The sequence below is a fragment of the Spermophilus citellus genome (assembly GCF_964194105.1).
Source record: "Spermophilus citellus genome assembly, chromosome: 8".
In the NCBI taxonomy this organism is placed as follows: Eukaryota; Metazoa; Chordata; class Mammalia; order Rodentia; family Sciuridae; genus Spermophilus; species Spermophilus citellus.
In genome coordinates, this window is record NC_138189.1 from 153,581,632 (window position 1) to 153,650,731 (window position 69,100).

At 57.6% G+C, this 69,100-nt stretch overlaps 5 protein-coding genes across 5 annotated transcripts; all 5 read left to right on the forward strand.

Annotated features, from left to right (window-relative positions):
- Nucleotides 1-16,378: 16,378 nt before the first annotated feature.
- Nucleotides 16,379-18,133, forward strand: LOC308654746 (sperm motility kinase 2B-like; the record flags this gene model as incomplete). Its single annotated transcript, XM_081304394.1, has 1 exon — nucleotides 16,379-18,133. The coding sequence occupies one exon, from the start codon at nucleotides 16,379-16,381 to the stop codon at nucleotides 18,131-18,133; it is 1,755 nt and encodes a 584-aa protein (XP_081160520.1).
- A 4,018-nt stretch (nucleotides 18,134-22,151) lies between these two features.
- On the forward strand, nucleotides 22,152-23,906 carry LOC308654747 (sperm motility kinase 2B-like; the record flags this gene model as incomplete). The annotated part of the gene is made up of 1 exon (XM_081304395.1): nucleotides 22,152-23,906. One exon carries the CDS (start codon nucleotides 22,152-22,154, stop codon nucleotides 23,904-23,906), a length of 1,755 nt encoding a protein of 584 aa, XP_081160521.1.
- Nucleotides 23,907-27,924: 4,018 nt separating this feature from the next.
- LOC308654748 (sperm motility kinase 2B-like) lies at nucleotides 27,925-29,679 on the forward strand (the record flags this gene model as incomplete). The annotated part of the gene is made up of 1 exon (XM_081304396.1): nucleotides 27,925-29,679. One exon carries the CDS (start codon nucleotides 27,925-27,927, stop codon nucleotides 29,677-29,679), a length of 1,755 nt encoding a protein of 584 aa, XP_081160522.1.
- Nucleotides 29,680-33,697: 4,018 nt separating this feature from the next.
- Nucleotides 33,698-35,452, forward strand: LOC308654749 (sperm motility kinase 2B-like; the record flags this gene model as incomplete). Its single annotated transcript, XM_081304397.1, has 1 exon — nucleotides 33,698-35,452. One exon carries the CDS (start codon nucleotides 33,698-33,700, stop codon nucleotides 35,450-35,452), a length of 1,755 nt encoding a protein of 584 aa, XP_081160523.1.
- Nucleotides 35,453-39,470: 4,018 nt separating this feature from the next.
- On the forward strand, nucleotides 39,471-41,225 carry LOC308654750 (sperm motility kinase 2B-like; the record flags this gene model as incomplete). Its single annotated transcript, XM_081304398.1, has 1 exon — nucleotides 39,471-41,225. One exon carries the CDS (start codon nucleotides 39,471-39,473, stop codon nucleotides 41,223-41,225), a length of 1,755 nt encoding a protein of 584 aa, XP_081160524.1.
- Nucleotides 41,226-69,100: the final 27,875 nt, after the last annotated feature.

Sequence of the window (69,100 nt, forward strand, 5' to 3'; positions counted from 1 at the left end):
CCAGTGCTGTTTAGACACTGTTCCTACCCCAGCTATAATGTAAAGAATTAATGTTTAAAGGTAATCCTGATGAGATCCTATGCATTTAGAAAATTTGTATTGAAACATAACTAAAAATATATTGATATTGGAAAATGCTATTTCTGTTATTTAAAAATCTTCCTGAATTTTTGTTTTTATTTTTTTTTGCAGTACTAGGAGTTGAATACAGGGACCCTCCACCACTGAGCTACATCCCCAGCCCTTTTTTTAATTTGGGGACAGGACTTCCCTAATGTTGAGAGCCACAGCCCAAGGGGCCCCAGCAAACTTCCAGCTGCCAGCTGATTGGCTCCTCTGCAGTGATGCTCATTGGGCTGTTTCCCCGCCCTTCAGACCACGGAGCTGCTCATTGGGGACTCTTTTGGCTCCACCCACGCGACCCAGCCAATCGGCCTCAAGAGCAAGGGGCGGGTGTTGAGAGGCTTGAGGGAAGCCGGTGGTGGCAGTTGGGCTCTGAGGGAATTCCTGAAGAGCTCTTGGGGTGCCAGGTGTGTTGTAAAAATAAAGTTTGTTTCTGCTTGATAAGTGGCTTGTGAATTGTGCCCAGCCAGACTGCGGCACCCTAAGTTGCTGAACTTGTGCTCCTCCTGCCTCAGCAGTGACCAGGCCTGGGCTGGGCCTCTGCCCTCTCACCTGTGTGGCCAGGCCCCGGGCTCGGCCTCTGCCCTCTCACCTGTGTGGCCAGGCCCCGGGCTCGGCCTCTGCCCTCTCACCTGTGTGGCCAGGACCACAGCTGGGCCTCTGCCCTCTCACCTGTGTGGCCAGGACCACAGCTGGGCCTCTGCCCTCTCACCTGTGTGGCCAGGACCACAGCTGGGCCTCTGCCCTCTCACCTGTGTGGCCAGGCCCCGGGGCTGGGCCTCTGCCCTCTCACCTGTGTGGCCAGGCCTGGGGCTCGGCCTCTGCCCTCTCACCTGTGTGGCCAGGACCGGGGCTGGACCTCTGCCCTCTCACCTGTGTGGCCAGGACCACAGCTGGGCCTCTGCCCTCTCACCTGTGTGGCCAGGCCCCGGGGCTGGGCCTCTGCCCTCTCACCTGTGTGGCCAGGCCTGGGGCTCGGCCTCTGCCCTCTCACCTGTGTGGCCAGGACCGGGGCTGGACCTCTGCCCTCTCACCTGTGTGGCCAGGACCGGGGCTGGGCCTCTGCCCTCTCACCTGTGTGGTCAGGCCTGGGGCTCGGCCTCTGCCCTCTCACCTGTGTGGCCAGGCACCGGGGCTGGGCCTCTGCCCTCTCACATATGTGGCCAGGACCGGGGCTGGACCTTTGCCCTCTCACCTGTGTGGCCAGGACCGCGGCTGGGCCTCTGCCCTCTCACCTGTGTGGCCAGGCCCCGGGGCTCGGCCTCTGCCCTCTCACCTGTGTGGCCAGGACCGGGGCTGGGCCTCTGCCCTCTCACCTGTGTGGCCAGGACCGCGGCTGGGCCTCTGCCCTCTCACCTGTGTGGCCAGGCCCGGGGCTCGGCCTCTGTCCTCTCACCTGTGTGGCCAGGACCGGGGCTCGGCCTCTGCCATTTCACCTGTGTGGCCAGGCCCCAGGCTCGGCCTCTGCCCTCTCACCTGTGTGGCCAGGCCCCGGGGCTGGACCTCTGCCCTCTCACCTGTGTGGCCAGGCCCCGGGGCTGGGCCTCTGCCCTCTCACCTGTGTGGCCAGGCCCGGGGCTCGGCCTCTGCCCTCTCACCTGTGTGGCCAGGCACCGGGGCTGGGCCTCTGCCCTCTCACATATGTGGCCAGGACTGGGGCTGGGCCTCTGCCCTCTCACCTGTGTGGCCGGGCCCCGGGGCTGGGCCTCTGCCCTCTCACCTGTGTGGCCAGGCCCCGGGGCTGGGCCTCTGCCCTCTCACCTGTGTGGCCAGGCTCCGGGCTCGGCCTCTGCCCTCTCACCTGTGTGGCCAGGCCCCGGCCTGGGCCTCTGCCATCCTCACCCCTGGAACCCAGCATCCAGGACCCAGGGTCAGTTTCTGCCTTCTCACCTGTGTGGCCAGGCCTGGACTGGGCCTCCATCCTCTCCCCTGGGCGGCCAGGACCCAGGCTCAGCCTCTGTTCTCACTCCCTGGGAGACCAGGACCTTGCCATGCTCCCTGGTTCTGGGATCCTAAGACCCACTCCTGTCCTGAGATGCCCCATCACTGGCCCCTGGACCCAGCCTGCTACCCCCAAGCCTCCCACGGTCAGGGACCACCTCATGGAGGCCCAGTCCTGGAGGTGGGGTGAGTGTGTAGTGACACACCCCGTCCAGTCAGATTGGGTTAAAACCCTCATTCTATCTGAACCATCTCCTTGGAAGCCCTATGTCCACACAGTCGCAGTTTGAGGTACTGGGCTGGGACTTCGGCACTTAAGGTTTTGAGGCACATAGTTTGTGTCCAGCAAACACGTCACTAGGTGTGGCTATCTTGGCCTTTATCTTACTGCTTGATGTTCCCTAGTTTCCTGTTCTGTGATCTGGTGTCTGACATTAATTCAGGAAAGTTCTCAGTCGTCCTTGCCACCAGTGAGCATTATTTTTGGTGGTGTGGAGATTCAACCCACCAAAAGGTGCTCTATCACTGAGTTGCATCCCGCCCTGCCGGGGGCCGGCCCTGGCGGGGTCCAGGGAGTCCCGAAGGAGGAGTGGCGTCGGCGAAATGATGAGACGGGAGTCGTTCCCTTTGAGCAATCTTCAGAGAGAGAGCTAAAGCAGCTTTCTCTGGGTCCCCTTTTTATTACAATTTTTCTCATCATTATAGATTCACAATACGTCATTGATTATATAACTTAAAACTTTGCCAAGACATGACATTTCCTTAACCATGATTGAGAGCACACCGATCTACATTCTTCCAGGATATGACCCCCAGCCATACAATCATCAAAGTACAGAATCATCAATAAAACATGTCACCAATTTACATCCTTCAGATTTTCCCAAGATTTACTATTTTTCCCAAGATGTTATTTCCTTATTAACTAATGTCAAACTACGTAACCAGACTCTAAGTCTCCTAATTAATCATTAACCTAAAGTACACCTGCACTTTATTTTTAATCTAAAATTCCCATCTAAAAAAGTCCCTTTAAATCTTATATTTAAAATGTCCTAAAGTTTATGAATCATCCTTAAAGCATATCAGAAACCTATATAACTAAAGACTTAATAATTTCTAAACTTAAGAATCTAAATAATATTTTTAACATTATTCTAAAACTGTGTCTTATAAAGCTATTTTAATTAATTCCTAAATTTATTCTCATAAAACTGGTTGAGCTGCTTTCTCAGAGAGTTTCTTTTGTTTCTCAGTCAAGGTACACTAGTTCTCAAAGAATTTGTTTCTCAGTCAAGGTACACTAGTTCTCAAAGAGTTTGTTTCTCAGTCAAGGTGTACTAGTTCTCAAAGAGTTTGTTTTTCAGAGGATGATTGTTGTCTGTTATTAGGTTTGTCCACAATGTACTAAGATAGAAGAATAGCCTTTTATTTTGTCCTTGATATGCTGAGGGGTGGGCAGCAGAACAGCTTCCAAGGCATGAACTACCTGTTCTGTTCTAGCCATCTGAAATTTAATTGTTTGGCATTTAACATACTCATGCCTCCTGTGAGAAACATAAGCATGAAAATGCAAAGTCCCAATTACATAAAAAAGGGTCTCATGGTTTCGGCTACCCACCAACCAGTGTGGCTTTGCCAGCATTCATCCTTACTGTGACCCTGTCAAGACAGTGTGAGAGCGGCTTTGCCAACACTTTTTCTCACTGTGACCCTGTCAAGACAGTGAGTGGGGGATCGCCTTCACCAGGCTGGGTATGCAGTTCAGTGGCAGAGTACCCTTGGGTTCAATTCCTAGTACAAAAAAAAAAAAAAAAATCCATTGTGAAATGTATTTTTTGTTTGGCTTTTGACAAAGAAATCTTTCAAACTCAGGTTTCTTCTTCTTTTAAATGAAAGCAAAAATGGTCAAGGGTTTTCTGATTGTGCATCAGAAGTCATGTTCCCACACATTTAACATTGCCCAGGTGAAAAGTATAGTTAACTTTAGTTGGTAAGATTCTTGAAATACATTTCCTTTCAGGCAACCTATTAGAGATCATTAAAAAATTCCTGATCATTGAAGAAATCACATGTAAGGGACACAGGTCTAGTGTTATATGCTACAAATTCCTTCAAAAAATGTTAGCAGCAGGTTGATGACCTTTTGGTGGCAAAAAATAAAATACAAAATAATTGTCAAATGGAGATTTTCTTTGCACTATCATCAAGGTGAGATGAGTTGTAAAATCCAGAAGGGAAGCTCATCTGAGAAGTTTATTTTGTTGCTTCTTAGCAGCTTAAGACAGCACACAAATATTGCCTCTAGATTTCAGTCAGGATTCCAGGTGCAGCTGAACTAGATTAGCTCAAGGATCCCTCTTACCTAGGATGCTGCCTTCAAGCCACTGGCCAGGGCTGAGGTCTCCGCAGGAGGTGCTACATGGCAAGCTCAACATTCAGTCTATGATTGCTGGGAGGCTCTTGTACCTCCTGGTCTGTGCACTGAGGGCCTTAACATTTACCAGGCTGTTGGTTAGGGAACACTGTCAGCTCCTTGCCACATGGGACCCTACATGGAATCTTGCTTTATCAAATCCAGAAGGCAGGGAGTCTGCTGGCATGACCGAAGTTATATTTTCTTGTACTCTAATCACAGAAGTGCCACAGACTTCATGTTTTTCTGTATTAATAAGCCCTGCTTCTAGTTGTCAAGCCAAGCAAAAGAAATTGGGTTTAGGTAACCTAATAATAGCAGCTTTATTCTGTACATATATGTCAGAGGGCAAAGTAATTAAGTGAATAAAGATCCACAAAGATAGGAAGTAAATGGATGGGTATTAAGGGTGAAGATAATACACTTGGCATAGAAATGGATTCCCATTTTCAAGAAGCAGTATGGTATAGTAAGTATGAAGATAGTCTCTGGAGACAGGCCTGCATATGAACCCTGGTTCTGATTTACTAGCTTTGTAAATGTGGGCAAATTATTCAATCTCTTGTGCTTCATAAAACAGATAATGACAGGCTCATTGTAAGAAACGGTGAGGGATGTCAACTGGGGGAGGCCATAGTAGGGAGGAAGGGGCATGAGAACTCTTGGTACTACTCAATTGTGTTGTTAACTTTGTGCTAACATCATATGCTAATTTCTAAAAATCATGTTAAAATATACCTTGATTATCTTGAAGGTACTACTTTTTAATATTTATTTTTTTACTTATAGGTGGACACAATATCTTTATTTTACTTTACATGGTGCTGAGGATTAAACCCAGTGCCTCATGCATGCTCGGCCAGCGCTAAACCTCTGAGCCACAACCCCAGCCCTTGAAGGTGCTACTTCTACAAAATAAATGGGGAACAAGATGTAAATATTTTAGGTGAGCACACCTCATTTAACTCGGATGATGCCAGTCACACCACACATAAACATTTAGTCTACAGCAGGCCACTGTTGAAATCCTAACCACTGATGTGATGGTACTGGGAAGTGGGGCCTTTGATTAGGTCATGGGGGCAGAGACTTCACGAACAGGATTAGTATCCTCATGAGACCCCAGTGAGCCCCCTTGTTTCCTTGCAGTGAGAGGACATGACAAGAGGAGAACCATCCAAAATAAGAAACAAATCTTAACTAGACACCAAATCTGCTGGGACCTCAATCTTGTACTTCCTAGTTTTGAAATTTTGTGAAAGATGAATTTCTGTTGTTCATAATCACCAGATCTATAGCACAATGTTACAGTGGTCTGGACTAAGACACCACAGTAACAAGTTAGCACAAACATAATGGGGCAAAGCAGCATACATCTCTTTGGACAGTTCTGGAGCTCAGAAATCGACATGTCCAGGCAGCTCTGTTCCTTTTGAAAGTTCTGGGAGAAAAAAACCATTTCCTCGCTCTCTCCTGCTCTGGACTTTCCCACATCCTTTGGTTTGTGGCCCCTTGCATCTTCAAAGCCAGCAGTGCAGTATCTTTTTCTTTCCTGACTTTTGCCTGTCATCACATCTCCCCTCTCCCACTTTCTAACTCTGCCATCTCCCTCACCCAAGGACCCTGGTAATCACAATGAACTCACCCAAATAATCCAGGATCATCCCCTCAAGACCCTTAAGTAACTTTAACATACTTCAGTTCCCAGAGACCAAGATATGGGTGTCTTTAGGAAGAACCATTATTTTGCCTATCACATTACCCTAGTGTAAGTGTGGGTATGTATCTGCATAACAAAGAATTGACCCACAATAACAATTTTAATATGATTTTATTTGTAGAAATCAAATCAACACAGCACTTTTCTGAAACATTTATTGACATTAATTTTTAATAATTTAGAAAAAACTCACTCTCTTTCCAACTCCAAATTTCCAATGTGGGAAAGAATAAGACTATTTTGATAAAGTCCCTTTTCATCTCTGAAAGAATTATGAAATGACCACTGGAAAAAAATCAGGATTTAAGTGAACTTAATCAGGAGTTCTGGTGTGAAACTACTACACACATTAATTCACATAACCTCCTATCTTGAAAACTAATCAACTGAGCAGGTAGACATAACTTTCATCCTTTCTTTCTTCCTGACAAGACCCGTCCTCAGACTGAATCCACTGAGTCCCCTCCACCTCTCTGCACAGTATTCCTCCTGCTTCAAACACTTAGTTTCTTAGTCATCTTTTCCTGCAACTACTCCTATTAAAATACTAAAACAGGGCCCCTGTTGTTGGAAAATACCGGTCGGTGTGAGAAATCGCTTGATTTTGTTTGTTTAGGTTTTTACTGTCTCTTCAAAAAGAGGATCTAAATTCCTGGAAAGAAAGGACCCTGCCTACCGGTTTTCCCAGCACTTGTTCTTTCTTGGGATACAGTAGCCCTCTTTAGACACTTACTGAGTACACGGATTGCAAGGGGCGCCAATAACGACTAAAATGTATCACTTGTACGAAAAAAAAAGGGTGAGGAGACAGCAAAAAGCGCCCGGAGCCCGCGCAGGGCGGCCCTGCCTCCGCCGTCCAAACGCCAGGCACCGGCGGTCACCGAAGGCTCCCCGCCCCCGGCCCAGCCCCTCGGGTCTCTCCCACGACACACGCACCACCGTTCCCATTTCGCAGGCGAGTAGCGTGAAGCACTGGGCCAGGCAGTCGGCCCGGGCCGCGGAGGGGGTCGTCGCGATGACCACTGGCGAGTGCCTCTCCGGGCGCCGGGCGCTGAAGGAGAACCGCCGCCGACAGGTGGTTCGAGACGCAGGAGGGAACAGCTCCGCCCGCGCCGGGAGCGGCGAGGCGCGCCGCAGCGTCCCGACTCTGGCCCCCGCCTCCGAGCCCCGCGGCTCCCCAGCGGCCCCCAGTCCCCCGCCCACCGGCATCGGTCTTACCGAACCCCGCCCGCCGCGATCCGCCGAGGCCGGGGCTGACAGGGGTCGAAGCCCGCAGTCCTCCCCTCCCGCGCTACTCCGGGAGAACACTCCCGACCCGATCGCCGACGCGCTACCCACCCACCTCGCTCAGAGTCTGCGCACGGGCGGCCGTCGCATGGCGGTGACGTCAGCCCGCCGACGCGCGGCCTGACGCCCGTCTTGCGCGCCGCACGTGGAAGCGCGGCCCGTTTCTCCTGGGACTCCGGTACGCGTGGGACCCGCGGCCTGACACCATGAAGGAGACACCGCTCTCAAACTGCGAGCGCCGCTTCCTCCTCCGCGCCATCGAGGAAAAGAAGGTAGGCGGCCCGCGGGGCGGGCGGGCCGGACGCCGCTGCCCCGAGCGCGCGGGCGCGTGACCGCACGTTGTGCTTGCAGCGGCTGGACGGCAGGCAGACCTACGACTACAGGAGCATCCGGGTCTCCTTCGGGACGGACTACGGGTGCTGCGTGGTGGAGCTCGGGAAGACCAGGTAACCGCGGGACGCAGGCGGCGCCGAGCGGGGGCGACCTCGCCCGGCCGGGGGTTTACGAAGCAGCCCTGAAGTCTGCACACCACTTGGTGTAGCTGCCCAAAGTGAGGGTGTTCCGGAGCGCAGAGCTCGGGTTCTGGGGCCACACGTGGGCTGCCATCGGGAGCGGGTGTTGGCTGCGTGAGTACCACGAAGCTCTGACCGGTAGGCGTCCGGTGGACCGTGGCCTGCGCCGGGCACCTGGCCTGTGCGCCCCGCCCCTGTGCACCTGGCCTGTGCGCCCCGCCCCGTGCCCCGCCCCGTGCCCCGCCCCCGTGCGCGCCGTGCCCCGCCGCTGCGCGCCCCTTGTTCCCTGTTTGGGCGCCAATTGCCAGGGGCCTGCCCGGCGGGGTCCAGGGAGTCCCGAAGGAGGAGTGGCGTCGGCGAAATGATGAGACAGTTGGCTTTGCCAACACTTTTTCTCACTGTGACCCTGTCAAGACAGTGAGTGGGGGATCGCCTTCACCACCGCCCCCCTCCCTTTTTTAAGGAGAGAGTGGGAGAGAAAGAGAGGGAGAGAGAGAGAAATTTTTTAGTAATTATTCTTAGATTTCGGCGGACACAACATCTTTGTTGGTATGTGGTGCTGAGGATCGAACCCTGGCCGCACGCATGCCAGGGAGCGCGCTACCGCTTGAGCCACATCCCCAGCCCGCATCCCGGCCCTTTTAATTGACTTTTACTTTGAGACAGAATCTTGGTAAGTCGCACAGACTGGCCTGGGTCCCCCTGCGTAAGCAGACATGCGTCCCTGGGTTCTCATGTGTGCACCCTCCATTGCACCTGGAAGTTACTGTGGGTCTTGTCTCTTTGCTTTTCATTTTCGGAAGTTTCTGTTCAGGGTTCCTCCAGCTCCCTGGTCCTTTCTTCAGTCACATCTGACCTACTAACTGTCCCATCAAGGCCTTCTTGGTTTTTCTAGAGTGACTTTGATGTCTACTACAGCTTTTTGCTTTTTTTGAATATCCACGTGGCCACTTACTTCCCACCTGTTCTTCCCTGCTGTCTACTTGTTCTTGGGCACAGAAAGATTTAAATTATTAATATATCATCATGAAGGTTTCCTAATATACAGATCTTTTCCTTAGAGCTGCAGTTGAATCTGCACAAAGAGTTCTCTTGGCTTTAATGTAGGTGTTCAGATGAGGAGTCTCCCTGAGGCATTCTTCATTCAAAGCTCCCCATTCTTGAGTGGCAGTGCTATGGACAAGGGCAGTACTAACAAAACTGCCCATCTGCTTCTCTTGCAGTACTGGACATTGAACCCAGGGACACCTGCCATCAGCTATGTCTCCAGCCCTTTTTACTTATGACACAGGGCCTCTTTAAATTGCCCAGGCTGGACTTGAACTTGAGATCTTCCTGTGCCCGCCTCCCTAGATGCTGGGACGACAGGTGTGTGTCATCATGTCCAGCTATTCTAATGTTTTTAAATAGAGGTTGCAATGTTGCTGTTACTATAATAATTCAGGAATCTAAGAGTCAGATAGCTGAATTAATCCTTTCCAGAGAAAAATGAGACTCGAACAGCATCTCTACGTTGGTTTTGAAGATTCCCTTGATGACATACATTTGAATTTGTGTTGCTTATGTGTGTCTTTATGTATCAACCTCCTAAATCCTTTTGACTTAGAATATTTAAACACACCACACAGAAACAAATCACAGACTGATCATCATAAACAATAGGCATCCTGGAAACGTGTGAGTGTATAGCAAATTATTATAAATTTGCAGCACACTGATGAAATGCAAAAGAATTCTGAGTTCAAACACTTGGAAAAGTTCTCCCCAGCCCCATGTTCTACATTTTTATCAGTGCATTAGAGATATACATGATTGAGGTTCATTTTGACATAATTATAGAATCATGAGAAATAATTTGCTCCAATTCGGTCCTCAGGAATTCCCTCTTCCCTTCCCCATTTCCTAACTGAATGTTCTCCTGTTATAATTTTTTAACATCAGTGCATTCTGCATACACATGAAGGTGAGATTCACTGAGGTCCATCCTGTAGGGAACATTGGAAAGTTTGACCAGATTCCTTCCACTCTTCTTCTTTTGACCTGTCCCTCCTCCTCAACCCTTTCTCTGCTCCACTGATCTCTCCCGTATTTTGTAGGATTAACCCACCCCTTTTATCCTTAATTCTCTTCCACCTCTGAGAGAAAATATTCATTCCCAGACGTGCTGAGTCTAGCTTGCTTCACTTAGCATGATCTCTTCAGTTCCACCCATTAACCAGGAAATGAAATAATGTCATTCTTGTTCATAGCTGAGTGATACTCATATATATATATATATATATATATATATATATATCACATTTTTTATGTTGAAATAAAATTTTGTTAAGGATTATTACAAATAGTGTTTTAAAATGCACATGATTAGGGCTGGGGTTGTGGCTCAGTGGTCAAGTGCTTGTCTAGCATGCTTGAGGCACTGGGTTCGATCCGCAGCACCACATTAAAAATAAATAAATAAATAAAATAAAGATATTGTATCCATCTACACCAAAAAAATATATATTTAAAAAATGTAAATGATTTATATTTTGATCAACCTAAGCTACTTGTTGGTGAAAATTTTTAATTTTTATTTTACTTGTTCTTTTTACATATACAGTAGAATGCATTTTGGCATATTGTACATACATGGAGTATAACTTATTCTAATTAGGATCCTATTCTTGTGATTGTACATGTTGCAAAATAACCATGGTCATGTAGTCAACTACAAGGCTGAGAATGTTATGTCCAATTAATTCTACTGCCTTCCTATTCTCCTCCCTCTCCCTTCCGTCTAATCCAATGGATTCCTTTCTTTTCTCCCTGCTCCCATGTTGTGGCTTAGCATCCATAAATCAAAGAGAACATTTGGCTTTTGGTTTTCTGGGATTGGCTTATTTCATATTTTCCAGTTCCATCCATTTACCAGCAAATATTATAATTTCATTCTTCTTTATACATTAGTAATATATCATTGTGTGTGTGTGTGTGTGTGTGTGTGTGTGAGATATTATCTTTATCCATTCATGTATTGAAGGACACATAGGTCAGATCCATAGCTTGGTACTGTGAATTGAAGTGATACAAACTTTGATGTAGTTGGGTCACTGTACTATGCTGATTTTAGGGAGTGGGATAACTGAGTCAAATGGAGGTTCCATTCTAAGTTTTCTGAGGAATATCCTTACTGCTTTCCACAGTGGTTGAACTAATTTGCAGTCCCACCAGCAATGTATGAGAGTACCTTTCTCCCCACATCCTTGCCAACAGTGATTGCTACTTGTGTTCTTGATGGTGGCCATTCTGACTGGAATGAGAAGTGATCTCATTGTAGTTTTAACTTGCGTTTCTGTGATGGCTAGAGATGTTGAACGTTTTTTCATATATTCTTGACCCTTCATATTTCCTTACCAGTGAAGGGCCGGTTCAGTTCCTGTGCCAATTTAGTGATTGGGTCATTTGTGGGTTCTATTTTGTTGTTGTTAAAAGTTCCTTGACTTCTTTGGACAACCTGGAGATTGATGCTCTATCTGAGGAGCAGCTGGTAAAGATCTCTCCCATTTTGTAGGCTTTCTCTTCAGGTTCTTGTTTCCTTTGCAATGAAGAAGCCTTTTAGTTAGAGACCATTCCGTTGACTGATTCTGGATTTTACTTCTTGAGCTTTATGAGTCTTATTGAGGAACTCAGTTCCTAAGCTGACATGATGGAGAGGTGGACCTACTTTGTCTTCTAGCAAGCGCAGGGTCTCTGGTCTAATGCCTAGATCCTTGATGCACTTTGACCTGAGTCTTCTGCAGGGTGAGAGACAGGGTTCAGTTTTGTTCTACTGCATATGGATTTCCACCTTTCCCTGGGCCATTTGTTGAAGAGACTATCTTTTCCCCAATATATGTGGATGGCCCCTTTGTCTTGTATGAGGTGATTGTATATTTGTGGGTTTCTCTTTGGGTCTTCTGTTCCATTGGTGGTCTTGCCTGTTTGGGTGCCAGTAACGTGCCATTTTGGTTTCTGCAGATCTGTGATATAATTTAATGTCTGGGATGGTGAGGCCTTCTGCATTTTTCTTGCAAATGAATCGCTTTGTCTATTCTGGATGTCTCATTTGTCCAAACAAATTTCATGATTACCTTTCATATTCCTATAGAAAACATCATTAGAATTCTGTAGGAATGGCATGAGATCTATATAGAACTGTGGGTAATATGGCCACGTGGTAAGTATTGATTCTGCGTATTCAAAAACATGGGAGATGGTTCCATTTTCTATGACCTCCTGCAATAACTCTCTTTTGTGTTCTTTAGTTTTCATTATACAGATCAAGTGACACTTTTGCTAATATTGATTCCAGGTATTTTATTTTATATTAATTTTCACAGCCATTGTGAAAAGCTTAGATTTCAGGAAATCCCATAGAGCTAATACGTCATTGATGTTCAGGAATGCAATTTATGTATTTTTTATTTTATACCCTGAAACATTGCTTAATTAGCTTATAAGTTCTATCTAAGTCCACATAGGAAGAGGGGGGTGGTGACTTTGGATCCGAGCCCCTGTGTCCACAGATAGGTGGCACGGGGTCTCCCTCACGAGGGCCAGCTGCTAGAGCAAGAAGTGCAACCTGCCCTGGCCGCCACCTCCCGGACCCCTCAGGCAGGAGGACACCTGAAGACACCCGGACACCAGTGGGCCCCTGCGCCCCATCTGGATACCACGTCAGGGACTTATCCTCGTACACGTGCCCCGGCCCTGCTCTCCTCTGCTCTCTCTCCCACCCTCTGGGGCAGAGATGCTTCCCAATAAGCTCTTCATCCATTCCCGAGTCCCACGGATCTTGGAATAAATTGGGTGCTCCGTGGGGATCAGCTGTTGCGTTCCTTGGCCGCCTCCTGGCAGCAGTGGGAGAGTGGGTGGTGGTGTCACAGTGGGGAAGGTGTAAGGGAGCAGTGACCACAGAGCCCTCTGGAGGTCCCCAAGGGCAACACGTGATCCAGAGTGGTCCCAGGGGAGGAGACTCTGACTGAGGGGAGGAGGCTGGGTGGGGGGCGGGGAGAAAGGCAGACCTTGTGCCTGACCTGACACTGATGGTGCCCGGTCACCACATTCGGAAGTGAACCATGGACAGGAGGAGCCACCGGCCCAAGCCCATCCTGGGGTGACACCCAGATTGGCATGAGGAGGGCCCCGTGTCACAGATTCCGGGGGCAGTCAGGGTAGAGCTGTGGGTGCCTCCCCCAGAGAGGCTTGGGGGCTGCGGCTTGCTCCCTCCTCTGAATGTACCTGCCAGGGGCTGGCTCTTGGCCTGGTGAAGCTTTATCCTCTCTAGGTCTTTGGCTGTGCGGGACCGTCCCTGTGAGCGTCCTGACCCAGGGACGGGCCCTTCAGCCTGCCACCCCGAGCTCCCCAGGGCTGCTGAGCAGGGAGCAGGACCACCTGGCGGGGGAGCTGGGGCGCAGGTGTGGGCAGGGGAGGGTGTGTGGCCAGAGCCCCCAGCCCGCAGGAGTGGAGGGCTGGCTGGGAGGAGCTGTTTTCTGGGTCTAGTGTTTGGAGTGAACCTTTCAATTCCCATCCCTTCGACTCGGGGTGTGGGCTCTGTCCCCCATTCTTTGCCATCTCTGTGGGGTTTCCATTTGACGTGGGTCAGAGATCCCAGTCTGATGTGAATGGAGGGCAGCCTCCCTTCCATCCTGTACTAGGTGCGGACCCCACCCCCTCCCCCTGGGTCTCTGATGTCACAGAGCCACCCGTGTGTTCCTGGTGGGTTTGGTACCGCAGACCCTCCACGGAGTCTTCTGAATTGGTCCCTTCCCCGTGGACAAGAATCGTGAGGCCAGCTTTTGTACTTGCCAGGAACAGACCTTTCCAGAGACCCTGTGTCTTCACCCATCTCTGAGTCCCTGCCTAAGGTCGTTCAGTCCACCACCAGGGACTCCTCTCGTGAAGGGCAGGTGCAGGGGAGACCGAGCCCCTTGCCTTTGGTTTCCCAGGGCCGTGGTTGGAGGAGTGTGTTTCTCCAAAAGTGCTGCTGAGACTCCCCTCCCTTTGAGGGTGTGGAGTTTTGGTCCTTCAGGAGGGTGAGGCCCTGGGGCCCTGGCTCCCCGAGGGGATGTGCGCCTCAGGGCTGGACCTCCTCTGGCCGGCAACTAGGCCCTGGTTCTACCCTCTGCACCACACGTGGTCGCGCTTGGTCTCAGGTGTGCTCATGCACACACCCACCCCCCACCCCCCCACACAGAGACACACAGAGACAGACACAGACACAGACATGTCACGGAGGGCAAGGTGGTGACTGCCTTTCTACTTGTGGGTTGGGGAGGCCGAGCAGGGGCATTGCCAGTTCAAGACCTGCCTAGGCAAGGGTGTGAGATCCTTCGTCGAAGACAGTAGAAAGGGCTGGGAAAGTGGCTCAGGAGTCGAGCGCTGGCCCCAGGGGCTTGGGCAGCCAGGTAGGGCCGCAGATGCATGGGCAGCCACAGGTGGGGCCTTTTCCGTCCCTGTCCGTCCCCTCCAGCTTGGCTCTGGGCCCAAGGTGGGGCGTCAACACGCCCGCCATTCACTCCTGGCCCCTCTCGGCCTGTGAGCAGCAGCAGCAGCATCAGCCTGAGGAGCACAAGCTTTCAGGGCAGGTCTCCATAACTAGAACCAAGGAGGAAAGAAGGGAGGAGAGCGGGGAAAGGGACTGAAGGGGTGAGCCCAGTCCTCGGCCCTTTCAGCCGTGTGGTGTGGGGACACGGCAACAAGGTCCCTCGCTGGAAGGAGAGAGCGAGACCTCCCTGGACACCCGGCCTCCTGGTGCCTGACACGTGGACGCCTCAGGTCCCAGAGGGGGGAGCCGTCAGTCTGTGAGGTTCCAAAGGAGCCAGCCCAGGCTCTGTGGACAGAGCAGCGGAAGGGACCGGGGCATCAGGGACGCCTCCGTCTCTCTGCACCCCAGGATGGGCACCTGCTGGCCCTAGGGTTCTTGGCTGGCAGGTTCGGCCTTCATCCCTGGAAGGAGACCCACCCTCCTCTCTCTCTCCTGTGGGCTGCAGGAAGGGTTCTGGCGAGTGACCTGATAGGACCTTGTGGGGCAGTGACGAGGCAGGTGCCCGCCCTGGCCCCCACATCTCACTGAGGTCGGGAATGTGGTCCTGGGGCTCAGGGGGCAGAGCGACCCGCGACAGCGTCCTGGCGTGAGTGGACTGCTACCACTGTAAGGGTCCGGCGGAGCATCGGAGAAAGAGACCACACAAGAGACTGGCTCCATGCAATTGGCAAAAGGGGATTTATTAATTCAGCATGCTGAGGTTCCAGGCTCACTCAGGAAGATAGAGCAGCCCAGAGCCCAGAGCAGAGGTCAAGCAGAGCTTAAGTACACTTTTTCGAGAGGGCGGGGGGCTTTGCATACATCAGAACAAATCATCATGAGGCGCGGGAAAATTGAACAACAACTCCGAGACAGGATTAGTCCATTCATTGGCGGGAACAGTCTGGGCAGGGGTGATTGGTCACTCCTAAGCGGGGTACACATTTAAACTGATTGATTTGGGGGCCTAGATGCTTACGTGCCGAGCTACTTGGAGCCCTTAGCTATTAAACAACCAGGGGACCAGGAGAAATATTTACTGGGCAGTTCAGGTATTGTCCTAACAGCTACAGGGATTACAGGTTCCGGGGGTAGCAGAGGAATTTTAACAATACCTAGTCTTTACTTTTTAGCCCCGGCCTTGCCATTTAGAAACTTTACAATGCCCGGTCTTTTACACTTTAAGTCAGACTTTTGCAGCTTAGAATCAGCTTAGAAATTTTACCTTTACACCACGCTCTGGACGCCAGTCTGTCCGAGTTGGAGGAGACGGGCGCTGAATGGCTCCAGAGGACCTGGGCTGGGGTCTTCACGGGGCGAAAGCCACGACAGAGTTGTGTACTGGCGAGGCACGGGCCCCGGGGCCTGGTCCAGCTCCTCCTTTCTCAGCAAGGAGAGGTCGGGGTCCCGAACACACGGGAGCACCGAGGTTCCACAGGCCCTCCTTGTTGTGACCAGGAAGGTGGCCAAGGTCCCGGAGGCGCGAGTGGGAGATGCCACCGTGGGCCACCCCCCGGGTGTGAGCGGGCCACTCCTGGCTGTGACCTCACAGGGGCCAGCATTGTGAGGGACTTGAGCCAGCGGGGATTTAAGGCCCGGCCGAGGCCGGGAGCTTGTCCACAAGCACAGGAAGCTCTAGGCAGTGACCTGTGGGACTCCCGTAGTTAGCGCGTTTGGTGGTTGGTGGTTTGGTGGTTCTGGTTGCGGTCTCGGGTTGGTTCTTTGATTTGGGGCTTTCTGTTGGGCTTTGTTGTGTTAGTTCTGCTTGTGTTCTTTGCTTTGTTTGTTGTGTTTGTTTTTAGCCAGCGGCCTTAGTGGGCGTGGGGCCGAGGATGTCTAGAGAGAGCAGTGAGCGTAGCGGGGTGCGGAGGGTGTGGCGGGACCTCGCGGCCAGCTCCTCCTTGGAGGAAGCCCTCACGGGCCGCTATGAGCCCCTGGGGGTCGTCGGGCAGGGCAGCTTTGCCAAGGTCTTCCTGGCCCGACACATCCTGACGGGGACGAAGGTGGCCGTGAAAGTCCTGCGGAAGGGGGCGGGGGGCACCTTGTCCTGGGTCTTGTCGGAGCTGGACATCATGAAGGGCTTGGAGCACCCGCACGTGGTGCAGCTGCTGGAGATCGTGCAGACCCCCGGCACTGCCTTCGTGGTGATGGAGCACATGGCTGGGGGCCAGCTGGGCCAGCACATCCCGGAGGTCGTGGGCCTGTGGGAGGACGAGGCCCGCACGCTGTTCGGGCAGGTGGCCAGCGCCGTGGGCTACTGCCACGCGCAGGGCATCGCGCACCGGGACGTGAAGGCGGACAACGTGCTGCTGGATGCCGCGGGCCGCGCCAAGCTGTGCGACTTCGGCCTGGCCTGCAGGTTCAGGGCCGGAGAGAAGCTGGGCCTGCTCTGCGGCACCGTGGCCTACTGGGCCCCGGAGCTGCACCGGCGAGAGCCCTACGACGGCCCCGCGGTGGACGTCTGGAGCCTGGGTGTCCTCCTGGTCCTCATGCTCACGGGCTGCGTCCCGTTCACCGGGGACAGCTATGCGCAGGCCAAGGAGCAGGTGCTGCAGGCCAGGTACCACCTCCCGTTCCACCTGTCCGACGAGGCGCAAAGCCTGGTGTCCTGGATGCTGACCCTGGAGCCCGCGCACAGGCCCACGCTGCAGCAGATCCTGGGGCACCCGTGGCTGAGCCAGGATGGGGAACGCTGCCCGAGTCCTCCCGCTGAGCTGCTCCCCAAGCGCCCGGACACCTCCATCCTGCTGGCCATGCTGGACCTGGGCTACGGGCTGCAGGAGACCTGGGTGTCGGTGGCGACGCGCCAGTTCAACGAGGCCATGGCCACCTACCTCCTGCTGGGCCACCAGGAAACCCGGGGGGCGGGCTGCCAGGTGCGGCTGCAGATACCTGGGCAGCCACAGGTGGGCCCTTGCCCGTCCCTGTCCATCCCCTCCAGCTTGACTCTGGGCCCAAGGTGGGGCGTCAGCAGGCCGGCCATTCGCTCCTGGCCCCCCTCGGCCTGTGAGCAGCAGCAGCAGCAGCAGCAGCAGCAGCCGCCTGAGGAGCTCAAGCCTTCAGGGCAGGTGGGCAGCAGGAGAGCCAGCCTGCCCGCCATCATGCTGTGCAGCCTGTCGGCCAGCGTCCCTACTGCAGGCCCCACGGCCCCTCTGCCCGGGTCCTCCCAGGCCCTGGCACCGGATCCAAGCTCCAACTCCACCGAGCAACCCCCTGCTGGCACCAGGACCCCTGGCCTGAGCCGTGACACCGCCAGGGGATGGAGGGGAGTGTTCCGGGGGATGGCCACCTGTCTGGCGAGGCTGTGCTGCTGCGTGCAGGCCCCCAGGACCGGCTCCGGACGCTCCAACAGAGTGGCTCCCGCAGCTGGAGGGCCAGCGCCACCACCACCACCACCACCCAGGGACCCCCCGGGGCCTGCCCCCACCAGAGGTCAGGCCCTCAGAAGATTCTTCAAAAACAGAGTGGCTCCCGCAGCTGGAGGGCCAGCGCCACCACCACCACCACCACCCAGGGACCCCCCGGGACCTGCCCCCACCAGAGGGCAGGCCTTCAGAAGATTCTTCAAAAACAGAGTGGCTCCCTGACTATCGCCCAGCTGAGACGCCCACGGAGCCAAGTAGGTGGAGCGGTGCTGCCTTTGGTCTCACGTGTGCCTTGATGAGTGTCATTTCAAAGGATGGATGGACACCCTCTGCCCTTGGGGGGTGCCACCAGGGTTAGGTCGACCGCGGTGCCACAGGGTGGGCGACTCTGACTCCTAGCCCCTCTCTGTGTCCACAGACAGGTGGCACGGGGTCTCCCTCACGAGGGCCAGCTGCTGGAGTGAGAAGTGCAACCTGCCCTGGCCGCGGCCTCCCGGACCCCTCAGGCAGGAGGACACCGGGACACCAGTGGGCCCCTGCGCCCCACCCGGATCCCACGTCAGGGACTTCTCCTCGGACACGTGCCCCGGCCCTGCTCTCCTCTGCTCTCTCTCCCACCCTCTGGGGCAGAGATGCTTCCCAATAAGCTCTTCATCCATTCCCGAGTCCCACGGATCTTGGAATAAATTGGGTGCTCCGTGGGGATCAGCTGTTGCGTTCCTTGGCCGCCTCCTGGCAGCAGTGGGAGAGTGGGTGGTGGTGTCACAGTGGGGAAGGTGTAAGGGAGCAGTGACCACAGAGCCCTCTGGAGGTCCCCAAGGGCAACACGTGATCCAGAGTGGTCCCAGGGGAGGAGACTCTGACTGAGGGGAGGAGGCTGGGTGGGGGGCGGGGAGAAAGGCAGACCTTGTGCCTGACCTGACACTGATGGTGCCCGGTCACCACATTCGGAAGTGAACCATGGACAGGAGGAGCCACCGGCCCAAGCCCATCCTGGGGTGACACCCAGATTGGCATGAGGAGGGCCCCGTGTCACAGATTCCGGGGGCAGTCAGGGTAGAGCTGTGGGTGCCTCCCCTAGAGAGGCTTGGGGGCTGCTGCTTGCTCCCTCCTCTGAATGTACCTGCCAGGGGCTGGCTCTTGGCCTGGTGAAGCTTTATCCTCTCTAGGTCTTTGGCTGTGCGGGACCGTCCCTGTGAGCGTCCTGACCCAGGGACGGGCCCTTCAGCCTGCCACCCCGAGCTCCCCAGGGCTGCTGAGCAGGGAGCAGGACCACCTGGCGGGGGAGCTGGGGCGCAGGTGTGGGCAGGGGAGGGTGTGTGGCCAGAGCCCCCAGCCCGCAGGAGTGGAGGGCTGGCTGGGAGGAGCTGTTTTCTGGGTCTAGTGTTTGGAGTGAACCTTTCAATTCCCATCCCTTCGACTCGGGGTGTGGGCTCTGTCCCCCATTCTTTGCCATCTCTGTGGGGTTTCCATTTGACGTGGGTCAGAGATCCCAGTCTGATGTGAATGGAGGGCAGCCTCCCTTCCATCCTGTACTAGGTGCGGACCCCACCCCCTCCCCCTGGGTCTCTGATGTCACAGAGCCACCCGTGTGTTCCTGGTGGGTTTGGTACCGCAGACCCTCCACGGAGTCTTCTGAATTGGTCCCTTCCCCGTGGACAAGAATCGTGAGGCCAGCTTTTGTACTTGCCAGGAACAGACCTTTCCAGAGACCCTGTGTCTTCACCCATCTCTGAGTCCCTGCCTAAGGTCGTTCAGTCCACCACCAGGGACTCCTCTCGTGAAGGGCAGGTGCAGGGGAGACCGAGCCCCTTGCCTTTGGTTTCCCAGGGCCGTGGTTGGAGGAGTGTGTTTCTCCAAAAGTGCTGCTGAGACTCCCCTCCCTTTGAGGGTGTGGAGTTTTGGTCCTTCAGGAGGGTGAGGCCCTGGGGCCCTGGCTCCCCGAGGGGATGTGCGCCTCAGGGCTGGACCTCCTCTGGCCGGCAACTAGGCCCTGGTTCTACCCTCTGCACCACACGTGGTCGCGCTTGGTCTCAGGTGTGCTCATGCACACACCCACCCCCCACCCCCCCACACAGAGACACACAGAGACAGACACAGACACAGACATGTCACGGAGGGCAAGGTGGTGACTGCCTTTCTACTTGTGGGTTGGGGAGGCCGAGCAGGGGCATTGCCAGTTCAAGACCTGCCTAGGCAAGGGTGTGAGATCCTTCGTCGAAGACAGTAGAAAGGGCTGGGAAAGTGGCTCAGGAGTCGAGCGCTGGCCCCAGGGGCTTGGGCAGCCAGGTAGGGCCGCAGATGCATGGGCAGCCACAGGTGGGGCCTTTTCCGTCCCTGTCCGTCCCCTCCAGCTTGGCTCTGGGCCCAAGGTGGGGCGTCAACACGCCCGCCATTCACTCCTGGCCCCTCTCGGCCTGTGAGCAGCAGCAGCAGCATCAGCCTGAGGAGCACAAGCTTTCAGGGCAGGTCTCCATAACTAGAACCAAGGAGGAAAGAAGGGAGGAGAGCGGGGAAAGGGACTGAAGGGGTGAGCCCAGTCCTCGGCCCTTTCAGCCGTGTGGTGTGGGGACACGGCAACAAGGTCCCTCGCTGGAAGGAGAGAGCGAGACCTCCCTGGACACCCGGCCTCCTGGTGCCTGACACGTGGACGCCTCAGGTCCCAGAGGGGGGAGCCGTCAGTCTGTGAGGTTCCAAAGGAGCCAGCCCAGGCTCTGTGGACAGAGCAGCGGAAGGGACCGGGGCATCAGGGACGCCTCCGTCTCTCTGCACCCCAGGATGGGCACCTGCTGGCCCTAGGGTTCTTGGCTGGCAGGTTCGGCCTTCATCCCTGGAAGGAGACCCACCCTCCTCTCTCTCTCCTGTGGGCTGCAGGAAGGGTTCTGGCGAGTGACCTGATAGGACCTTGTGGGGCAGTGACGAGGCAGGTGCCCGCCCTGGCCCCCACATCTCACTGAGGTCGGGAATGTGGTCCTGGGGCTCAGGGGGCAGAGCGACCCGCGACAGCGTCCTGGCGTGAGTGGACTGCTACCACTGTAAGGGTCCGGCGGAGCATCGGAGAAAGAGACCACACAAGAGACTGGCTCCATGCAATTGGCAAAAGGGGATTTATTAATTCAGCATGCTGAGGTTCCAGGCTCACTCAGGAAGATAGAGCAGCCCAGAGCCCAGAGCAGAGGTCAAGCAGAGCTTAAGTACACTTTTTCGAGAGGGCGGGGGGCTTTGCATACATCAGAACAAATCATCATGAGGCGCGGGAAAATTGAACAACAACTCCGAGACAGGATTAGTCCATTCATTGGCGGGAACAGTCTGGGCAGGGGTGATTGGTCACTCCTAAGCGGGGTACACATTTAAACTGATTGATTTGGGGGCCTAGATGCTTACGTGCCGAGCTACTTGGAGCCCTTAGCTATTAAACAACCAGGGGACCAGGAGAAATATTTACTGGGCAGTTCAGGTATTGTCCTAACAGCTACAGGGATTACAGGTTCCGGGGGTAGCAGAGGAATTTTAACAATACCTAGTCTTTACTTTTTAGCCCCGGCCTTGCCATTTAGAAACTTTACAATGCCCGGTCTTTTACACTTTAAGTCAGACTTTTGCAGCTTAGAATCAGCTTAGAAATTTTACCTTTACACCACGCTCTGGACGCCAGTCTGTCCGAGTTGGAGGAGACGGGCGCTGAATGGCTCCAGAGGACCTGGGCTGGGGTCTTCACGGGGCGAAAGCCACGACAGAGTTGTGTACTGGCGAGGCACGGGCCCCGGGGCCTGGTCCAGCTCCTCCTTTCTCAGCAAGGAGAGGTCGGGGTCCCGAACACACGGGAGCACCGAGGTTCCACAGGCCCTCCTTGTTGTGACCAGGAAGGTGGCCAAGGTCCCGGAGGCGCGAGTGGGAGATGCCACCGTGGGCCACCCCCCGGGTGTGAGCGGGCCACTCCTGGCTGTGACCTCACAGGGGCCAGCATTGTGAGGGACTTGAGCCAGCGGGGATTTAAGGCCCGGCCGAGGCCGGGAGCTTGTCCACAAGCACAGGAAGCTCTAGGCAGTGACCTGTGGGACTCCCGTAGTTAGCGCGTTTGGTGGTTGGTGGTTTGGTGGTTCTGGTTGCGGTCTCGGGTTGGTTCTTTGATTTGGGGCTTTCTGTTGGGCTTTGTTGTGTTAGTTCTGCTTGTGTTCTTTGCTTTGTTTGTTGTGTTTGTTTTTAGCCAGCGGCCTTAGTGGGCGTGGGGCCGAGGATGTCTAGAGAGAGCAGTGAGCGTAGCGGGGTGCGGAGGGTGTGGCGGGACCTCGCGGCCAGCTCCTCCTTGGAGGAAGCCCTCACGGGCCGCTATGAGCCCCTGGGGGTCGTCGGGCAGGGCAGCTTTGCCAAGGTCTTCCTGGCCCGACACATCCTGACGGGGACGAAGGTGGCCGTGAAAGTCCTGCGGAAGGGGGCGGGGGGCACCTTGTCCTGGGTCTTGTCGGAGCTGGACATCATGAAGGGCTTGGAGCACCCGCACGTGGTGCAGCTGCTGGAGATCGTGCAGACCCCCGGCACTGCCTTCGTGGTGATGGAGCACATGGCTGGGGGCCAGCTGGGCCAGCACATCCCGGAGGTCGTGGGCCTGTGGGAGGACGAGGCCCGCACGCTGTTCGGGCAGGTGGCCAGCGCCGTGGGCTACTGCCACGCGCAGGGCATCGCGCACCGGGACGTGAAGGCGGACAACGTGCTGCTGGATGCCGCGGGCCGCGCCAAGCTGTGCGACTTCGGCCTGGCCTGCAGGTTCAGGGCCGGAGAGAAGCTGGGCCTGCTCTGCGGCACCGTGGCCTACTGGGCCCCGGAGCTGCACCGGCGAGAGCCCTACGACGGCCCCGCGGTGGACGTCTGGAGCCTGGGTGTCCTCCTGGTCCTCATGCTCACGGGCTGCGTCCCGTTCACCGGGGACAGCTATGCGCAGGCCAAGGAGCAGGTGCTGCAGGCCAGGTACCACCTCCCGTTCCACCTGTCCGACGAGGCGCAAAGCCTGGTGTCCTGGATGCTGACCCTGGAGCCCGCGCACAGGCCCACGCTGCAGCAGATCCTGGGGCACCCGTGGCTGAGCCAGGATGGGGAACGCTGCCCGAGTCCTCCCGCTGAGCTGCTCCCCAAGCGCCCGGACACCTCCATCCTGCTGGCCATGCTGGACCTGGGCTACGGGCTGCAGGAGACCTGGGTGTCGGTGGCGACGCGCCAGTTCAACGAGGCCATGGCCACCTACCTCCTGCTGGGCCACCAGGAAACCCGGGGGGCGGGCTGCCAGGTGCGGCTGCAGATACCTGGGCAGCCACAGGTGGGCCCTTGCCCGTCCCTGTCCATCCCCTCCAGCTTGACTCTGGGCCCAAGGTGGGGCGTCAGCAGGCCGGCCATTCGCTCCTGGCCCCCCTCGGCCTGTGAGCAGCAGCAGCAGCAGCAGCAGCAGCAGCCGCCTGAGGAGCTCAAGCCTTCAGGGCAGGTGGGCAGCAGGAGAGCCAGCCTGCCCGCCATCATGCTGTGCAGCCTGTCGGCCAGCGTCCCTACTGCAGGCCCCACGGCCCCTCTGCCCGGGTCCTCCCAGGCCCTGGCACCGGATCCAAGCTCCAACTCCACCGAGCAACCCCCTGCTGGCACCAGGACCCCTGGCCTGAGCCGTGACACCGCCAGGGGATGGAGGGGAGTGTTCCGGGGGATGGCCACCTGTCTGGCGAGGCTGTGCTGCTGCGTGCAGGCCCCCAGGACCGGCTCCGGACGCTCCAACAGAGTGGCTCCCGCAGCTGGAGGGCCAGCGCCACCACCACCACCACCACCCAGGGACCCCCCGGGGCCTGCCCCCACCAGAGGTCAGGCCCTCAGAAGATTCTTCAAAAACAGAGTGGCTCCCGCAGCTGGAGGGCCAGCGCCACCACCACCACCACCACCCAGGGACCCCCCGGGACCTGCCCCCACCAGAGGGCAGGCCTTCAGAAGATTCTTCAAAAACAGAGTGGCTCCCTGACTATCGCCCAGCTGAGACGCCCACGGAGCCAAGTAGGTGGAGCGGTGCTGCCTTTGGTCTCACGTGTGCCTTGATGAGTGTCATTTCAAAGGATGGATGGACACCCTCTGCCCTTGGGGGGTGCCACCAGGGTTAGGTCGACCGCGGTGCCACAGGGTGGGCGACTCTGACTCCTAGCCCCTCTCTGTGTCCACAGACAGGTGGCACGGGGTCTCCCTCACGAGGGCCAGCTGCTGGAGTGAGAAGTGCAACCTGCCCTGGCCGCGGCCTCCCGGACCCCTCAGGCAGGAGGACACCGGGACACCAGTGGGCCCCTGCGCCCCACCCGGATCCCACGTCAGGGACTTCTCCTCGGACACGTGCCCCGGCCCTGCTCTCCTCTGCTCTCTCTCCCACCCTCTGGGGCAGAGATGCTTCCCAATAAGCTCTTCATCCATTCCCGAGTCCCACGGATCTTGGAATAAATTGGGTGCTCCGTGGGGATCAGCTGTTGCGTTCCTTGGCCGCCTCCTGGCAGCAGTGGGAGAGTGGGTGGTGGTGTCACAGTGGGGAAGGTGTAAGGGAGCAGTGACCACAGAGCCCTCTGGAGGTCCCCAAGGGCAACACGTGATCCAGAGTGGTCCCAGGGGAGGAGACTCTGACTGAGGGGAGGAGGCTGGGTGGGGGGCGGGGAGAAAGGCAGACCTTGTGCCTGACCTGACACTGATGGTGCCCGGTCACCACATTCGGAAGTGAACCATGGACAGGAGGAGCCACCGGCCCAAGCCCATCCTGGGGTGACACCCAGATTGGCATGAGGAGGGCCCCGTGTCACAGATTCCGGGGGCAGTCAGGGTAGAGCTGTGGGTGCCTCCCCTAGAGAGGCTTGGGGGCTGCTGCTTGCTCCCTCCTCTGAATGTACCTGCCAGGGGCTGGCTCTTGGCCTGGTGAAGCTTTATCCTCTCTAGGTCTTTGGCTGTGCGGGACCGTCCCTGTGAGCGTCCTGACCCAGGGACGGGCCCTTCAGCCTGCCACCCCGAGCTCCCCAGGGCTGCTGAGCAGGGAGCAGGACCACCTGGCGGGGGAGCTGGGGCGCAGGTGTGGGCAGGGGAGGGTGTGTGGCCAGAGCCCCCAGCCCGCAGGAGTGGAGGGCTGGCTGGGAGGAGCTGTTTTCTGGGTCTAGTGTTTGGAGTGAACCTTTCAATTCCCATCCCTTCGACTCGGGGTGTGGGCTCTGTCCCCCATTCTTTGCCATCTCTGTGGGGTTTCCATTTGACGTGGGTCAGAGATCCCAGTCTGATGTGAATGGAGGGCAGCCTCCCTTCCATCCTGTACTAGGTGCGGACCCCACCCCCTCCCCCTGGGTCTCTGATGTCACAGAGCCACCCGTGTGTTCCTGGTGGGTTTGGTACCGCAGACCCTCCACGGAGTCTTCTGAATTGGTCCCTTCCCCGTGGACAAGAATCGTGAGGCCAGCTTTTGTACTTGCCAGGAACAGACCTTTCCAGAGACCCTGTGTCTTCACCCATCTCTGAGTCCCTGCCTAAGGTCGTTCAGTCCACCACCAGGGACTCCTCTCGTGAAGGGCAGGTGCAGGGGAGACCGAGCCCCTTGCCTTTGGTTTCCCAGGGCCGTGGTTGGAGGAGTGTGTTTCTCCAAAAGTGCTGCTGAGACTCCCCTCCCTTTGAGGGTGTGGAGTTTTGGTCCTTCAGGAGGGTGAGGCCCTGGGGCCCTGGCTCCCCGAGGGGATGTGCGCCTCAGGGCTGGACCTCCTCTGGCCGGCAACTAGGCCCTGGTTCTACCCTCTGCACCACACGTGGTCGCGCTTGGTCTCAGGTGTGCTCATGCACACACCCACCCCCCACCCCCCCACACAGAGACACACAGAGACAGACACAGACACAGACATGTCACGGAGGGCAAGGTGGTGACTGCCTTTCTACTTGTGGGTTGGGGAGGCCGAGCAGGGGCATTGCCAGTTCAAGACCTGCCTAGGCAAGGGTGTGAGATCCTTCGTCGAAGACAGTAGAAAGGGCTGGGAAAGTGGCTCAGGAGTCGAGCGCTGGCCCCAGGGGCTTGGGCAGCCAGGTAGGGCCGCAGATGCATGGGCAGCCACAGGTGGGGCCTTTTCCGTCCCTGTCCGTCCCCTCCAGCTTGGCTCTGGGCCCAAGGTGGGGCGTCAACACGCCCGCCATTCACTCCTGGCCCCTCTCGGCCTGTGAGCAGCAGCAGCAGCATCAGCCTGAGGAGCACAAGCTTTCAGGGCAGGTCTCCATAACTAGAACCAAGGAGGAAAGAAGGGAGGAGAGCGGGGAAAGGGACTGAAGGGGTGAGCCCAGTCCTCGGCCCTTTCAGCCGTGTGGTGTGGGGACACGGCAACAAGGTCCCTCGCTGGAAGGAGAGAGCGAGACCTCCCTGGACACCCGGCCTCCTGGTGCCTGACACGTGGACGCCTCAGGTCCCAGAGGGGGGAGCCGTCAGTCTGTGAGGTTCCAAAGGAGCCAGCCCAGGCTCTGTGGACAGAGCAGCGGAAGGGACCGGGGCATCAGGGACGCCTCCGTCTCTCTGCACCCCAGGATGGGCACCTGCTGGCCCTAGGGTTCTTGGCTGGCAGGTTCGGCCTTCATCCCTGGAAGGAGACCCACCCTCCTCTCTCTCTCCTGTGGGCTGCAGGAAGGGTTCTGGCGAGTGACCTGATAGGACCTTGTGGGGCAGTGACGAGGCAGGTGCCCGCCCTGGCCCCCACATCTCACTGAGGTCGGGAATGTGGTCCTGGGGCTCAGGGGGCAGAGCGACCCGCGACAGCGTCCTGGCGTGAGTGGACTGCTACCACTGTAAGGGTCCGGCGGAGCATCGGAGAAAGAGACCACACAAGAGACTGGCTCCATGCAATTGGCAAAAGGGGATTTATTAATTCAGCATGCTGAGGTTCCAGGCTCACTCAGGAAGATAGAGCAGCCCAGAGCCCAGAGCAGAGGTCAAGCAGAGCTTAAGTACACTTTTTCGAGAGGGCGGGGGGCTTTGCATACATCAGAACAAATCATCATGAGGCGCGGGAAAATTGAACAACAACTCCGAGACAGGATTAGTCCATTCATTGGCGGGAACAGTCTGGGCAGGGGTGATTGGTCACTCCTAAGCGGGGTACACATTTAAACTGATTGATTTGGGGGCCTAGATGCTTACGTGCCGAGCTACTTGGAGCCCTTAGCTATTAAACAACCAGGGGACCAGGAGAAATATTTACTGGGCAGTTCAGGTATTGTCCTAACAGCTACAGGGATTACAGGTTCCGGGGGTAGCAGAGGAATTTTAACAATACCTAGTCTTTACTTTTTAGCCCCGGCCTTGCCATTTAGAAACTTTACAATGCCCGGTCTTTTACACTTTAAGTCAGACTTTTGCAGCTTAGAATCAGCTTAGAAATTTTACCTTTACACCACGCTCTGGACGCCAGTCTGTCCGAGTTGGAGGAGACGGGCGCTGAATGGCTCCAGAGGACCTGGGCTGGGGTCTTCACGGGGCGAAAGCCACGACAGAGTTGTGTACTGGCGAGGCACGGGCCCCGGGGCCTGGTCCAGCTCCTCCTTTCTCAGCAAGGAGAGGTCGGGGTCCCGAACACACGGGAGCACCGAGGTTCCACAGGCCCTCCTTGTTGTGACCAGGAAGGTGGCCAAGGTCCCGGAGGCGCGAGTGGGAGATGCCACCGTGGGCCACCCCCCGGGTGTGAGCGGGCCACTCCTGGCTGTGACCTCACAGGGGCCAGCATTGTGAGGGACTTGAGCCAGCGGGGATTTAAGGCCCGGCCGAGGCCGGGAGCTTGTCCACAAGCACAGGAAGCTCTAGGCAGTGACCTGTGGGACTCCCGTAGTTAGCGCGTTTGGTGGTTGGTGGTTTGGTGGTTCTGGTTGCGGTCTCGGGTTGGTTCTTTGATTTGGGGCTTTCTGTTGGGCTTTGTTGTGTTAGTTCTGCTTGTGTTCTTTGCTTTGTTTGTTGTGTTTGTTTTTAGCCAGCGGCCTTAGTGGGCGTGGGGCCGAGGATGTCTAGAGAGAGCAGTGAGCGTAGCGGGGTGCGGAGGGTGTGGCGGGACCTCGCGGCCAGCTCCTCCTTGGAGGAAGCCCTCACGGGCCGCTATGAGCCCCTGGGGGTCGTCGGGCAGGGCAGCTTTGCCAAGGTCTTCCTGGCCCGACACATCCTGACGGGGACGAAGGTGGCCGTGAAAGTCCTGCGGAAGGGGGCGGGGGGCACCTTGTCCTGGGTCTTGTCGGAGCTGGACATCATGAAGGGCTTGGAGCACCCGCACGTGGTGCAGCTGCTGGAGATCGTGCAGACCCCCGGCACTGCCTTCGTGGTGATGGAGCACATGGCTGGGGGCCAGCTGGGCCAGCACATCCCGGAGGTCGTGGGCCTGTGGGAGGACGAGGCCCGCACGCTGTTCGGGCAGGTGGCCAGCGCCGTGGGCTACTGCCACGCGCAGGGCATCGCGCACCGGGACGTGAAGGCGGACAACGTGCTGCTGGATGCCGCGGGCCGCGCCAAGCTGTGCGACTTCGGCCTGGCCTGCAGGTTCAGGGCCGGAGAGAAGCTGGGCCTGCTCTGCGGCACCGTGGCCTACTGGGCCCCGGAGCTGCACCGGCGAGAGCCCTACGACGGCCCCGCGGTGGACGTCTGGAGCCTGGGTGTCCTCCTGGTCCTCATGCTCACGGGCTGCGTCCCGTTCACCGGGGACAGCTATGCGCAGGCCAAGGAGCAGGTGCTGCAGGCCAGGTACCACCTCCCGTTCCACCTGTCCGACGAGGCGCAAAGCCTGGTGTCCTGGATGCTGACCCTGGAGCCCGCGCACAGGCCCACGCTGCAGCAGATCCTGGGGCACCCGTGCCTGAGCCAGGATGGGGAACGCTGCCCGAGTCCTCCCGCTGAGCTGCTCCCCAAGCGCCCGGACACCTCCATCCTGCTGGCCATGCTGGACCTGGGCTACGGGCTGCAGGAGACCTGGGTGTCGGTGGCGACGCGCCAGTTCAACGAGGCCATGGCCACCTACCTCCTGCTGGGCCACCAGGAAACCCGGGGGGCGGGCTGCCAGGTGCGGCTGCAGATACCTGGGCAGCCACAGGTGGGCCCTTGCCCGTCCCTGTCCATCCCCTCCAGCTTGACTCTGGGCCCAAGGTGGGGCGTCAGCAGGCCGGCCATTCGCTCCTGGCCCCCCTCGGCCTGTGAGCAGCAGCAGCAGCAGCAGCAGCAGCAGCCGCCTGAGGAGCTCAAGCCTTCAGGGCAGGTGGGCAGCAGGAGAGCCAGCCTGCCCGCCATCATGCTGTGCAGCCTGTCGGCCAGCGTCCCTACTGCAGGCCCCACGGCCCCTCTGCCCGGGTCCTCCCAGGCCCTGGCACCGGATCCAAGCTCCAACTCCACCGAGCAACCCCCTGCTGGCACCAGGACCCCTGGCCTGAGCCGTGACACCGCCAGGGGATGGAGGGGAGTGTTCCGGGGGATGGCCACCTGTCTGGCGAGGCTGTGCTGCTGCGTGCAGGCCCCCAGGACCGGCTCCGGACGCTCCAACAGAGTGGCTCCCGCAGCTGGAGGGCCAGCGCCACCACCACCACCACCACCCAGGGACCCCCCGGGGCCTGCCCCCACCAGAGGTCAGGCCCTCAGAAGATTCTTCAAAAACAGAGTGGCTCCCGCAGCTGGAGGGCCAGCGCCACCACCACCACCACCACCCAGGGACCCCCCGGGACCTGCCCCCACCAGAGGGCAGGCCTTCAGAAGATTCTTCAAAAACAGAGTGGCTCCCTGACTATCGCCCAGCTGAGACGCCCACGGAGCCAAGTAGGTGGAGCGGTGCTGCCTTTGGTCTCACGTGTGCCTTGATGAGTGTCATTTCAAAGGATGGATGGACACCCTCTGCCCTTGGGGGGTGCCACCAGGGTTAGGTCGACCGCGGTGCCACAGGGTGGGCGACTCTGACTCCTAGCCCCTCTCTGTGTCCACAGACAGGTGGCACGGGGTCTCCCTCACGAGGGCCAGCTGCTGGAGTGAGAAGTGCAACCTGCCCTGGCCGCGGCCTCCCGGACCCCTCAGGCAGGAGGACACCGGGACACCAGTGGGCCCCTGCGCCCCACCCGGATCCCACGTCAGGGACTTCTCCTCGGACACGTGCCCCGGCCCTGCTCTCCTCTGCTCTCTCTCCCACCCTCTGGGGCAGAGATGCTTCCCAATAAGCTCTTCATCCATTCCCGAGTCCCACGGATCTTGGAATAAATTGGGTGCTCCGTGGGGATCAGCTGTTGCGTTCCTTGGCCGCCTCCTGGCAGCAGTGGGAGAGTGGGTGGTGGTGTCACAGTGGGGAAGGTGTAAGGGAGCAGTGACCACAGAGCCCTCTGGAGGTCCCCAAGGGCAACACGTGATCCAGAGTGGTCCCAGGGGAGGAGACTCTGACTGAGGGGAGGAGGCTGGGTGGGGGGCGGGGAGAAAGGCAGACCTTGTGCCTGACCTGACACTGATGGTGCCCGGTCACCACATTCGGAAGTGAACCATGGACAGGAGGAGCCACCGGCCCAAGCCCATCCTGGGGTGACACCCAGATTGGCATGAGGAGGGCCCCGTGTCACAGATTCCGGGGGCAGTCAGGGTAGAGCTGTGGGTGCCTCCCCTAGAGAGGCTTGGGGGCTGCTGCTTGCTCCCTCCTCTGAATGTACCTGCCAGGGGCTGGCTCTTGGCCTGGTGAAGCTTTATCCTCTCTAGGTCTTTGGCTGTGCGGGACCGTCCCTGTGAGCGTCCTGACCCAGGGACGGGCCCTTCAGCCTGCCACCCCGAGCTCCCCAGGGCTGCTGAGCAGGGAGCAGGACCACCTGGCGGGGGAGCTGGGGCGCAGGTGTGGGCAGGGGAGGGTGTGTGGCCAGAGCCCCCAGCCCGCAGGAGTGGAGGGCTGGCTGGGAGGAGCTGTTTTCTGGGTCTAGTGTTTGGAGTGAACCTTTCAATTCCCATCCCTTCGACTCGGGGTGTGGGCTCTGTCCCCCATTCTTTGCCATCTCTGTGGGGTTTCCATTTGACGTGGGTCAGAGATCCCAGTCTGATGTGAATGGAGGGCAGCCTCCCTTCCATCCTGTACTAGGTGCGGACCCCACCCCCTCCCCCTGGGTCTCTGATGTCACAGAGCCACCCGTGTGTTCCTGGTGGGTTTGGTACCGCAGACCCTCCACGGAGTCTTCTGAATTGGTCCCTTCCCCGTGGACAAGAATCGTGAGGCCAGCTTTTGTACTTGCCAGGAACAGACCTTTCCAGAGACCCTGTGTCTTCACCCATCTCTGAGTCCCTGCCTAAGGTCGTTCAGTCCACCACCAGGGACTCCTCTCGTGAAGGGCAGGTGCAGGGGAGACCGAGCCCCTTGCCTTTGGTTTCCCAGGGCCGTGGTTGGAGGAGTGTGTTTCTCCAAAAGTGCTGCTGAGACTCCCCTCCCTTTGAGGGTGTGGAGTTTTGGTCCTTCAGGAGGGTGAGGCCCTGGGGCCCTGGCTCCCCGAGGGGATGTGCGCCTCAGGGCTGGACCTCCTCTGGCCGGCAACTAGGCCCTGGTTCTACCCTCTGCACCACACGTGGTCGCGCTTGGTCTCAGGTGTGCTCATGCACACACCCACCCCCCACCCCCCCACACAGAGACACACAGAGACAGACACAGACACAGACATGTCACGGAGGGCAAGGTGGTGACTGCCTTTCTACTTGTGGGTTGGGGAGGCCGAGCAGGGGCATTGCCAGTTCAAGACCTGCCTAGGCAAGGGTGTGAGATCCTTCGTCGAAGACAGTAGAAAGGGCTGGGAAAGTGGCTCAGGAGTCGAGCGCTGGCCCCAGGGGCTTGGGCAGCCAGGTAGGGCCGCAGATGCATGGGCAGCCACAGGTGGGGCCTTTTCCGTCCCTGTCCGTCCCCTCCAGCTTGGCTCTGGGCCCAAGGTGGGGCATCAACACGCCCGCCATTCACTCCTGGCCCCTCTCGGCCTGTGAGCAGCAGCAGCAGCATCAGCCTGAGGAGCACAAGCTTTCAGGGCAGGTCTCCATAACTAGAACCAAGGAGGAAAGAAGGGAGGAGAGCGGGGAAAGGGACTGAAGGGGTGAGCCCAGTCCTCGGCCCTTTCAGCCGTGTGGTGTGGGGACACGGCAACAAGGTCCCTCGCTGGAAGGAGAGAGCGAGACCTCCCTGGACACCCGGCCTCCTGGTGCCTGACACGTGGACGCCTCAGGTCCCAGAGGGGGGAGCCGTCAGTCTGTGAGGTTCCAAAGGAGCCAGCCCAGGCTCTGTGGACAGAGCAGCGGAAGGGACCGGGGCATCAGGGACGCCTCCGTCTCTCTGCACCCCAGGATGGGCACCTGCTGGCCCTAGGGTTCTTGGCTGGCAGGTTCGGCCTTCATCCCTGGAAGGAGACCCACCCTCCTCTCTCTCTCCTGTGGGCTGCAGGAAGGGTTCTGGCGAGTGACCTGATAGGACCTTGTGGGGCAGTGACGAGGCAGGTGCCCGCCCTGGCCCCCACATCTCACTGAGGTCGGGAATGTGGTCCTGGGGCTCAGGGGGCAGAGCGACCCGCGACAGCGTCCTGGCGTGAGTGGACTGCTACCACTGTAAGGGTCCGGCGGAGCATCGGAGAAAGAGACCACACAAGAGACTGGCTCCATGCAATTGGCAAAAGGGGATTTATTAATTCAGCATGCTGAGGTTCCAGGCTCACTCAGGAAGATAGAGCAGCCCAGAGCCCAGAGCAGAGGTCAAGCAGAGCTTAAGTACACTTTTTCGAGAGGGCGGGGGGCTTTGCATACATCAGAACAAATCATCATGAGGCGCGGGAAAATTGAACAACAACTCCGAGACAGGATTAGTCCATTCATTGGCGGGAACAGTCTGGGCAGGGGTGATTGGTCACTCCTAAGCGGGGTACACATTTAAACTGATTGATTTGGGGGCCTAGATGCTTACGTGCCGAGCTACTTGGAGCCCTTAGCTATTAAACAACCAGGGGACCAGGAGAAATATTTACTGGGCAGTTCAGGTATTGTCCTAACAGCTACAGGGATTACAGGTTCCGGGGGTAGCAGAGGAATTTTAACAATACCTAGTCTTTACTTTTTAGCCCCGGCCTTGCCATTTAGAAACTTTACAATGCCCGGTCTTTTACACTTTAAGTCAGACTTTTGCAGCTTAGAATCAGCTTAGAAATTTTACCTTTACACCACGCTCTGGACGCCAGTCTGTCCGAGTTGGAGGAGACGGGCGCTGAATGGCTCCAGAGGACCTGGGCTGGGGTCTTCACGGGGCGAAAGCCACGACAGAGTTGTGTACTGGCGAGGCACGGGCCCCGGGGCCTGGTCCAGCTCCTCCTTTCTCAGCAAGGAGAGGTCGGGGTCCCGAACACACGGGAGCACCGAGGTTCCACAGGCCCTCCTTGTTGTGACCAGGAAGGTGGCCAAGGTCCCGGAGGCGCGAGTGGGAGATGCCACCGTGGGCCACCCCCCGGGTGTGAGCGGGCCACTCCTGGCTGTGACCTCACAGGGGCCAGCATTGTGAGGGACTTGAGCCAGCGGGGATTTAAGGCCCGGCCGAGGCCGGGAGCTTGTCCACAAGCACAGGAAGCTCTAGGCAGTGACCTGTGGGACTCCCGTAGTTAGCGCGTTTGGTGGTTGGTGGTTTGGTGGTTCTGGTTGCGGTCTCGGGTTGGTTCTTTGATTTGGGGCTTTCTGTTGGGCTTTGTTGTGTTAGTTCTGCTTGTGTTCTTTGCTTTGTTTGTTGTGTTTGTTTTTAGCCAGCGGCCTTAGTGGGCGTGGGGCCGAGGATGTCTAGAGAGAGCAGTGAGCGTAGCGGGGTGCGGAGGGTGTGGCGGGACCTCGCGGCCAGCTCCTCCTTGGAGGAAGCCCTCACGGGCCGCTATGAGCCCCTGGGGGTCGTCGGGCAGGGCAGCTTTGCCAAGGTCTTCCTGGCCCGACACATCCTGACGGGGACGAAGGTGGCCGTGAAAGTCCTGCGGAAGGGGGCGGGGGGCACCTTGTCCTGGGTCTTGTCGGAGCTGGACATCATGAAGGGCTTGGAGCACCCGCACGTGGTGCAGCTGCTGGAGATCGTGCAGACCCCCGGCACTGCCTACGTGGTGATGGAGCACATGGCTGGGGGCCAGCTGGGCCAGCACATCCCGGAGGTCGTGGGCCTGTGGGAGGACGAGGCCCGCACGCTGTTCGGGCAGGTGGCCAGCGCCGTGGGCTACTGCCACGCGCAGGGCATCGCGCACCGGGACGTGAAGGCGGACAACGTGCTGCTGGATGCCGCGGGCCGCGCCAAGCTGTGCGACTTCGGCCTGGCCTGCAGGTTCAGGGCCGGAGAGAAGCTGGGCCTGCTCTGCGGCACCGTGGCCTACTGGGCCCCGGAGCTGCACCGGCGAGAGCCCTACGACGGCCCCGCGGTGGACGTCTGGAGCCTGGGTGTCCTCCTGGTCCTCATGCTCACGGGCTGCGTCCCGTTCACCGGGGACAGCTATGCGCAGGCCAAGGAGCAGGTGCTGCAGGCCAGGTACCACCTCCCGTTCCACCTGTCCGACGAGGCGCAAAGCCTGGTGTCCTGGATGCTGACCCTGGAGCCCGCGCACAGGCCCACGCTGCAGCAGATCCTGGGGCACCCGTGCCTGAGCCAGGATGGGGAACGCTGCCCGAGTCCTCCCGCTGAGCTGCTCCCCAAGCGCCCGGACACCTCCATCCTGCTGGCCATGCTGGACCTGGGCTACGGGCTGCAGGAGACCTGGGTGTCGGTGGCGACGCGCCAGTTCAACGAGGCCATGGCCACCTACCTCCTGCTGGGCCACCAGGAAACCCGGGGGGCGGGCTGCCAGGTGCGGCTGCAGATACCTGGGCAGCCACAGGTGGGCCCTTGCCCGTCCCTGTCCATCCCCTCCAGCTTGACTCTGGGCCCAAGGTGGGGCGTCAGCAGGCCGGCCATTCGCTCCTGGCCCCCCTCGGCCTGTGAGCAGCAGCAGCAGCAGCAGCAGCAGCAGCCGCCTGAGGAGCTCAAGCCTTCAGGGCAGGTGGGCAGCAGGAGAGCCAGCCTGCCCGCCATCATGCTGTGCAGCCTGTCGGCCAGCGTCCCTACTGCAGGCCCCACGGCCCCTCTGCCCGGGTCCTCCCAGGCCCTGGCACCGGATCCAAGCTCCAACTCCACCGAGCAACCCCCTGCTGGCACCAGGACCCCTGGCCTGAGCCGTGACACCGCCAGGGGATGGAGGGGAGTGTTCCGGGGGATGGCCACCTGTCTGGCGAGGCTGTGCTGCTGCGTGCAGGCCCCCAGGACCGGCTCCGGACGCTCCAACAGAGTGGCTCCCGCAGCTGGAGGGCCAGCGCCACCACCACCACCACCACCCAGGGACCCCCCGGGGCCTGCCCCCACCAGAGGTCAGGCCCTCAGAAGATTCTTCAAAAACAGAGTGGCTCCCGCAGCTGGAGGGCCAGCGCCACCACCACCACCACCACCCAGGGACCCCCCGGGACCTGCCCCCACCAGAGGGCAGGCCTTCAGAAGATTCTTCAAAAACAGAGTGGCTCCCTGACTATCGCCCAGCTGAGACGCCCACGGAGCCAAGTAGGTGGAGCGGTGCTGCCTTTGGTCTCACGTGTGCCTTGATGAGTGTCATTTCAAAGGATGGATGGACACCCTCTGCCCTTGGGGGGTGCCACCAGGGTTAGGTCGACCGCGGTGCCACAGGGTGGGCGACTCTGACTCCTAGCCCCTCTCTGTGTCCACAGACAGGTGGCACGGGGTCTCCCTCACGAGGGCCAGCTGCTGGAGTGAGAAGTGCAACCTGCCCTGGCCGCGGCCTCCCGGACCCCTCAGGCAGGAGGACACCGGGACACCAGTGGGCCCCTGCGCCCCACCCGGATCCCACGTCAGGGACTTCTCCTCGGACACGTGCCCCGGCCCTGCTCTCCTCTGCTCTCTCTCCCACCCTCTGGGGCAGAGATGCTTCCCAATAAGCTCTTCATCCATTCCCGAGTCCCACGGATCTTGGAATAAATTGGGTGCTCCGTGGGGATCAGCTGTTGCGTTCCTTGGCCGCCTCCTGGCAGCAGTGGGAGAGTGGGTGGTGGTGTCACAGTGGGGAAGGTGTAAGGGAGCAGTGACCACAGAGCCCTCTGGAGGTCCCCAAGGGCAACACGTGATCCAGAGTGGTCCCAGGGGAGGAGACTCTGACTGAGGGGAGGAGGCTGGGTGGGGGGCGGGGAGAAAGGCAGACCTTGTGCCTGACCTGACACTGATGGTGCCCGGTCACCACATTCGGAAGTGAACCATGGACAGGAGGAGCCACCGGCCCAAGCCCATCCTGGGGTGACACCCAGATTGGCATGAGGAGGGCCCCGTGTCACAGATTCCGGGGGCAGTCAGGGTAGAGCTGTGGGTGCCTCCCCCAGAGAGGCTTGGGGGCTGCGGCTTGCTCCCTCCTCTGAATGTACCTGCCAGGGGCTGGCTCTTGGCCTGGTGAAGCTTTATCCTCTCTAGGTCTTTGGCTGTGCGGGACCGTCCCTGTGAGCGTCCTGACCCAGGGACGGGCCCTTCAGCCTGCCACCCCGAGCTCCCCAGGGCTGCTGAGCAGGGAGCAGGACCACCTGGCGGGGGAGCTGGGGCGCAGGTGTGGGCAGGGGAGGGTGTGTGGCCAGAGCCCCCAGCCCGCAGGAGTGGAGGGCTGGCTGGGAGGAGCTGTTTTCTGGGTCTAGTGTTTGGAGTGAACCTTTCAATTCCCATCCCTTCGACTCGGGGTGTGGGCTCTGTCCCCCATTCTTTGCCATCTCTGTGGGGTTTCCATTTGACGTGGGTCAGAGATCCCAGTCTGATGTGAATGGAGGGCAGCCTCCCTTCCATCCTGTACTAGGTGCGGACCCCACCCCCTCCCCCTGGGTCTCTGATGTCACAGAGCCACCCGTGTGTTCCTGGTGGGTTTGGTACCGCAGACCCTCCACGGAGTCTTCTGAATTGGTCCCTTCCCCGTGGACAAGAATCGTGAGGCCAGCTTTTGTACTTGCCAGGAACAGACCTTTCCAGAGACCCTGTGTCTTCACCCATCTCTGAGTCCCTGCCTAAGGTCGTTCAGTCCACCACCAGGGACTCCTCTCGTGAAGGGCAGGTGCAGGGGAGACCGAGCCCCTTGCCTTTGGTTTCCCAGGGCCGTGGTTGGAGGAGTGTGTTTCTCCAAAAGTGCTGCTGAGACTCCCCTCCCTTTGAGGGTGTGGAGTTTTGGTCCTTCAGGAGGGTGAGGCCCTGGGGCCCTGGCTCCCCGAGGGGATGTGCGCCTCAGGGCTGGACCTCCTCTGGCCGGCAACTAGGCCCTGGTTCTACCCTCTGCACCACACGTGGTCGCGCTTGGTCTCAGGTGTGCTCATGCACACACCCACCCCCCACCCCCCCACACAGAGACACACAGAGACAGACACAGACACAGACATGTCACGGAGGGCAAGGTGGTGACTGCCTTTCTACTTGTGGGTTGGGGAGGCCGAGCAGGGGCATTGCCAGTTCAAGACCTGCCTAGGCAAGGGTGTGAGATCCTTCGTCGAAGACAGTAGAAAGGGCTGGGAAAGTGGCTCAGGAGTCGAGCGCTGGCCCCAGGGGCTTGGGCAGCCAGGTAGGGCCGCAGATGCATGGGCAGCCACAGGTGGGGCCTTTTCCGTCCCTGTCCGTCCCCTCCAGCTTGGCTCTGGGCCCAAGGTGGGGCGTCAACACGCCCGCCATTCACTCCTGGCCCCTCTCGGCCTGTGAGCAGCAGCAGCAGCATCAGCCTGAGGAGCACAAGCTTTCAGGGCAGGTCTCCATAACTAGAACCAAGGAGGAAAGAAGGGAGGAGAGCGGGGAAAGGGACTGAAGGGGTGAGCCCAGTCCTCGGCCCTTTCAGCCGTGTGGTGTGGGGACACGGCAACAAGGTCCCTCGCTGGAAGGAGAGAGCGAGACCTCCCTGGACACCCGGCCTCCTGGTGCCTGACACGTGGACGCCTCAGGTCCCAGAGGGGGGAGCCGTCAGTCTGTGAGGTTCCAAAGGAGCCAGCCCAGGCTCTGTGGACAGAGCAGCGGAAGGGACCGGGGCATCAGGGACGCCTCCGTCTCTCTGCACCCCAGGATGGGCACCTGCTGGCCCTAGGGTTCTTGGCTGGCAGGTTCGGCCTTCATCCCTGGAAGGAGACCCACCCTCCTCTCTCTCTCCTGTGGGCTGCAGGAAGGGTTCTGGCGAGTGACCTGATAGGACCTTGTGGGGCAGTGACGAGGCAGGTGCCCGCCCTGGCCCCCACATCTCACTGAGGTCGGGAATGTGGTCCTGGGGCTCAGGGGGCAGAGCGACCCGCGACAGCGTCCTGGCGTGAGTGGACTGCTACCACTGTAAGGGTCCGGCGGAGCATCGGAGAAAGAGACCACACAAGAGACTGGCTCCATGCAATTGGCAAAAGGGGATTTATTAATTCAGCATGCTGAGGTTCCAGGCTCACTCAGGAAGATAGAGCAGCCCAGAGCCCAGAGCAGAGGTCAAGCAGAGCTTAAGTACACTTTTTCGAGAGGGCGGGGGGCTTTGCATACATCAGAACAAATCATCATGAGGCGCGGGAAAATTGAACAACAACTCCGAGACAGGATTAGTCCATTCATTGGCGGGAACAGTCTGGGCAGGGGTGATTGGTCACTCCTAAGCGGGGTACACATTTAAACTGATTGATTTGGGGGCCTAGATGCTTACGTGCCGAGCTACTTGGAGCCCTTAGCTATTAAACAACCAGGGGACCAGGAGAAATATTTACTGGGCAGTTCAGGTATTGTCCTAACAGCTACAGGGATTACAGGTTCCGGGGGTAGCAGAGGAATTTTAACAATACCTAGTCTTTACTTTTTAGCCCCGGCCTTGCCATTTAGAAACTTTACAATGCCCGGTCTTTTACACTTTAAGTCAGACTTTTGCAGCTTAGAATCAGCTTAGAAATTTTACCTTTACACCACGCTCTGGACGCCAGTCTGTCCGAGTTGGAGGAGACGGGCGCTGAATGGCTCCAGAGGACCTGGGCTGGGGTCTTCACGGGGCGAAAGCCACGACAGAGTTGTGTACTGGCGAGGCACGGGCCCCGGGGCCTGGTCCAGCTCCTCCTTTCTCAGCAAGGAGAGGTCGGGGTCCCGAACACACGGGAGCACCGAGGTTCCACAGGCCCTCCTTGTTGTGACCAGGAAGGTGGCCAAGGTCCCGGAGGCGCGAGTGGGAGATGCCACCGTGGGCCACCCCCCGGGTGTGAGCGGGCCACTCCTGGCTGTGACCTCACAGGGGCCAGCATTGTGAGGGACTTGAGCCAGCGGGGATTTAAGGCCCGGCCGAGGCCGGGAGCTTGTCCACAAGCACAGGAAGCTCTAGGCAGTGACCTGTGGGACTCCCGTAGTTAGCGCGTTTGGTGGTTGGTGGTTTGGTGGTTCTGGTTGCGGTCTCGGGTTGGTTCTTTGATTTGGGGCTTTCTGTTGGGCTTTGTTGTGTTAGTTCTGCTTGTGTTCTTTGCTTTGTTTGTTGTGTTTGTTTTTAGCCAGCGGCCTTAGTGGGCGTGGGGCCGAGGATGTCTAGAGAGAGCAGTGAGCGTAGCGGGGTGCGGAGGGTGTGGCGGGACCTCGCGGCCAGCTCCTCCTTGGAGGAAGCCCTCACGGGCCGCTATGAGCCCCTGGGGGTCGTCGGGCAGGGCAGCTTTGCCAAGGTCTTCCTGGCCCGACACATCCTGACGGGGACGAAGGTGGCCGTGAAAGTCCTGCGGAAGGGGGCGGGGGGCACCTTGTCCTGGGTCTTGTCGGAGCTGGACATCATGAAGGGCTTGGAGCACCCGCACGTGGTGCAGCTGCTGGAGATCGTGCAGACCCCCGGCACTGCCTTCGTGGTGATGGAGCACATGGCTGGGGGCCAGCTGGGCCAGCACATCCCGGAGGTCGTGGGCCTGTGGGAGGACGAGGCCCGCACGCTGTTCGGGCAGGTGGCCAGCGCCGTGGGCTACTGCCACGCGCAGGGCATCGCGCACCGGGACGTGAAGGCGGACAACGTGCTGCTGGATGCCGCGGGCCGCGCCAAGCTGTGCGACTTCGGCCTGGCCTGCAGGTTCAGGGCCGGAGAGAAGCTGGGCCTGCTCTGCGGCACCGTGGCCTACTGGGCCCCGGAGCTGCACCGGCGAGAGCCCTACGACGGCCCCGCGGTGGACGTCTGGAGCCTGGGTGTCCTCCTGGTCCTCATGCTCACGGGCTGCGTCCCGTTCACCGGGGACAGCTATGCGCAGGCCAAGGAGCAGGTGCTGCAGGCCAGGTACCACCTCCCGTTCCACCTGTCCGACGAGGCGCAAAGCCTGGTGTCCTGGATGCTGACCCTGGAGCCCGCGCACAGGCCCACGCTGCAGCAGATCCTGGGGCACCCGTGGCTGAGCCAGGATGGGGAACGCTGCCCGAGTCCTCCCGCTGAGCTGCTCCCCAAGCGCCCGGACACCTCCATCCTGCTGGCCATGCTGGACCTGGGCTACGGGCTGCAGGAGACCTGGGTGTCGGTGGCGACGCGCCAGTTCAACGAGGCCATGGCCACCTACCTCCTGCTGGGCCACCAGGAAACCCGGGGGGCGGGCTGCCAGGTGCGGCTGCAGATACCTGGGCAGCCACAGGTGGGCCCTTGCCCGTCCCTGTCCATCCCCTCCAGCTTGACTCTGGGCCCAAGGTGGGGCGTCAGCAGGCCGGCCATTCGCTCCTGGCCCCCCTCGGCCTGTGAGCAGCAGCAGCAGCAGCAGCAGCAGCAGCCGCCTGAGGAGCTCAAGCCTTCAGGGCAGGTGGGCAGCAGGAGAGCCAGCCTGCCCGCCATCATGCTGTGCAGCCTGTCGGCCAGCGTCCCTACTGCAGGCCCCACGGCCCCTCTGCCCGGGTCCTCCCAGGCCCTGGCACCGGATCCAAGCTCCAACTCCACCGAGCAACCCCCTGCTGGCACCAGGACCCCTGGCCTGAGCCGTGACACCGCCAGGGGATGGAGGGGAGTGTTCCGGGGGATGGCCACCTGTCTGGCGAGGCTGTGCTGCTGCGTGCAGGCCCCCAGGACCGGCTCCGGACGCTCCAACAGAGTGGCTCCCGCAGCTGGAGGGCCAGCGCCACCACCACCACCACCACCCAGGGACCCCCCGGGGCCTGCCCCCACCAGAGGTCAGGCCCTCAGAAGATTCTTCAAAAACAGAGTGGCTCCCGCAGCTGGAGGGCCAGCGCCACCACCACCACCACCACCCAGGGACCCCCCGGGACCTGCCCCCACCAGAGGGCAGGCCTTCAGAAGATTCTTCAAAAACAGAGTGGCTCCCTGACTATCGCCCAGCTGAGACGCCCACGGAGCCAAGTAGGTGGAGCGGTGCTGCCTTTGGTCTCACGTGTGCCTTGATGAGTGTCATTTCAAAGGATGGATGGACACCCTCTGCCCTTGGGGGGTGCCACCAGGGTTAGGTCGACCGCGGTGCCACAGGGTGGGCGACTCTGACTCCTAGCCCCTCTCTGTGTCCACAGACAGGTGGCACGGGGTCTCCCTCACGAGGGCCAGCTGCTGGAGTGAGAAGTGCAACCTGCCCTGGCCGCGGCCTCCCGGACCCCTCAGGCAGGAGGACACCGGGACACCAGTGGGCCCCTGCGCCCCACCCGGATCCCACGTCAGGGACTTCTCCTCGTACATGTGCCCCGGCCCTGCTCTCCTCTGCTCTCTCTCCCACCCTCTGGGGCAGAGATGCTTCCCAATAAGCTCTTCATCCATTCCCGAGTCCCACGGATCTTGGAATAAATTGGGTGCTCCGTGGGGATCAGCTGTTGCGTTCCTTGGCCGCCTCCTGGCAGCAGTGGGAGAGTGGGTGGTGGTGTCACAGTGGGGAAGGTGTAAGGGAGCAGTGACCACAGAGCCCTCTGGAGGTCCCCAAGGGCAACACGTGATCCAGAGTGGTCCCAGGGGAGGAGACTCTGACTGAGGGGAGGAGGCTGGGTGGGGGGCGGGGAGAAAGGCAGACCTTGTGCCTGACCTGACACTGATGGTGCCCGGTCACCACATTCGGAAGTGAACCATGGACAGGAGGAGCCACCGGCCCAAGCCCATCCTGGGGTGACACCCAGATTGGCATGAGGAGGGCCCCGTGTCACAGATTCCGGGGGCAGTCAGGGTAGAGCTGTGGGTGCCTCCCCTAGAGAGGCTTGGGGGCTGCTGCTTGCTCCCTCCTCTGAATGTACCTGCCAGGGGCTGGCTCTTGGCCTGGTGAAGCTTTATCCTCTCTAGGTCTTTGGCTGTGCGGGACCGTCCCTGTGAGCGTCCTGACCCAGGGACGGGCCCTTCAGCCTGCCACCCCGAGCTCCCCAGGGCTGCTGAGCAGGGAGCAGGACCACCTGGCGGGGGAGCTGGGGCGCAGGTGTGGGCAGGGGAGGGTGTGTGGCCAGAGCCCCCAGCCCGCAGGAGTGGAGGGCTGGCTGGGAGGAGCTGTTTTCTGGGTCTAGTGTTTGGAGTGAACCTTTCAATTCCCATCCCTTCGACTCGGGGTGTGGGCTCTGTCCCCCATTCTTTGCCATCTCCGTGGGGTTTCCATTTGACGTGGGTCAGAGATCCCAGTCTGATGTGAATGGAGGGCAGCCTCCCTTCCATCCTGTACTAGGTGCGGACCCCACCCCCTCCCCCTGGGTCTCTGATGTCACAGAGCCACCCGTGTGTTCCTGGTGGGTTTGGTACCGCAGACCCTCCACGGAGTCTTCTGAATTGGTCCCTTCCCCGTGGACAAGAATCGTGAGGCCAGCTTTTGTACTTGCCAGGAACAGACCTTTCCAGAGACCCTGTGTCTTCACCCATCTCTGAGTCCCTGCCTAAGGTCGTTCAGTCCACCACCAGGGACTCCTCTCGTGAAGGGCAGGTGCAGGGGAGACCGAGCCCCTTGCCTTTGGTTTCCCAGGGCCGTGGTTGGAGGAGTGTGTTTCTCCAAAAGTGCTGCTGAGACTCCCCTCCTTTGAGGGTGTGGTGTTGTGGTCCTTCAGGAGGGTGAGGCCCTGGGGCCCTGGCTCCCCAAGGGGATGTGCGCCTCAGGGCTGGACCTCCTCTGGCCGGCAACTAGGCCCTGGTTCTACCCTCTGCACCACACGTGGTCGCGCTTGGTCTCAGGTGTGCTCATGCACACACCCACCCCCCCACCCCCCCCACACAGAGACACACAGAGACAGACACAGACACAGACATGTCACGGAGGGCAAGGTGGTGACTGCCTTTCTACTTGTGGGTTGGGGAGGCCGAGCAGGGGCATTGCCAGTTCAAGACCTGCCTAGGCAAGGGTGTGAGATCCTTTGTCGAAGACACTAGAAAGGGCTGGGAAAGTGGCTCAGGAGTCGAGCGCTGGCCCCAGGTGCTTGGGCAGCCAGGTAGGGCCGCAGATGCATGGGCAGCCACAGGTGGGGCCTTTTCCGTCCCTGTCCGTCCCCTCCAGCTTGGCTCTGGGCCCAAGGTGGGGCGTCAACACGCCCGCCATTCACTCCTGGCCCCTCTCGGCCTGTGAGCAGCAGCAGCAGCATCAGCCTGAGGAGCACAAGCCTTCAGGGCAGGTCTCCATAACTAGGACCAAGGAGGAAAGAAGGGAGGAGAGCGGGGAAAGGGACTGAAGGGGTGGGCCCAGTCCTCGGCCCTTTCAGCCATGTGGTGTGGGGACACGGCAACAAGGTCCCTCGCTGGAAGGAGAGAGCGAGACCTCCGTGGACACCCGGCGCCTGGTGCCTGACACGTGGACGCCTCAGGTCCCAGAGGGGGGAGCGGTCAGTCTGTGGGTTCCAAAGGAGCCAGCCCAGGCTCTGTGGACAGAGCAGCGGAAGGGACCGGGGCATCAGGGACGCCTCCGTCTCTCTGCACCCCAGGATGGGCACCTGCTGGCCCTAGGGTTCTTGGCTGGCAGGTTCGGCCTTCATCCCTGGAAGGAGACCCACCCTCCTCTCTCTCTCCTGTGGGCTGCAGGAAGGGTTCTGGCGAGTGACCTGATAGGACCTTGTGGGGCAGTGATGAGGCAGGCGCCTGCCGTGGCTCCCACATCCCACAGAGGTCGGGAACATGGCCCTGGGACTCAGGGTAGAGTCTCTCGCACCAGCATCATGACATGGGGGGACTGCTACCACGCTCTGGACATTGGTCAGTCCGAGTTGGAGGAGACGGGTGCTGAATGGCTCAAGAGGACCTGGGGTGGGTTCTTCACAGGGTGAAAGCCACCACAGAGTTGTCTGGTGAGCTACCTGGGATTGTGTTTTTATGGAGCATCCATACCTAGGTGGCCTTTCAGCAGCTACCCTGAGCTTGAGGTCCTGTTGGGCCATGAGCGGGACATTCTGTCTTAGGGACGTTGGGCAGTGTGATGTGTGTGGCCAGAGACACCAGCTGTTCCTGTTGGAGGCTGGTGGGAGGCGTGGTCATGAAGGCCGTATTCCATCCCTTTAGTTCCCAGACTTTTCATGTTTCATGGGATATTTGTTTTGATAAACCCAATCGTTGGCTGTTGCTTGTTTGTTTTGGGGTCCTGGAATTTCTTTAGACCTAAGCAATGGTAGGCCTTGGTTGTGTAGGCCAGAACATTCCCCTTCTCCTCCTCCTTGGTCCAAGCTCAGTTCAGATCTGAGGAGCAGGGCACCTCTGGACGACCCAGCTGGGAACCAGGGGATCGACTTGAGTTGCAGAGATGGTTAAAGGTGCCCAGGGGGCTCTGGGTTGGACAGTGACACCATCCCCAGGAGGAGGAAGTCCCCAGAGCCATCTCTGAGACAGGAGACGTACTGCAGACTAGACTGTGAGCAGCAGAGGCCAGGGAGGGCAGGGAGTGGAGAGGGTGGGCCAGGGAGAGAGGTAGGAGCAGGGGGAGGAGCGAGGAGGGGGGAGGGCTGAGAAGGGCAGGAGACAGGGGAGAGAAGGGCAGGAGAGGAAGGAAGGAGAGGGAAGAGGGATGGGTAGAGGGGAGGGGCAGAGTGCAGGGTCCCCCTGGAGAACAGGGGGGACAAAGGAAGGAGGCAGAGGGCGGGTGGCCAGGGAGGAGGAGGAAAGGCTGGGTGCAGGGGGGTGGAGGAAGGTGGGGCAGGTAGAAGGGGTGGCCCAGAGCAGGGACTGGAATGCAGCCCCTGCAGAGTGCCAGAGGAGCAGCTGGCTCAGGAGCAGGGGAGCACTGCCCTGTGGACAGCCCTGGCTCCCTGAGCAGGAGACGCTGGGCAGAGAGGCTGGGAGAGGGAACCTGGGGAGCCCCTGGTCCTGGGAAGCCTGCTAGGCCTCAGCAGAGGGCTCCATGGTTTTCAGCATCTGGATTCCTTCCCGCAGGTGCCCCTGATGCAGCCTGAGATTTGTGGCCGATGTGCACCCCTTCCCTGGACATTCAAGTTTCTTTCTACTGGGTCCCTTGTAAGCAGGGGTGCCATGAACACGTGGTCCAGCCTGTCTGTGGGCATCTCCGATTATCTTGTTTAACTCCCCAGAGGCACAACTACTGGGTGAAAGCCAAGTACACTTCATGGCCTTAATATCCATGACAAAATGGTGCTCCAGAGAAGTGGTGCTTGCTCCATCAGGGTGTGGAAAAGTGCTGGTCTCACTGCATCTGCACCTCCTGGACTTTAGTACGTGGTCCGAGTCCTCACCAGGCGGACACGCACGAGGTGCTTTTGAATTCCCACACCAGAGGCAATGTCTGAGGGGCTTGACTGGTGGGGAATAGAAGACTTCCTCTCCTTTTCCTGGGATTCCATGTGGCCCACAGACCTGTTTCCCCACAACCTCACCTTGGTGGTGGCACAGGCATGGAGTGCATGCACCTCTACTGTGTGGACCCCTGCGCACAGCTCTGTTCTGGTCTTTATGTCGTAGTAGATTTTTAAGGAGCTGTAAAATGTTCATAGCCCCCCATTCCGACCTTTCCTGCATCCTTTGTGAATCTTGTTCTGAATCTTGTACTTGTCCTTCCAGGTCCGACCTGTCTTGTCCTCCTGCCTGAGCGCCTCGGTGGTGTTCGGTGTCTGGGATGCATTTCCACTAGCCATTTGCTTGCAAATTGAACGAAAGGCACCTTCTGGCCTGTGAATTTCAGCTCAAGACAGAGTGATGAAGTACCCACTGACTTTTCCGATGGCAAATCCCATGCAGCATGACCTCTGGTGGGGAGGGCTAGGGGTGGAGCTGTGCGCACCCTCTGGTCTCTGGCAGCATGGTCCTCTTCTCCCTGGGCGCTGGGTGGATCAGCCTTCCCTCACTGTGACTGTGACCCCAGATATGTAGGGAGTAGAGGTCTCTTTGGGCTCGTGGTTCCAGAGGTTTCAGTCCTCAGTGGTTGGCCCCAGGGCTGGGACCTTTGGTGGTCCAGTTATCGTGGCAGGCAGGAGCACGTTGGAGTGAGCTGCTCACCTCAGGGTATCTGGGGAACAAGGAGAGAGTCGGAAGGGACAGGGTATGCTTGCCTACGGAGCCTGCCTTCCTCCATCTCGCCTGCTAGCGTTAGGCCCTGTCTCCCAAGTGTTCCCCTCCCAGTGGCACAAGACTGAAGACACCTTCACCACATGGGCCTTTGGGAACATTTCAGATCTGAAGGACAGCATGCACCAGCACCTGACTCGCACTTGAGCAGGTGGCCGTCCAAGGCCAAGAACCCTCCCACCCCAGGATGTCCCAGCTGAACTTTCCCCATGGGGGGGCTCCCTCTGTTTCCAGGTCCTTGTGGCAAGGAACAGGTCCCTGCTCACATGCCTTTTCCTTTCAAACCCTCCAGGAGCAGCGTGTGAAACTGCCCCGTCGTGCTTGGACCAGGATGTGGGGATGGCAGAGCAGGGAACCTTCTGCCTTGGACTGGAGGGGATCTTGACCGCCCACCCAGGTGCCTTCTATGATGGGGCTGGGCTCCCACGTGCCCCAACTGACCAGCCATGTGGTGTGCTTTCCCACTGCCTCTCTGTGCCCTGGAAGAGTGACCTTTACCAGTGCTGTTGTTTAGTCCCTGGGTCCCTGTACCTTCTCATTGGGTTTGGCTAGTCAGGGGCTCTGGCCGACGTCCGCGGGCAGCAGCAGGGTGGGTGAAGAGGCTGCCTCATTGGCCCTGAGGCCTGGCCATGCTCCTGCTGTGTAGGAACTGGACTTCTTCCTTGAATTTTCCCTCTCTGCAGAGGGGTGCCACAGCGACTCTGTGCTGGTACGTGGATGACCCCTCCTTCCTGCTGGCTGGCTGGCAGTGCCGACAGGTTGACATGCCAGCGCCAGAGGGTTGTCTTGAGGGCTTAGTGGCATCAAAATGCTCCAAAAGTGTGGAAAACTGTTTATGACGCTTTGCCCCATGCCACATTCGAGGGCTCAGTCCTAGCTGGCGTTCCTGTCCCACAGGTGAACTCTCCCTGCTGCTCTCCTGCATTCCGTCCTGGGTCTCATCCTCACCTGCCACTGCAGGTTCACTTGATTTACGACCTGTGTTTTATAAACTGGGCCTCTGCAAGCATTGTTTTGTGTCAAAGCCTGTCAGTCTGCTTCTCTCACTGTCCTTCTCCGTGACATCTGGGGTGTGTGTGTGTGTGTGTGTGTGTGTGTGTGTGTGTGTGTGTAATTTTATCTGGGCATTTTTCCTTCCAGGAAAATCCAGGCTAGCACTTTTAATCCAAACCAGTGCCTGCAGAGAAGGCCAAGTGCCTGCAGGAGGCGCTGTCCCCCAGGTCCCGTTCCTCCCACCCACATGGACAGCCAGGTTCCTCACATCCCGGTCTTGCCACGCCACAGCCTCCTCCTGCCAGGAGGGACAGAAACACAGCCTGATCCCCGGTCCTTTGGCCTCCTGTGCAGAACATCAGGATGCAGAGAGATGTAGGGAGAGTTCCACCTGGAGTCTGTCTGCTCTGTGAACCTCAGAAGTGGGCAGTAGGATGAATCTGACTGGTGTCGCCTGACTTTGACTGAACTAATGTAATGGAGCCCAAAATACAAAAATACACGGGCACCGAGGCAGCCAGCATCTGAGCCCTGAGGGAGGAGAGAGACGGACAGTGGAACCTATATGTGGCAGCAGGAGCTGCCTGGTGTTTTGGGGCCTGCAGGGTTCATCCCATTAGGCTTCTGAGGAATCTGTCCTCTGGCCAGGGTGCTCCTTGGGAGTCTGCACAGCTCCTTGCCCAGCATGTGGGCTGTGAGGACAGCGGCTGGGCCTGAAGAGTTTTCGTGTTCACTCAGGGATTTCCTCCAGATAGAGCCCCGAGTCACGACTGAGGCTTCTTCCATGTGCGTCACGTAGCCGATCTCTGTAGAGATTTCATGATGCGATAAACCGTGAGCTCAGACCTCTGGACTTCCGGCCTCTCTGTCACTCTGTATGAAGTTCGTAGGCTCACACTTGAGGTTCTCAGGTGAAACATCTCTCCTGGGTCAGGGAATTTGCCCTTCAAGTTCCCTCTCACCTCTCAGATTTGTCCTCAAACACCAGAGTTCTCTTCACAGGTGGCTGGGGGCAGGCCTGGGCTCTGGCTGGCGTGTCTGGCGTGGTCTTGGAGGTGGGCAGGCAAGCAGTGCTTCCCCGTGTCAGGCCTGGCCCGGCCTGGTGCTCTGCAGGCCTGGTAGGGGCCGGCTGAGCCTGCGGCACCTCCTCACACCACCCTGGCCTTCCACAGCCCACTCCCCTCAAGCCGCGGGCCCCGCATCTGCCCTGGACCAGAGTAGGCTGCAGGCCTGGGGCAGACACAGTGCCAACCTGATCTGAAGGCTCTGAGCTCCAGGGCCACCAGGTGGGAGTGCTGGACTGCAGAGAGCCTCTGCAGCAGACCCTGGGTGACTGAAGGGGCACTGGTGACCTCAGGGAGTGAGAAGCTCCTCAGAGCCCAGCGCAGTGTCCCTGAGGGTGTGCCTCAGCGGTTTCCTGATGCCAGAGGAAACGTCTTTGTCCCTTGCTCTCGGGACCCCTGGGTTCCACCCACAGGGGGCCAGAGCACTCGGGGAGTGCAGGGCAGCATGGCCAGCACTCTGCACAGGCTGCCAGCAGGCCTTCCGGGGAGGAGCACTCATGTGAAGGTCTGGGCCGACAGCAGTCCAGGCAGGGGACGCAGGAAGGACAAAGGCCGTGGTGGGGGTCTTTCCAACACGCTCAGCGAGTAGTGAAATGCTTGGTAGAAGATGAGGTCAGAGTGACCATATCATGCAGGGTCACGGAGGTCAAGGTGAAATGTTTACATCTCCTCTGAATGAGGAGAGGAGTGACGTGGCATGACCCAGGCTTTGCCAGAATATCTGTGGCCCTGCGTTGAGGGCAGCCTGCAGGGGCAGGGTGGAAGCGGACACCAGTAGTGGGGTCCCTGCGAAGTTAGGCCCGAGGTAACTCGGGGCACACCACCACAATGGCAGTGGCCGGGCAGACACAGCCCAGGGCTCCCAGGGCTCCGTGCACAGTGTGGTGACGTCGGAGGGGCTGCTTCAGTCCAGAGCACGGGCGCACCTGGGCCCATCTAACCCTGCCGTCCCGGGCCAGAGGCAGAAGCCCCCAGGGACAGTGCGAGGGGAGGGAGGGGCCAGCGCTGGCTCCACCTTCGTGGCCTGAGCCACTGGGAACCTGGAGTGGCTGCAGGGTGAGCTGGCGCTGGGAACTGCAGGCCTGGCAGGTACCACGGGGACAGGGCTCCAGAGCAGGGCCAGCGGGGTGCTGAGCAGGCGGAGAGGAGGTTGGGCGCCCCTCTGAGGAACCCAGGGGCCACGACCCACCTGGGGGCCTCCTGGGGCCGTCTGGAGGCCACGTGAGGGCTAGGGTGTGGCTAGGGTGCCGGGCGCTGTTAGTGTCCCTGGGTCCCTGGGCTCTGTACCCAGCACCGGGGCCCCATGTGGACTCCTGGAGGCTCTGGGCCTGAGGTGTGGGGCTGGAGGGGAGCCCCCTGCACTGGCGGAGTCTGACCCCCGTTGCCAGCCCCTGAGCGGAGGCATCGTCTCTGTGGCCCCCTTGGACTCGGGCAACAGGCGCATGCCACTTCCAGGGCACGTCTGCAGTTCCGGGGCCGGACCCCAGTGTGGAGACTTGGAAGCCTCTTTCAGTGCAGCTCTTTCCGATTTCTTCAAGCGCCCACCTTGTCCATGGTCCTGCACTGGGGCCTGGAAAGCCACAACAAGCAGGACCTGTTTCCTGAAGCCCCCCTGGCGCTGCGCTGCCTGCGGGAACCTGGGAGCACTCCAAAGCCACACAGAAGAGGCAGCAACCCAGAACGACCTTCTGAGAACACTTTCCTGTTTTCTTAAATAATTCTTGAGAGGGAGGCAGAAGCAGGAATTTTAAAACGTACATATTTTCAGAAGAGAAAAGGATTGAAATATTAGGTGTTTCAAGTAGTAACATGCAAATCACTTTAAAAATGTCACAGAAAGCTATCCTTTTCATGCTAAATATGAAGTATTTGGGGAGACACAGCCAGGCTCCTTCCACAAACTTCCTTCTGAGTCACAGCACCCAGAAGAAACGTCAGGTGACTTCTCTCTCTTCAGCCAAATGAGAAAAGAGTTTAAATAAATGAGTAGTAAGAGCAGTTTAGTTATTGAATTGTTCCTTTTCCTTTTCCCATAGGAAAAAAATAACTGCACCCGGATTAATGCTCTTTGAAAACTAAATGCTAGTCCCAAGAAGGCCGCTTGGGCTGCTGTACCATGAACACGGGTCTTCTTAAGGTCAAAGGAAACCATTTTGTTGTTGTTGTTTTTTTACTGTTAACTGCTTTTTATTTAAGAGTCAGCAACATGCTTAAAATATCGCCTACTTCTAGAGCCTTTTGGTTAGATGGGTATTTATAAAGGTCCATTATGATCACTGACTTCAAACTCACCACACCTCATGGGGAAGAGCCCACTCTGATCCGAGTGTCCCTTCTCCAGCCCCGGGGCACAGGGAAACCTGAGCTGAGGCCACAAACCCTTCTCCTTTCCCCAAGAAAGAAAATTTAAAGTCAGACAGCAAAAGCCAAGCAGGGGAACTTTATTATGAGTGATACAGCAAGGAAGTGAGGGGAGAGTAAAGCAAAGTGAGGCTCTGGGGGGGAGGGGAAGAGGGGGGATGGAGGGGGAGGGAAGGAGGGAGAGAGAGGGAGGGAGAGAAAGGGAGAGAGAGGGAGGGAGAGAGAGGGAGAGAGAGGGAGGGATGGAGAGAGAAAGGGAGGGAGAGGGAGGGATGGAGAGATGGAGAGAGGGAGGGAGAGAAAAGGAGAGAGGGAGGGAGAAATAAGGGGAGAGGGAGGAGGAGGGAGAGAGAAAGGGAGAAAGGGAGGGGATGGAGGGGGAGAGAGAGAGGGAGGGAGAAAGAAAGGGAGAAGGAGGGAAGGGGAGAGAGGGAGGGGGGGAGGGAGGGAGAGAGAGAGGGAGAGAGGGAGGGCAGGGAGGGAGAGAGACAGGGAGGGAGGGAGAGGGAGGGAGGGAGCACCCACCTCCAGCAGCACCAGAGGGGGTCCCCAGATCTATTACCCTATGACTGGTTGCTGTTTACCAGGAGAACTGGGGTCCTCCTTCAGCAACCTTCACCAGTCAGGGGTTCGACTCCTCCTTGCCTCGTGGTGGGGTTTTGGTCCTCTCTGGAACTGTCCTGGTGGCCATCCTGTCTAAGGGGGCTTCATCCACAAGTCAGTCCCATGGTGGGCACTGGGGTCAACAGCTGGCCAGAAGTCATCTTAGAGCACTTGTGCTACTAAAGGAATCTCCCTTCCCAGGGAGTGGAGACACCCAAGTCTGTCATTCCTAGCTTCACACCGGCCTTAGTGGACGGTCCCTCTCAAGAGCTGGTCCCATTCATCCTTTTCTTTTGACAGATTTTCCATCAGCTCCTTTGTTATTTCCTACAAATTAACTGCCACCCATTCCTTTCTCATCTGCTTCGGAAGCAGTTTAAAGAAGACCCTAAAGTGGCTTAAAGAACACAGGTGACCTTGCCTGCATGGGCTGCTCATTGTCAACTGATACCTCACTCTGGGGCCTCGCTGCCTACCCCCCCTCCACTTGCAAAGCAATGACACTCCTTGCAGCTGCCCCTGGATGACCCTGAGAAGACAGGGGGTGCTGTACCACTCCAGGGTCCCCACTGTCTCCAGGGAGGTCCCCCTGGTGCCCTTTCTCCCTGGCTGTCCTGCTCTGAGCAGCTCTGCCTGGCCCAGGCTCCTCCCCTCCTTGTGAAACTGGCTCTTCAGCCACTGTTGGAAGCTCTCCCAAGCCTGAGCTGGTGGATGCGGACACACCACCCATCCAGAAGTCCCAAGGTAGATCAAGGACAGAGCCAAGACAGTGGTGACTCCCAGCAGGCTGTGTGTGTGTGTGTGTGTGTGTGTGTGTGTGTGTGTGTAAGAGAGAGAAAGAGAGACCTTAGTGAAGCATGCCGTTAAGGGCTGTTGAGGGTCTGAAAGCCTCCCCCTACAAGTGTGGCACCAGCTGTCACTGCAGATCCCTCACCCTGTGCCCCACAGGCCCTGTTCAGAGCACCCTCCCTTCTGGCAAACTCCGACGCACTCCCAGGCACCCAGAGTGAGTGTCCCATCCATTGTAACGAATGACGTATGTTTGGGTGCCCGTGTGTGTGTGTGTGTGTGTGTGTGTGTGTGTGTGTGTCTCCAATAACTTTTAAAATCTTTTATTTGTTCTTTTTAGATATACATGAGAGTACAGTGCATATTGGCATCTCATACACATAGAACATGATTCCTCTACTTAGGATCCCATTCCTGAGGTTTCACTGGTGGAGTTTCACTGGTCGCGTGTTCATAACGAACAGGGGAGAGTGCTGTGGATTCGTCCCATGTCTGTCTGTATTTTCTGTTACTCTTCTCACATCTGACTGTCATCGCGTTGGGCTGTCCTTGGCAAGGTCAGGAGCTGTGTCTTGCTCACTTTTCCCTTCTGTCCCTCAGTACCATCCTTGCTGCAAAGCGTTTCTACCACGAATGGCTAAAGGCGTGTCACCAGTGTGCAAGGCACCCCTGGACGGCCATCCTGCTGAATGGTCCTGGTGAACTGAGTGACCACAGAGAAGCCTCTCACTGCTCCGGAGTTCAGCTTCCTCGCCACACGTGGAGGAAACGAGCCACCGTGAGCTAGAGGACGTGAAGTCCCTCAGTGGACCTCTGTAGCTGGTCACAGCAGAGTTTTGCAGAGGATTCCCAGGGGGAAACCTGCGCATGAGTCATCACTGGTTGATGACTGTGTAAAATTCAGCTGGGACTTGCCTGAAAGTCTTTTTTAAAGAAATCATATCCTTCAGCTCCCAGAGCTGTGTCCAGGTGGCTTTCTGAGGACAGGAGGGACACTGACAACCACTTGACTTGGCGAGTGCTGCTGGGGTTGCCTCCCTAGTGGTGCTGGCTCACACCCTCCTACATGCCACGGGGAGCGTGGGTCCTGTGGCTCTCCAGTCCCCGTGGGAAGCACCGAGGGCAGAGGATGCAGCTCTTTCTGCAAAACCTTTGGCAAGTTCTCACCCTCCCTCAGCCGCGTTCCCTCGTCTCTTAGAGTGAGAGAGCAGTGATGGCCCTCCCTGTCTCCAGGGCTTTGGAATGAGGTGGGTCATACATATGACCTATACCTGCTCCCAGGTCGGGACTCGCTGTCCATGGGTGCCAGCGCCCACTTGGGACCTCAAACCCCGTCTCTCCGTGTGGTGCAGGTCGGCTTGCTTCCGCGCGGCCAGAGGCTCTCACATAGAAGCCCTCCAGGAGTATTAGTGGGGTGTGGCAACAGTGGCCAACTGTGAACATATGGGGTTGTCCGGGTGCCTACATGTCCCGCCTGCCCTAACTCAGCAAGCCCCTGGAGATGTCTCTTACTCCCTCCACCTGGACTGGGGGTAAAGGGCCGAGTGAAGTGCAGGCACTGCCGGAGGGCGGGCCCTGGGATCCAGAAGCTCAGGTGTTTGCCACCCGAGTGCCGTTTAGCCCGGCCTGAGTCCCCAGGCCCTGTTGTTCCGCTCGCTGGTGAACACATAGCGGGTAGCTATTTTGCACTTGGTGTGGACACTCTGGAAACCAAGAGGACACACTTCTGGCCCCTCCGGTGTTCACAGTGTAGACAGACAGGTAAGCAGACGGCTTCCAGGGCTGTGAGGGAACAGTGGGGTCTGTGTTGGCCACGCTGGAGCCCCGACGGGCTGGGTTCTCAGGTGACTCCTCTGAGAGAAGAGCTGCTCCAGGAACCAGCAGGTGAGGCCTGCCCCAGAACCAAGCTCGCGGTCAGATGCGGGAGCTGCTGCCAACCTGGTGTGGGCTGCTTGGAGGCCATTCAGGTGGTCCTTCGCCTTCCTGCCCAGGATCGGCTGTGTCTGATTCAGGAAAGAACACAATTCTGTGAGACTCAGAAACCAGGTGGTGCCCACGTGTGTGTCCGTGTTGTCAACAAGTGAGAAACCCTAAAGCAGATATCACCTGATGTCATGGTGTGGAGGTGAGGTGTCCCCCAGAAGCTCCTGTGTGAGGCAATCCGAGAGGGTCAGAGGAAATGACTTCACCAATCAGTGAACTAACCCCTGATGGGATCAACTGAGTGGTAACAGGAGGCAGGTGGACAGTGGCTGGAGGAGGTGGCATTGGGGTGTGGCTGGAGGAGGTGGCATTGGGGGGTGTGGCTGTGGAGGAGGTGGCATTGGGGTGTGGCTGGAGGAGGTGGCATTGGGGTGTGGCCGGAGGAGGTGGCATTGGGGTGTGGCCGGAGGAGGTGGCATTGGGGTGTGGCTGGAGGAGGTGGTATTGGGGTGTGGATGGAGGAGGTGGCATTGGGGTGTGGATGGAGGAGGTGGCATTGGGGTGTGGATGGAGGAGGTGGCATTGGGGGGTGTGGCTGTGGAGGAGGTGGTATTGGGGTGTGGCCGGAGGAGGTGGCATTGGAGTGTGGCCGGAGGAGGTGGCATTGGGGTGTGGCCGGAGGAGGTGGTATTGGGGTGTGGCTGGAGGAGGTGGCATTGGGGGCAAGGCTGGAGGAGGTGGGCATTGGGGGCTGTGGCTGGAGGAGGTGGCATTGGGCTGTAGCTGGAGGAGGTGGCATTGGGGTGTGGCCGGAGGAGGTGGCATTGGGGTGTGGATGGAGGAGGTGGCATTGGGGTGTGGATGGAGGAGGTGGGCATTGGGGTGTGGATGGAGGAGGTGGGCATTGGGGTGTGGCTGGAGGAGGTGGCATTGGGGTGTGGCTGGAGGAGGTGGCATTGGGGTGTGGATGGAGGAGGTGGGCATTGGGGTGTGGATGGAGGAGGTGGCATTGGGGTGTGGCTGGAGGAGGTGGCATTGGGGTGTGGCTGGAGGAGGTGGCATTGGGGTGTGGATGGAGGAGGTGGCATTGGGGTGTGGATGGAGGAGGTGGCATTGGGGTGTGGCTGGAGGAGGTGGGCATTGGGGTGTGGATGGAGGAGGTGGCATTGGGGCGTGGATGGAGGAGGTGGCATTGGGGCGTGGCTGGAGGAGGTGGCATTGGGGTGTGGCTGGAGGAGGTGGCATTGGGGTGTGGCTGGAGGAGGTGGCATTGGGGTGTGGATGGAGGAGGTGGGCATTGGGCTGTGGCTGGAGGAGGTGGGCATTGGGGTGTGGCTGGAGGAGGTGGCATTGGGGTGTGGCTGGAGGAGGTGGCATTGGGGTGTGGCTGTGGAGGAGGTGGCATTGGGGTGTGGATGGAGGAGGTGGGCATTGGGCTGTGGCTGGAGGAGGTGGGCATTGGGGTGCGGCTGGAGGAGGTGGCATTGGGGTGTGGCCGGAGGAGGTGGGCATTGGGGTGTGGCCGGAGGAGGTGGCATTGGGGTGCGGCCGGAGGAGGTGGCATTGGGCTGTGGCTGGAGGAGGTGGCATTGGGGTGTGGCTGGAGGAGGTGGGCATTGGGGTGTGGCTGGAGGAGGTGGCATTGGGGTGTGGCTGTGGAGGAGGTGGCATTGGGGTGTGGATGGAGGAGGTGGGCATTGGGCTGTGGCTGGAGGAGGTGGGCATTGGGGTGTGGCTGGAGGAGGTGGGCATTGGGCTGTGGCTGGAGGAGGTGGCATTGGGGTGTGGCTGTGGAGGAGGTGGCATTGGGGTGTGGATGGAGGAGGTGGGCATTGGGCTGTGGATGGAGGAGGTGGGCATTGGGCTGTGGCTGGAGGAGGTGGGCATTGGGCTGTGGCTGGAGGAGGTGGGCATTGGGCTGTGGATGGAGGAGGTGGGCATTGGGGTGTGGATGGAGGAGGTGGGCATTGGGGTGTGGATGGAGGAGGTGGGCATTGGGCTGTGGCTGGAGGAGGTGGGCATTGGGGTGTGGCTGGAGGAGGTGGCCATTGGGCTGTGGCTGGAGGAGGTGGCATTGGGGTGTGGCTGGAGGAGGTGGCATTGGGGTGTGGCTGGAGGAGGTGGCATTGGGGTGTGGCTGGAGGAGGTGGCATTGGGGTGTGGCTGGAGGAGGTGGGCATTGGGGTGTGGCTGGAGGAGGTGGCAATGGGGTGTGGCTGGAGGAGGTGGCATTGGGGTGTGGCTGGAGGAGGTGGCATTGGGGTGTGGATGGAGGAGGTGGCATTGGGGTGTGGATGGAGGAGGTGGCATTGGGGTGTGGATGGAGGAGGTGGCATTGGGCTGTGGCCGGAGGAGGTGGCATTGGGGTGCGGCCGGAGGAGGTGGCATTGGGGTGTGGCTGGAGGAGGTGGCATTGGGGTGTGGCCGGAGGAGGTGGCATTGGGGTGTGGCTGGAGGAGGTGGCATTGGGGGCGAGGATGGAGGAGGTGGCATTGCAGCATGGCTGGAGGAGGTGGCATCGGGGCGTGGCTTTGGGTATATATTGGTATCTGGCAAGTAGAGTCTCTCTCTGGTCTCTGATTACCATGTGAGCTGCTCCCTCTGCCACACTCCACTGCCATGATGTCCTGCCTTACTTCAAGCCCCAAGGAATGGAGCCGGCTGTCTCTGGATTGAGACCTCTAAAACCATGAGCCCCCAGATAAACTTTCCCTCCTCTCCCGTTGTTCTTGTCAGGTCTTTTAGTGGCAGCAGTGGAACAGCTGCCTAAGACACCTAACCAATAGGAGCCAGGAGCACTGCGCCTTGACCCTTGTGTTCTGTGATGTGCACGCTCTCAGTCTGGGACTCAGGGTAGTGAGTACGGTCTGTTCTGAGCAGGAAGAAGTTGGAAGGACACACTCTCACCTATGTCCTCTCTCCGTGACACCACTTGCTCTGCCGCATGACTGAGTGGCTGTCGGAGACGTGCAGGGCCCCTCCCCACAGGCTACCCACCAAGCACATCCTGTGCCCTCTTCTCTCTCTGCTCATGGGCTGGAAAAGAACTGTGGTCTTGGAGAAGTTTCGGGAACGCCCATCTGTAATGCATGTGGCTTTCAACCAACGCCCCACTTAGCGATGGAAAATCTGCGTCCACTCGGTGCTGTGTGGTTCCAGCTGGGGAGAAGGGAGCCCCTGGAATCTGCTGTGGCATTGTGCCATTCAGGCCTCCCCAGTTGCCGTGCATTTAGGGGCACACAGATCTCCAGGAGCCGGTTAAAGTGCGTAGGCAGGGTTTTTAGCATTTACAAAAGCGTTGCCGAAGCCTGAGAGAGCGCCTTACCAGACTGGTACAGCCGTCTTCCCTGAGACACGGGCTGTGTTCTGAGAGGAGAGATTCCCCAGGGACGTGTGGGGTGTGTGATGGTAGGGACCTGAGGGCCGTGCTGGGCTGGTAACGTAGAGCCCACGCTTCTGGAAGGGTCTGTTGGTGCTCAGAGGCCTTAGAATGGGATGTCCAGACCAGGGCTGTGCCTGACCCACACAATGGGTACTAAGAGTAATTTGGGGGCTGGGTATCAGAAACTCTTGGGGAGGGTGGGAGCAGCCAGAGGGGCAGGAGGTGGGCCAGGGGGAAGGAAGAGAAGGTGAGTGGGACTCCACCTCCCTGCTTTGGAGAGTCCATACTGACCCACAGAGCCCTCTCTGGATGCCTCTGATTGATGCCACAGCCCTGGAAGGGCGGGCCATGCCGGTCATGTGGGTGGTGCTGTGCTGGCTTGCTGGAGCGTCCCAGATGCGCCTGCTGTGCCTTCCTGCCGTTGCCCTGGGAGCAGGTCTCTCCCAGCTCCTCCCTGTCCTAGGCTGAGGTGCTGCTGTTCCTCCTTGCTCACCTGCTCCTCTCGCCTTAGGGCCCACTCACAGCCCAGGGGGCGCCTCTGCAGGCCGGCCCCAGCCACTCCAGTTCACACGCGGAACCGCGAGGCTCTGCTCACGCACTCCACGGAGGGGAAACTGGACCCCAATGCAAGTCTGAACACACTCCAGGGAAATATTTCACAGGCAGCAAATCCAAGAGTGACCAGCTGGTGTCCCTTGCCTCCTTCAGTACACGCTGTGCAGGTTTAGCTTTGCGGAATCCGACGGTCCCCAAGGCAGACAGCCATCTGCGTATCTTTGTTTCTTGTGGAGACGAAGGTCGGTTGTTCCTGGTTTGCTGATGAAATGCTCACCATGACACGTGAGCTGCTGTGGTCCTTAGTTTTCATGGGTGGTATTTTACCTCCAAAAGTGTACTTCATTAGATGAGACTTATTTCCAAAGTTGAAGCTCCTTAGAGAACCAAGTAGCAGGTGGGGTTAATTAGGCACACTATCATCTACTGGGAAGCGAGGAGGGAGAGATTTCCAAATGATAGTATTGGTGTGAGTGTGAGGTGTGGATGTGAGGTGTCCCTCAAAAGCTCATGTGTGAGGCAGGAAGGTTCAGAGGAGAGATGACCGGGTTGTGAGAGTCTAACCCAATCAGTGAATTAATTCCCTGGGATGAACTGAGTGGTGACTGAAGCGGGGGTGTGGCTGGAGAGGGTGGGAGCTGGGGCATGGTTCTGGGTGTATATTTGTATCTGGCGAGTGAGTCTCTGTTTCCTGATCACCATGATGTGGGCTGCTTCCCTCGTCCCATCCTCCCGCCATGATGCTCAGCCTCACCTCGAGCCTGAGGAATGGAGCCAGCCTTCTACGGACTAAGACGATGAGCCCCCACATAAACTCTTCTTCCTCTGTAATTGTGTTGATCGGGTCATTTAGTCAAAGCAGCAAAACAGCTGACTCAGTCTGGAACCCACACAAGACCTCATGTTTTAAAAACAAACTTTAAAGAATAGTTTTTCATTTAAGGAAATCTGCACTGATGACCGGAGTTCCACATACCCTGCACCGCAAGTGGCCTGTCGTCGAGGCCTTGCCGTGGTGTGGCACCTGTGACACGGTCAGCAGGCTCACACTGCACGTGGTTATTGACCAGAGCCTTTCATTGGTCAGAATTCCTCGGGTTTCATCTCATGCCCTTCCGCTGCTCAGGAGTCCATCCAGGATGCACATCAAACTTGGTCTTCCTGTCCACGTGGTTCCTCTCAGCTGTGACAGCTTTTAGACCTCCGTTGTTTTTGATGAGCTGAGCAATTCTGAGGATAACTGGCCAGGTGTTTGGAGAAGACCTCCCATGGGGACCTGATTTCTCCCTCCTGATTGGACTGTGCTCGTGGGTTTCGCGGAGGAGGCCCACAGAGGTCCAACAGTTCTCGTGGGATGGCGTCAGAGCCTGCAGTCCAGGTGAGTTCCTGTGATGTGGGCCTTGCTCACCTGCTGGGCTTCCTTCCCTCGAGGGCCTGGGTCCCTGCCCTCTGTGCTCCTCAGACGAAGTTGTCATGTGCAACCTGTGTGGTGGGGTCATGTGCCAGGAGGATGATCTCTGGATCTCTTTGTGTTAATTTTGTGAATACATAGAGTCTATGTCTAGTTTGAGGGTGTGGGTTTTTTGTTTCTGTTTGTTGGTACTAGGGATTGAACCCAGGAGCCCGTAACCCCTGAGCCACATCGCCAGCCCTTTCTCATATTTTATTTAGAGATAGGGTCTCACTAAGTTGCTGAGGCTGACTTTGAACTTACAATCCACCTGCCTCAGCTTCCAGAGCGCTGGCATTTCCACGTCTGGTTTTTCCTGTTATAAGTTCCAACTGCCCCGGCCCCATTTGTTCACAAGGCCCGTCCTCCGTCCAGCTCCTTTTTGCTCTGTCAAACCAGCTGACTCTATTTGTGCTGTCATATTCTTTTGATTTTGAAGGCATACTTTGAAGTGATTCCTAAGAAAATTAGTTGACTTTCATCTTATTTCCGCTGCTGTATGATTTAATTTTATCGAAATAAAAGCTTCAACCTCCATTTCTTCTTCCAAAGTTTAGATGTCTTGAACCTCAGAAGCCTCCACTTGAGCAGTAAGCTCTGTCCCTCAGAAAACTGAGGTGTGGGAGGATGGCGGGGGTCGATAGCTAGGGAGTGGCAGCGAGGCGTGGGACTCCAGCCAGGCCCCGGCCTGTGGAGGTAGAGCTTCTGACTTTTCAGATCTCTCCTCAGTCACTCTCATTCATAGGTACACAGACTTCTCAGGTGACAATAAAAGTGGTGTCATCCACAAGCTGACCAGGAAAGGAGCCCAGGGGAGGTCACTCCTAGGACAGGCTATTTGGAGCCTGCTGCTAATGAGGTACACTCCTGGCTTCTTACCTCCCTGGAGACAAGTAGCTTATTTTTGATCTGTAGCCAAACTGCAGCTATAAAACCTTTTACAAGCTTGGAGACTTTGTTTCAGGTCACAAAATGAGCCGGGTGAGGCGTTAGGCGTTCAATCCATTGCTGTTACTGGGAGAAGAGCTCCCTGGGTATCTGCCGACACTGAACCCAGACCCTCACTTGCATACCAGAAAAGGAAGAGCACACCTAAGCCCACATTGGCATTATGTCAGGTGACATTATGTTTGTTCAAAGGTAAAGGGAGAGATGAAGTGTCAGGTCTTGCCAGCGCCTGCACCAAGGAGATGAGCTGGGTTCAAAAGAGCTGGCTGCAACATTAAGATAAGAAAACCACGAAGAAATGACGCAACACATGGACTTGAGTTTCTCAGGTCGAGGGTGAGACGGCTCTGTGACCTTAAGGGTCAGCTCCACGCTGGACAGTGCCGGAAAGAGAGCGTGCACCTGGAATCTCTTTATTTTATAGGAGGGACACACAAAGGAGCTTCGATGGAATGTTCTTCACCAAATAAGGCTGGGGATAAGGTTTCAAAGGGGGGTTGTCCTATCCCATTGGGTAACGCCCAAGTCCAGGGCTAGAGCAAACTTCTTTGCTGAGTGAAGGTGGAGGCCACTTGCCTGGCACAGCGCGTGGTGTGTGATGCCAGACCAACATCCCCTTACTCAAGGCTGAGGAAGGATGCTCAGCTGTGGGCAGGGCGGCCTCCCATTTCAACGGGTCACTCAGTGAATGGAGGGAGGGGTCAACGGTGTTCTGTACATCCTGATGCATGACAGTTGTTACACGGATGAGTAATTCTTCCCGCCTTTAGGCCTGTGCTAAATGGCCTGGTCACGTCTCCCATGCACCACCCAGAGCAACAAACATGACCTTGCACAGGAGGGCTGGGCAGAGGGCTTTTCTGTGTTCAGATCCCTTCTCACGCTCATCTCGCCAGTTCTTTAAAATCATATTCGATTCCTTGAAAATTTTCCTTGTTGAAGTCACGATGATTAATTATGAAAGCCATCACTCTACTGTGTGCCTAATACTGCCTAATCATTGTAATACTCACTATTCTCTTGCAGTTCTCACAATGACCCTCGGGAGGAGGTGACATTATTATCTTAATTTTGTAATCACTAAACGAAAAAGCAGAAGACTCATACAGCCCCGTGCCTCATGTTAAAACCTGTTCTGATCTGCACTACAGCGTCCCAGTCAAAGCTCTGACGGCAGCTGGCTGTCCCGAGATGGAGCCACTCCTAAACCACAGTAAGCTAAGAACTGTGGCCAGTGTTTGCTTTATCTGTACAGAAGAGGCTCAGAGAAAGCAGACCCAATGGTAGGTTTTCTTGGTGTTACAGACTGTTGGGAGCAGGAGCAGGGGTAAGCACAGGGTGGCTCCTGCCTGGAGTCCTCTGTGGGTGTACCTTCAACATCTACCTGGTGAGGAGACAGAGCTGGTCTGCGGGTGTCAACTGTGTATCAGACAGAGGGGTCTGTGTCCAGGGGATGTTGCTGGCAGAGCAGAAACCCAAGGTGTAGCAGCTGAGAACCCACAGATGCGATTCCCCGGTGAAGGCCTGTCCGGGCAAGAGTTTACAAAGTAACTAGGTGGTGATCATACTGAGCACTGTTTTTGGTCAGTTCCACAGGCTTTTATTTATTTACTTATCTATCTATCTATCTATTTATTTATTTTTTCGTTGTAGATGGACACAATACCTTTATTTATTTATTTATTTATTTATTTATTTATTTATTTATATGTGGTGCCAGGGATCGAACCCAGTGCCTCACGTATGCTTGGTAAGTGCTCTACCACTGAGCCACAACCCCAGTCCCTTTATTTTCTTTTTTTAAGTCTCCTAAAATTACACATATTTCTTCTAAGTCTTTCATAATCTCAAATGTTGGGCAGCACAGATTGAAAAATAAATTCTATGCATTTAAGCTGCATTGACGATTCATGTCTTGTGGTCTAGGCCCGGAAAAAACAGAAAACTTTTTAGTGACCAAAATAGCTCTGTCGGGCTTTACATGTCCCTTTAACCCAGACTTTACCTACAGCTGTCTCTTGCAGGTGGATAGGCTGTGCACATAGATGCAGTCCTGTGATAAAAAACGAGGGCTCTGGGGTCAGCCTTGCTCAGTTCATGACAGCTCTGCCACTCACCTGGCCACAGACACTTATCTGACCTCAGGAACCTCCCTTACCCGTTTGTGAAGAGCGGACATTAATAGTACTTGTTTTGGTGGGCACAGCAGTGGATGCCTGTAATCCCAGCAGCTCGGGAGGCTGGGACAGGAGGATCGCAAGTTCAAAGCCAGCCTCAGCAACTTGGCAAGGCCCTAAGCAACTTAGCGAGACCCTGTCTCAGTGATTAAGTGCCCCTGGGTTCAATCCCTGGTACCAAAAACCCAACAAACAAACAACAACAACAAAAAACCGCACTACTTGTTCCCCAGGAGTGTTGTGAGCCATCTAGTCGCTGAGCCCTGCGGGCAGGCAGTGGGCCTTCCTGAGTGTGGAGTGCTCTTGTGCTGACTTGTGACTCAGGCTGTGCCCCACCGGGATCTGCATGTGCAGCGGGGACTGCGCCTTTCCATGTGTTCATCCTACTTCAACTGCTTTTCAGTGACCCCAACGCCCGGTCAGCATCTGCTCTCCTGGGTGGCAGCTGACTCTGTCTCCTGGAATTCTGCCCATTCAACGCAGACCTGACTCGCAGAAATCCTGGCGACTTTTCAGGGATCCCTGCCCCCGAGCAGCTCCTCCTTACTCTGTTAGAAAGCTGGTGCCCTCAATCCAAGTCCAGGCCGGCTCCAGGCTGCATCACGGGCTTTTTCAAAAGAGATTCTCTTCCTCAGAGCAGTTTAGGTTCCCAGGAGAATGAGGCAGAAGGTGCAGAGCTCTCCCAGCACCCCCACAGCTGTCACGGTGGACGACACTGAGGGTCCTCAGTGACCAGCAGAGAGCATGCCAGACAGCCTCACCGCCCGACAGCCCTCCAGGTGTGCCAGCCATGCAGCCCCTTCCTCCAGACCCCTGGCAACTGTTGGTTCTGCCTTTTCCTGAATGTTCTTACCTGTGCTGCGTGTGTGAGGCCCTTGGCATCGCTGTGCACCTGCTCCTGGAGAGCCGTCCTCTCAGGTGCCACCAGGACCTGGGTGTTCTGTGGCCCTGGCTCCCTGGAGAGCCTTTGAGATGTGGATCTTGCTCTGCTCAGAGGCTTTCCCCTGGGTTGGTAAAGAGCCTGCTCCGTGCAGCACCCGAATTTGGTGACGTTTTGGAGGGAGGACTTGGTTTTCCACCCGGCCTTCTCATGGTGATCCCAGCCTCACAAGATCACAGGCCTCCAGTTTCCCGGGCCTCCAGAGGCCCGAAGCCCTGCTGCCTTTCCCCCTCTTTGTGGGGCCCTGCCTGTCCATCGCCTGGCCTCCTGGCCTCTCCCCCAGCACTCAGAGTTAGCAGAAGCCCCTTGTAAAATGCCATCTTTTCTCAGTCTCCTCTCTAAGGCCTGGCTCAGGGGCGCTTCCTCTGCAGCCCCGAGGCACCCCCAGAGGCAGCTCCTCCAGCTTCTCTGCCTGCCTCGGGGCAGCACAGCCCTCCTCTGGCTGAGCCCACGTCCTGGTTTGCTCTCCTACAGAGGCTTCATTCTGTTGAGATTAACAAATAATGTAAACAGTTGAGCTGATACATCCTACCTACTTACTAACCATATGTTTGATTTTACTGTAAATCTGCAATTTAGCACATTCTATGTAAACATATTTCTTTGTCAAGTAAATACTTGTTTTATCATTTTTTATGACTTAAATTGAGCATCTGGTGATCAGAATCAATATATAGTATAGTGTATCTGAAATGGAATTAACTAAGAAATTTTGGGGAAATATAATTTTTAATAGTTAATTTGGGAGGAGTACTAGGGATAGAACTCAGGGGTACTCAACCACTGAGCCATAACCCCAGCCCTATTTTGTATTTTATTTAGAGACAGGATCTCACTGAGTTGCTTAGCACCTCGCCGTTGCTGAGGCTGGCTTTTGACTTGCTATCCTCCTGTCTCAGCCTCTTGAGCCACTGGTATTATAGGTGTGCACCTCTGCACCTGGCTAATCTTAATTCTAATCTTGAGCTCCCATTTTACTTGGGTGTCAGGAACTTAATCACAGGTGATATGGAGATTTCCCTGGGATTGTGCCTAAGTACCAGCTGTAAATAGGGCACCAGGGCTACGGAGGGACCGAGTGCCGTGTGCCACCTGCCCAGCGTTCATACTCTGACATGGGCACGTCCTATCTCCCCAGGAAGAGGTCCATTCTGGCGCTTGTGGACGTACGTTCTTATCTGTAAGGTCCCCTTAGATCTTCTCTTTCTCTGCTTATCCTTCATTCTTGAGTGTGCAGGACACTTCCTGCTGCTCCTGGGCCACTCTCAGGGAGGAGCTGGGCCCAGCTGCCTGCACACCAGCTGACATTTCTCCCGCGGGGCTCTGCTGCCTCCCGGGAGCTAACCTGGACTTGCGTTTGGGTCAGTCTGTTGGGTTTAGAGGAATGATGTAAGTAGGCTTACTAGTGTTGTCACAGTGTTCTGCCCTGATATTTGTTTTTGCTATGAGCCCTTTCAATTTCAGGTCTCACTAAGTTGCGCAGGCTGCCCTTGAACTTGTGACCCTCCTGCTTCAGCCTCCTGAGTTAGGGATAATACGTTTGTGCCACCACACCTGGATTTAAGTGTCTTTTTAAAAATAAATAAACAAAAAGCAACCGTAAGGACAACCTGGAATTCTAAGATGAAATGCTCTTAAGTAGAGGAGGTGTGAGCAACAGAACCTCGGGAGACAGGAAGCAGGATGGGTGCTGCAGTGGACTTGGAAAGCTTGGCACCAAGACCAAGGCTGGCGCAGGGGAGACGGGGAGGTGGTGTGACAGTGTCGGGCACATCTAGAAACCCAGCATGGGGCCAGGGCAGCCTTGAGAGGGGACTAAGGGCCAGATGGAGAGGAAGGTGGAGGCCAGTTGTCACTCCTCAAGTGGGAGAAGGCTGGAGGCCTCTCTGGGGGCCAAATCTGAACTCAAACAGCAAATGGTAGAACAGCTGGGCACTGGGATGTGCGCGCTGGATGAAGTCGCCACCTGTGAGCTTGCTCGTGATGGCGGACCTCATCTGAGCCAAAGGTGAAGGGCCAGGGTGCTGGGCACAGGGCAGGGGTGGACCTGAGGACCAGGGAGGAGCCTGCAGCTGGTGCACTTGGCAGAGGCTCACGTTTCTCCCCACACGAGCCTCTGCCAGGCTGAGCCCCGTGTTTGCCTTCTCTGTTCTCCCCACACAGACTGGAGTGCAGTTCCCTTGTCCCCGGGGTTTCCTCTCAGCCTCACTCCCGGCCTTCCCTGCCCTCAGCCGACTTTGTAAGGCTGCAGCCCACACCCGCCACACTGCCCAGGTCGGCCTCCCCCTATTCTCCTTTCTAGCCCCACACCCCTCTGGCCCTGGGGGCTTCCTGACACTGCATCACCCAGGGGACCCTCTGACTCCACTGGGCCACCTCTGTAGCTTCTCCATGTCCTGGGCCTCAGCTCGCCGGGCTTTTCTATAGCATGAAGGGTCCCCTCCCTGCAGTCTGCTCTGCTCAGAGTGAAGTCTCAGAAACCAGGCCAGAGGAATGTGGATCTCCTCCCAAGTTCCGCTGGCCAGAGAGGCAGGCTCTGAGAAACATTTGGAAACACTGGCTTGACTTTGCTGTGTAGCACGGAAGCTCTATTTGGTGTTCTGAACCCCTCGCTTGGACCTTCTAAGAGAGTGGGTATCCTTCCAATAGGGACGCACAATTTGACTTTGGTATTACACATTATCTTATTTTATTGGCTCTTTCAGATTAAGGTAAAATTGACAAAAAGTGAAATCAACATGAATATGTTAATTGATTAATTTTGAAAAAAACTTGTATGTTCATGTGATCATCACCCAGACTAAGTTGTAGAACTTTTTCCATCACCTCCAAAGATTTCTGTCCCTCACCCTCAACACCCAGGGGTTACAATTGTGCTGTGGTCTCACAGGAACGTAAGTGGATCCCGTTAAACAGACTGAACACCACCCTGCTCCCCAGGACTGGCTCTGGAGCCTGCTGGGAGGTGGAGAAACCGCCCCACAGACAGCCCCCAGATGGACACCTCCCAGTGTGCTTTGCTGCTGCTGCTCCTCCTCATCAGTTGGCATGACTTCCAGATTGATGTGACAGTCCCAGGCTTCAACTCTGTGGAATCATCAATGGAGTGCAGTGAAGAAGATAGAAAGGACTCTAATACAGTCATGAAAGCTTTAAAATAGTGTCTCAGGGGCTCAAATAGCTGCTAAAGCCTGGGGAGCCCAGGCCAGGGACCCTCTGCCCATAGCCGCCCCTGAATCACCTTTGGGGATGGGGTTCAGGACTCCAGGACACTGCTCCGTCCTCATCGTGTCCAGCTGCTCTCTTTTTCTGCACCTTCAAAGACCGGGAGACTTGGTGCTCTCCAAGGACCTTGCAGGACTTGACGGGAATTGGAGGCCGATCTCTGATCTCAGTCCTCTGCAAATGGTGCTCCTGGGCGGGCTCCAACCAGGGATTCTGGGAAACGTCGTTCCTGGCTGCTCCTCCAGGGAGGTGGCAGGGATGCTGAGGCTGCAGGCTCCAGGAGCACATGAGTGCTGTGTGGTGTTCCTGTGCTGTGATCACTTCCCCAGGTGAGCCTCCCCACCCCAGGTGATGTCCCTGGACAGCGGACAGCAGGCCCAAGGCTCCGTGGTTTGTTCCCACCATTGTTGATGGCATACAGCTTCTCCATCAGAGAGCTGTGCAGGGGGCTTTACACACTGCCCTGCAGATACTGTGTGAGCTACTACGCTCCTTTAAAACGTTTTTGCCTAAATTCACTAGAGTGGGTTCTGCCATTTATGGTTAAGGATCCTGTTAGACACCCTTTCAAAGAGAAAAAAATCCTTTGTTTTCATCTCAGCTTGGGTGGCCCTCTTCACTAGCAGCCCGGAGAGTGCTGTCCACAGTTTTACTACTTAGGGCTCAGGGGGAAAGGTGATGGAGGGACAGACAAGCCGACTCCTCAGGCGGGAGCCTCTGACCCTAGCAGAGGGTCCCTAAGAATGGCGTGTGCAGAGGCGAGTTTGATGTGAAGGAAGAGAGGCCAGGGGGAGAAGCTTGTGAGGTCAAAAGTCAGGAGATAAAGAGGCTCAGCCCAGTTCCCAGGAGAGGCCCATGGCAACTGGCAACGAAGTTCCTCCCTCTGCTTCAAATTCTTGCAAAAACGTAACCTGGTATTAGCCAGCCAGTTCTGCCCATCGTCCTGTCTCGCTGTTCCCATTTTCCAAGGAAAGTGACTTTGAATCGACCAATCCAGTCTGGGCTCTTGGTGTCTGCCCTCTCTGCCCTTCTCAGCCACAAAGCCAGCCTCTCTGCTCGCTCATCAGGGCTCGCACTCTATTCTATGGAATGAAATGTGACTGATTCTAGACTGAAAACAAAGCCAATTGTGACCATTAAAGCAGGGCTCGCAGCGTTGTCCTCTGACGGTGGCTGGGCAGAGACACAGTGAAGGGTTGAGAGATGCTGAGGACCCTGTGGAGACCCTCAACTTCACCTGGGTAGCAAGGTCAACCTGGTGCCACCTGATTGTTGCAGCCTCACACAGCAGCAGACACCCAGGGCAGGAGATGGAGGGGCAGGGGCCAGCTGAGGCTTTGAAGAGAGCTCCCTGTGGGGAACGCAGAGGGTCATTGGCCAGGCAGAAGGCCCCAGGGAGGCCTGAAGCTCCAGCTGGTTCCCTCTTTCCCTGGGTGTCCACCTGTACCTTGTAATATCCTTTATACCGAAACGGTCCACCTAGGTTAACGCTTTCCTGGGTCCTGGAACCACTAGAACGAATTGCCAAGCCTGAGGAGGAGGTCTGGGGGGCCCTGACCAGCCGGCTGGCCAAGAGCTCAGGGGTGACTTGGGACTTCATGCGGGTCTGAAGCCAAGGCAGCTGGGTAGGCAGTGATTCTGGGTAGTTAGTGCCAACGCAGATTTGTAGGACACCAGTTGGTGTCTAGAGAGTGGGAGAATCACCTGCCTGGTGTGAGGGGGAGATCCACACACGTGGTACGAGAAGTGTCCTGTGTCCACCTCAGGTTCCCTTGCCCTTATAGGGTTGGGATTCTCCAGAGGGAGAGCCAGTAGGACACACTCACACACACTCACACACACACACACTCACACACACACTCACACTCACACACTCACACACACACTCACACACACACACACACACACTCACACACACACACTCACACACACACTCACACTTATTTCTGAGACACATGCACAGCTGCTGTGTCAGCTCAGAGTCAGCTGAGGGCTCTAATGGACTCAGTGTGCCTCTTCTTCTTTCTTACTTTGTCTTTGTGTCGACGACAGGCAGGGCCTGAGACACAATGCAATTTTTGAACAAATGAACAAAAACTCCAGAATAAGACACCAATGTCGAGGGGACCATCAGAGTGTCCCCAGGAGCTGGGTGGGCTGGGCCGGGTGAGGGTGAGAAGCCCTTTGGCTGTGGGAGGTCACCAGAGCAGAGCACTGAGGGGTCCAGGGACTTCACTGTGGTCCCTGCGTGAGATGGGAGGGGACTGAATCATCAGCCTGGAGATGAGGGTGGGGTTTGGTGGTGAGAGGTTTCGGAAGGAGAAAGAGGA